Raw genomic sequence first — 53,305 nt, forward strand, 5'->3', positions numbered from 1 at the left:
AACTAAAATAATCAGAAATATATATATATATATATATATATATATATATATATATATTATATCTATAACTATCAATAAAATTCATTTGATGTATACATTTATTATTTTTAATTTATCCTTCAATTACTTTTAAAAATCACACATAATTATTGTTTAATAACTTTTTAATATGACAATTCTTACAATTAGTTCTAACTAAAAAACCAGTAGTTAAGACACCACAAGACACTCTTCAACTAGTGACCCTATATATAGCAATAACAATCAATCTGCATGTATAGTCCATTTCGCTGTACGTGTGTACCTATATGTATATGTGAGTGGTTGACACTCTCATTGATCTTTTACATATTAGAAAATATTTAAATTTCACATCATCTAATAATAAAATTAAATTAAAATATATAAATTAAATGAGAGTAATTTTCACTCTTTAAATTAATTTTTAAGATTAAATTAGACCTCTCACGTTATTCATTTTAAGATGATATCAAAGTACATAACATAATGTAAAAAGTTTAATTTATTATTTAAGTGGTCTTATAAAAGCAGCAATGCTGCATAAATAATTAATCATTTATTTTTTTTAAAGCATATAATTACCTAAACCAATAGTTTTAATTATTTGCCACGCTTACATCTATGACTTCTAAATGATGAAACATATATGTCTAAATCAATGAATATTATTTGGCACGTGGAATTAATTGAAACAGACCCAAATCAATTTGGTTTCTTTGCATCTGGCCACCACAAATCAAGTGGAGAGGGAACAACATATATATATATATATATATAACACTAGCAAGGATTCTTTGGATTATCTCAGCGACTGTGCCAAATTTATCATCTTAATTAATTTTCATAAGCACTATGCTGAGCACTATTACTAACCACTACAAAGTACAAATTTACACAATTTCTCTGGGCAGAAATCGCCAGCTATTACGTTAGTGGATAGTTGTTTAATTTGCTTTCTCCCAGGCTTTTTCACTGGAATTAAAGTATCCAAAATATATGGACAATAGCAACGTGATTCACGTCGAATCTGCGTGTATTTACTTGTGATCATACTGGAAGGGAATTATGAAATAATTAAATGGCTAGCGAATAATTATATTGCTCTATATCTATATAGTATAATGTTGTCTCATGCAGTAGTTGATCAATCTCAGAGCACACCATATCAATTGGTGGTCCAAATTAAGACAATGCTAGTTACAAGTAATTAATTAAAAATGTTGTGAATGTTCTTACGATTAAAGAACTAAATAGAAAAAAAATATGTTGAGATGATAGAAAAACATAAAAAAAATTATAAATAATATGATTTTATGTATTCTAAAAAAAATATTTTTTTTAGTATCTTAACTAAGTGCTCTTAGAACATTGGTTAATATTTTTCATTAATTAAGACCACTAAGGAAAAAGAAACATATAATGAGACATTAATTGTGTAAATTATTCCTAACTAATGAGTTTGATGATTTGTTAATGTGGATTGGTTTAGATTGTTCCAGAATCCAGAGAACTTGGATGATTTGTCAGTTAAATAGTGCTTTGAATTGAGCACCATTATGTACTGTAATATTTATGTCATTGCTTAGCTTTCACAAGATATTCAATTATACTAATAGCTGACATGATATCCAATTATTTGTCATTTCAGACGAGAGTGAAACAACTTTAGATAATTAGACATTATACATATACAGCTAGCTAGGAGTTGTAACGGTTGACTATAAAATTTTGACTCTCGGAATTATATATCACGTGCTCCGCATTGTACTTACCCATGATTTAGAATCTATATATCTCAACAGCATAATCAACCAGTTTTTCCTTATTTCTTCCTTTTTCCTGTTATTATTAGAAACAACTTGACTCAATTATTTGGGGAAATGCCATTGGTACATAAGGTCAACCATGATTAAAATAGTTCTTCATTTAATTTCTTTGCGAAATACTGCATGTAATATGAGGTGATGAAGAGTTTGCATGCATGTGTTTCTTTATTTCAAAATCCATGTAGCCTCATACAAAAGGAGACGTGCATTTTTTGTTTCATTTAAGGGTCGTTATTGATTACAGAGTCGCTGCTAATATCTAAAGCTCTAAGCCAACACATAAACTCAAATAGTTTATATTTCTCATTACCTTGCATATAGCTAATTAGCATGTGCATGCAGAATCTCACACGGCCAATAAAGTTCCAGCCAGCCAATACGATCTTAATTATACCATAAGGCTTTCTATAATTATATCAAAGTTGCAAGTAATTAACTTAATGCCAAGAATTCACTATATTTATTACTTCAATTAATTCTCACTTCATTCTGTCTGCATATTGATTTAACTTAATTAATCTAAATAAAATTAAGTAGCTGACTATGCTCACCACTAATCATTAACCAAGAACTTGAACAACATTTCATTTTCTAAGTGACACGTGCGGCTTAATTTGGTTTCATTATTGGTGGTGAGCCCTGCATGACTAATTTATGTTTAATTTAATTAATCAAGAAAGAAAAAGATGAGTTGATTAGAAAGCAGAGTCAAGGCTTATTTTTTAAAACTCAGCAGGGATATCTTCATGATGGGAAAAATCATGGAAGGCGTTTTGACATGACTAATTCATTATATATATAATGTATTAGATGCATAACAAATCAAAACCATGGATGTCATCATTATCAGTCATATTGGTTCAAAGTTTTAAATATGCCCCAATCATATACCACGCACGAAGGGTTTAAAGCATGATGTGTTGATGACTGAAACTTTTTTAACAAAAGAAAAATTGGCATTCTCTTGTAATAATATGGGTCTTAGCTTCTCGGTTGTACCAGATATATAATGATGAGGCAAACAATTATTTCCACTATGCGAATCACCATCGATGCCATGAATAGTAACCTGCTTTATATGTGCTAGTACGAAAGTTGGGTGATAATAATCCTTTTCGTTACTTAAAAAATTTAGCCAATGTGCACGCTTACTTAGGAATGATAAACCTCACCACATATGCCCAGATTGCGAATTATATAGGGCTTTGTTTCTTCTTCCACCATATAATAGTATTAGCTTAATATATATAAAGTAATATATATAGTTAGTAGTTAAAGCTACTTATAGTGGATATATTGTTGTGGAAGGGCCAATTTCATGTGATAGATTTTGCTACAAGAAGCGCCTGATCATTGTTTGCATGTGCAATTGAGTGTCAAAAGTAAAATACAACATTATAAATACTAGCTAATGATTAGCCATGTATTTCCAAATAAAATAAGTTTTCCATTATGTGTTCATAGTAAGAGCCAAGAGGGATACAAATGCAAAAGTTATCCATCGTAAGTTGGAAAGCAGCTGGTGTTTTCGTCTTTTCCTTCATCTCCATGCAGCAGAGCTTACATTTTGGAACTGTGTAATGACGCAGTAATATCAGGAATTCACAATTTTTTTTTTATCCGTGGAAAAGAATTTACAATTCAGTTATTTGGTTTTGGAGGTCATATTCACGGGAGTCATTGTAACGAGCACAGTAATTTTTTATTTTATTTTTTATGAATTGAACGCACTAAAAATAACCATATTAATGATTTGACATTGAATTAGTGTCCGTTGCATCAATAATAATACAATTGTGTTGGTATTGAAAATTGATGTATCCTATTAAAATACGAAGTGTTAATATAATGTGTCATATTATTAGTATATATATATATACCCACAATATTTGTACTAATAATTTTTTTCGTTAATTAAGGATTTATTAAAAGATATAATCCTAAGGCTTAACCCATGTTTTTAATAAATAATATTTCTCTTTAGTAAGAATAATTAATATCCATATGAATTTTTTTACATTACACATTGTTTCTTTTTTGGTTTGATCACATTGAACTACTGTTCTCTTCTCAGAGCCACTTAAACAAAAAAAGATTTATATCTTAATCTGAAGTATAAGAGCAAAATAGAAATTTACAAAATTGAATTATAAAGTGGAAATATTATTCATAAAGATATAGGTTATGCTTGGATTAAAATTAAGAAAATATTTTTGTGAATTACAATACACTAAATGGAAGAAAAAAAATACTTTAGAAGTAAAAGTACTTGTACTTTTATAGGTAATTCCAACTTCAATACAAACATCCACTAGATGCTAAAGATGAATATTTCTATCTTTCCTCATGAATCAGGTGGCCCAGTTTTTTCTTTTGTTCAGAGGATGGCCCAATTTACATGTTTGTTTCCTCAAGAATGTTATCAGAAAGAAATATATGGCACCCAAGTTGCGATTCTGAGGTCCTATTACATCTCGTAAATTTTTTCAAAGAATGACACTGCATATATATAATAAATAATATTAAAGTTGGTCTTATTTTTCTTGAATACAGCAGCTGCTTTATGTAAATAGAGTTTAGTTGAATTGGTTAAATAAGATGTGTGACATTGATTCTCACGGATCATTAATGATCGTATTGGTTTGTGAATAGAAAGAATTTGCAGGTATTCTCTATAACACCAATGTTTTCTACGTAGTTGTAAAAACATACTAAGTGTGCGTTTGTGTACACCTCACACAGGGCACAACAACGTAAAAACAGCAGCCTTGTTACTTTGGCATTTTTGCATTAGAACGTGTAGTTTTCCCGTTCAGCGTGGTTGCAACACGTATCCAAACACAGCCTAATAAACAACTCCGTTGAATGTAGTCTAGTCTCCGTTCAATGTTCGGGTAGGAATCAAGCAGCCCCTATTCAATGTTAGCGTCCACTACATGCTGTCCCTCTATTCACTCTGACGGTAGCGTCGTCTTTCAAACAGTAAAATCCATACGTTGCATGCGTTCTGGTAATACTCATTATGCAAATTGTCTTTTACCACGAACGAAAATGTTCTTGTTGAAAACTCACCATTGAATGACGGGGCTAAATTTTATTATTTTTCAAAACTAACGTGCTTATTATTGAGATATAGCAATATAATAGGAAATTTTCTAATTCATAATATTATAATAAATATTCTTAATGTTTAGTTAGATCACACAACAAAAATTTTCACATTCATTTACTATGATTTAAAATTACCATATTTATAAAACTTGATTTTATTTTTATTTTTATATTAAAATATCCTTTCTTCAAATATCAGTTTTAATTAATTTTCATTTTTTATTGATTTTTTTCCTTTTAAATCTCGATTACTTACATTTTAATTATTTCTTTTCAACTTTTTTTGAAATTTACTCTTTGTATACTTTACTAAATTTAATCAGTTATATTTTTCTACTTATTTAATTGAGTCAATTATGTATATTTATCTTATAATTTAATTTATTTTTTTTATTTTTCTTATAAAGAAAAAAAACCAAAATAATTTATTACAATTGTCTCGTTATACTCAAATTTGGGGTGCAGAAGTCTTGATCAGGTGCAAAAGCTTGAAATTACTCTTTTTCCCTCTTCCATTCATTGGCTTAATTGAAATTGTTATCAAAACATTTTTCTTCTTATAGCTAGTAATTCTCTGTATGTTCGTCATCCACAAACTGGCAAGAGGAAATAGAAAAAATAACAAAAAGGTCAACCTTATATTCTAAAAATTGATTAATATGAAAGTTGTTCCATCATGAAGAAGCATTTTTATTATGGTAAAAAATAGATTTATTTTTCTTAAAAATGTAATTATTATTGACTTTATTGAGATTTTTTTTTTACAATAATTATACTGAAATTTGAACTTATGATTTCATCAATACTATCCCAAGTCCCAACCCCCATATCTATTGAGACATCTTTAAGCATATACCGTCCTATTAAACATACAATATCACTTTATGGTATAGAAAAAACAAACATTTACATCAAAGAATACATGTGTTAGAAAAAGAAAAGGTGAGGACTAATCGAATACTTGAAATCATGTGAACAATTAATTGATCAGACGAAGGAATCAACTTTGGGTGCCTTGTCTCCAAACAATAACTTCAAGTCATTCTGCAGAGGAGTCAAGTTCAAGTCCAAGCACAAAACCCTCTTACTATTCGACCTTTTAAGAACCGGTACTTTTACAACAACCTTGTTTATTGAAGAAAGCCCTTGGTCAACGGCAATTCTGTGCTTTTTCATGTGTCCACCCAGTGCCTGGCCCAAAGTGAATTCCCTACCACAAATGGAGCACTCGTGTTTTTTGGGCTTATTCCTCAACATCAGAATTTTACACTGTTCTTTCACGTATAGTTTGGGCTTTTTGTGGCTGGCCCTGTGGCCACCGAGGGCCTGAAATGAAGAAAATTTGCGGTTGCATGTCATACACTCAAATTCTTTAGGGCCCAAAAGTTTTTGGGGTTTGATTTCTCTGGGATGAGAGAGCAACAGTAGACAATTTCCCAAATCTATGTTCTCTTCTCCATCTCTCTGTCTCTTCATGGCGACGCAAGTTGGTAGAATTAGTATGAACGTTATTAATTAAAGACAGTGAAATGCTCGAAAGAAGATGTTGAAATTGAGATGTGAATGATGGTAACGTTAGGGCATAAGATTGGTATTTATAGGCCCTTTGAGACAAAGTCAAGGAATTTGACTGATTTAAACAAATGAACCAATTGTTGGAGGCTATTTTTGTTTAATAATAATAATTAACGAATGCTTCAAATCTGTGGAAACATGGAAAGTAGGAGTGTTTACGGTTGTTGGACTGCCTCATTGACTTGGTATTTTTAATTGAACCAAAGCAAGTTACATATATGATACATATATCTTTAAGTATATCAGGTAATGAGAAGTTATTTCTTTTTTTAACATTAATTGACTTTGCTATAAGACGAACATGGTCTTACACAGTTCATAGTAATTTTATTTCTTTAGCATGTGGTTAAGGATTTAATCTCAAGTTTAAGTGTATAAAAAAATATCTATTAGAAGAAATTAATTCTTTAAATGAATCTTGGTATATCTTAAATATTAATTGTCTACTCTCATCTATGGATAAAGTTTTCTTTTTTTTGAAAGTAGAGATGATGAATTATTTAAGAAGAAGAAAGGCTCAAGGGTTTGTACATCATTATCAGACACAATATTTTGTAATTGGTGAGGATAGTCCTTAATCCAGTACTTCTCATGGACATAGAAGGCAAGGCTTACTAAACAATCAAGTGCCTTATTTTCTATTCTATGTACAAAACATAATGAATGAAAGTTCCTTCTATTTATCAAAAGAGCACAGTCTTGGATAACACCTGAGAAATAGCTGCTGTCATGAAAATGGTTACCATTCCAAGCATGAACAAGTCTCTTGCAATCTGTCTCATATTGAACTGAATCAAATATCTGATCCTTTGTCATCTCTATTGGCCATTTGAGTGCCACAACTTCTGCTACATGAGGTTTCTAGCAGTGAGGAATAAGCAAAGATGCTGCAGCAAGGACTTCACCCAAGTCCCCATATTCTTCTTCACAGAGGCATCCAAATTGGCTTTCATAAGACAAACAGTTGGCTTCTTCCATTTATGAATTTGGACATTATCATTTGATACCACTTCAATTGCAGGCACAACTAAGTCACATGGGGACTTTCCTTTGTTGAAACAGCCATTGGTTTCTACTTCTAAACCAGATGGTCCACAGAAATTCACAGATACGAGCCACAAATTCCAAATCTCCAATCTGTAAACACCTGTCAAACTAGACCGCAAAGTCCATATCTTACAAAACATCCATTCTTCCTTCTAAAGGAGATGCAAACCATGCCATGTTCGATTCTTCACATAATAATAAAGCATGTAACTCAGTTTCAGATTCTTGGCCACATCTCGGACAAAAAAAATCCACATCCACACCTCGCCTTTTGAGATTGACTCTGTTAGGAAGAATGTTTTGGCAAGCCCTCCATGCTAAATTCAAACATTTGGGAGCAGTAGGAATTTTCCATAGCTTTCTCCAAAGATCACCATTAACTGAGCTGGATGATGCATTTTGGGTAGAATCATTTCCCAGAGCCTGAAAATAACCGTGCATCACAGAAAAATTACCATCACTAGTGAACTTCCAATGAGACAATTCTTTGTGAGCTACGGATAAAGTTAAAAAAAACAACTTTGTTAAGAATGTGTGTTATTGAATTAGGAAAAAAATGATTAAAATATATTTTTACTTCCTGTAAAATAACTATTCATTTTTAGTATTGGTAAAAAAAAATTATTCATTAAAAAAATCACAATTTAATTTTACGAAAACAAAAGACGAATAATTTTTTTTACAAGACTTAGAACCAAACTTTAATTACTTTACATATATATTTTAATAAAAAAATTATCTACATGTTATTATGCCCTTGCTACTTCCGAAATATCTGGTCACACTGGCAGTGTTTTGCCCTCGTGTGGCTAAATAAACTAGTTTAAGAATTATTACCGTGTGGATTCAGCTATGTCTGTTCAATTGTTTGGGCTACGCAGTGAACGAATCATGTGCGGCCAGCTAGACAATCGAAGAAACAAGTGGTCCTTCGTTATTTATTAACTGAAATTTTTTTGTTTTATTTTGACTTTTATTCCCTATAGTTACTTAGATTCATTGGTAACATTAATTAAGTATTAATATATCAGATTAATAAAAAGGTTACATTATTGATTAAATGATGATGCAATAAATTTAAATATGTTTGATAAAAAAAATTAGGATGAAAGATATGATTGAAATTTCTTAAATATTTATTTTTTTTATCATCTACCTAATCATTTGACTCAAATATTTCATCTGTCTTTAATTCTCTCTCATTTATATTTAACAATCTCACTTTCACTCTTTTTTTTGTTTTTTTTCACTTTCACCCATTTCATTCATGTGTGTGGAGGCACAATAGTATGTAGAGATTATATTGTTGGGATCCCTCCTTAATTGGAGAGGTTCTAGAAAATTCTGGAGTTTTCTGAAAAAGTGTAAAATTTTCTAGAACGTCCTGGAGAACTCTAGAGTAGTGTAGAACTCTCTAGAAGCTTGTGGAAGAATGTGGAAACCTCTGGAATATTCTGGAGATGTGTGGAACCTTCTAGAACCTTATGAAAGAGTATGGAATGGAGTAGAAGAGTGTAGAGACTCCTAGAATGTGTGGAGCATTCTAGAGAATTAATCTCCACCCTAGGATACAAGTAATCTCCACCATTCATTGTGGAGGTGGAGTAGTATAAATAAGGGTAGGAGCCTTCATTCCTATCCATCTAAGACAAGAGTAAATCCACTTCTTAGAGTGAGGAAGAGCCTCTTTGAGAGAGAAGATAAATAGCTTGAGAAGTCTCTATCCTCAAGCTTGAGTAAGCCTCTCCGAGAGAGAAGATAAATAGTTTGGGAAGTCTCTATCTTCAAGCTTAAGTGAGCCACCATAGAGTGAGTCAATTTTGTTAACACATCCTTATAACCCTACTATCACTTTGTATAGGGGAAGAATCTCCATATTAGAGAATTATAATCGTGTGTTCTCATTACTACCTTTAATTACTAAGTGTCTATCTTAACTTCACGAAGCGGGAAAATCCGAGTTTTTCCAACATATATGTGACCGGGAAACTGTCTAAAATAAATGATTGAGATTTACTTTTTTTTGGTTTATTATAATTAAATTATTGGTTAAACTTTTTTTCTTTAATTTATTTTTAAATTTCGATTTAATTCTTTATTTTTTCTTGAATTTAATTTGATTATCTAATTTTTAAAATTAATTTGATTTAATTCTTTAATATTTTTTTTGAATTTAATCCTCTAATTTTTTAAATTATTTATTTTAATCTTGTCTTCTAGATGAATTTGAGTTCTAAACTTAATTTTACCGTCTAAATATATATTTTGCGGTAATTTTAAACGATTAATAAGTGATTTTAAAGGACCAGATAATCAAGTTGAATTCAAAAAATTTCAGAAGCAAGTCAAAACTACAAAATAAATTAGAGAAGAAATAAACTAAACCTAAATTACACACAGATACACGTTACTCGTATTCAACTGAAAAACAGCAGGAACCAATAAAAACAAAAACGCTAACAGGACAAACTAAGCAAAAAAGAATCCACCATTTGCATAGTAAAAGAATTGAAAGAATGATTATAAATTGTGTCAAAGGAAAGGGAAAAAAAAAACAAATGATCAGAAGGAAGAAAGATTAACTTTGGGTGACAATTTCCCGAACAACAACAATTTCAAGTCATTCTCGAGGGGAGTTAAGTTGAGGTCCAAGTAGAAAACCTTGTCATTACACGATCTTTTTAAAACCGAAACTTTTGCAACAACCTGGTTTATGGAAGAGAAAACATCGTTGGTCGAAGCTCTGTGTCTTCTCATGTGTCCTCCCAAGGCCTGGCCCAGAGAGAAACCTTGACCACAAATGGAGCAATTATGCATTTTGGGCTCACTGTGTTTTCCCAAACCCAGATATTTTGCCCTTGTTTTGAGTTGTTGTTCTTCACCTTCCATCTTCACCCTCTTGTTGTGACAAGCCCTATGGCCACCCAGCGCTTGAAAAGAGTTGAACTTGCGGTTGCACGTTTTGCACTCAAATACATCTTCAGGAGATATGGTGGAACTGGAAACACTTGTGTCGGGTGTGATTGAAGTTGAACAAATTTGCATGTCCCAGCTTTCCAACGTTGTTACTTCGTTCTCTCTCTGTCTCTTCATGGCTATTGGCTAGTTAGATTCTGATTCTCCAAAATGGGTGTTGGGATTGTGAATTGTGTAGTATGTTGTGTGAGAATTGAGATCCCAGAGCGTGGGAATTGGTATATATAGAGAGACAAGACTCGAGGACTTTGACTTTGACCGACTAACTTTTTCTTTTTTGGCTTGCTTTGATGATGACGATAAGATTTTGGGTACACGTGGTGGACGCTACAAGTGAAGTAAAAGTGATTGGGTAATGGGTTACCATAAAAGTGGGCACGTGGCTACTCATCTATGTTCCTTGAAACTTCGAATGGGTATGGAATATTCTTGCATAGGCATAGTTTTAAAATTGTGGAAACCATGGATACAATTCGAAGAAAAGAGCACGTAACTTCGGAACAAGCTTTGTTTGTGAGGAATTTTACTTAATTTAGTAATGGTGTTCCACGCTATGCGAGACTGAATATAACTTTGATCTCAGTTCAAGATGTATGTGCTACGTTGACATTTTGGAAATGGATGCATGACGGATTGATGATTCTCTTTTGATAGGCTCAAGAGGGTTCAATTAGAACAATACTAATACGTGTACTCACTCTCACTGTGTGCTTAAATAAAAAAATTTTGATTACGTTTTTTTTATTATTTCTTGCCTTTCTTCTTACAACTCAAATTCACCAAAAAATAGAGTGAACATTTATATCTTTCTTTTTATGTTTTAATATAAAGTTTTGATGTTGACGTTGAAAATAATTACCGACGACGGATTATAAACTATCTTCATAAATTGTAAGTTTTCACAAACAATTACGTAAGTACTTACAGTACAATATATGTTGGAATATATTCTTCGCAAGCACTCTAGATCCTAATAATAATAAATCTTACAAAGTGTTCTAGGTTTTTTTCCTAGCATGGTACAAAGTGTCAAACCCACCCTATCGGCCTACCTAATCTGCACGTCCTATATGTCTACTCATAACTTATGATAAGATTAAGAATTTTTGTAATAGTTGCTTAAAAAGTCATAATTAATATGATTTTTAATTGATGAATAGTGTAAAATTCTTTATATTAACATTATATGAAAATTAAACTTTTAAAATTAATTAATGTAAAATGTGCCAAATAATGATAATAACAATAAATTAATAATAATCTACCTAAATATTAATCATATTTATTTAGGAATCATCACATTATATTTTAAGTCAATATTCATATTATTATTTGATTTGAATCATCACATTATATTTCAAGTCAATCTTCATATTATTATTGGATTTGAATATGCTTTAGATGATTTGTAATTAAATTAATCTTGTATTTAATGTTTTAACTTTGGAATTTAATGTGGTAATATCTTAATTTTTTTTAGTTTACTTTTTTATATTTCTAATAACAACAGTCCCGTAACAGAAAAGTGTGGTTTTATTTTACATACTTTTAATGAACCGATATAATGCTGTTGAATTACATGAATTTTTTTCTTAATAGAATTGATTTAATTAAAATTGATTTTGAAGTAAAGTGGTATATGTTTGGATTTTTTATTTGAGTAAAATTCAGTATTCTCTACACTAAAAATAGCTAAAAATTATATTGCCTTAAAATCAATTTTGGAACAAATTGAATTTCTTAATACGAGACTAAATACGTAATTATTTACTTTCAATTTTGAATGATTGAAGGTGAATCAAAGAGTAGTATCTCCGGGAGAAAGAAACGTTTTTTTCTTTTTAAAAAAGTTTTAAGGAGTAAGGAAGAATGTGCAAATAATTTACAAGAGGTTGGAATGAAACGCGTTCAACAGTATCTAAACAAACACGACAAAGTAACGCTATAGTTCATCTTTTCACTTTTCTTCTCCGGCTCCCATAGAAAAAGAATGCCAACCTCCGATCAACCACATCACTGTTCCTAATTAATCAATCAATCAACTATACAACGAAATCAATTCCAAAACTAATCGATCTACACGAAGAACTGAAAGAAGTCAATGACAATTTTTTAAACAATAATAATGAATCCAAAGAATACAGGAATTAATTAATAATCCTCTACAAAGAAAGATCGACTCTAGGAGCCTTGTTTCCGAACAACAACTTCAAGTCATTTTCCAAAGGCGTTAAATTCAGGTCCATCTCCAAGCACATGACCCTCTTGCTATTCGATCGTTTCAAAACTGGAACTTTTGAAATTGCTTGCTTTATAGAAGAAGAAAACGCTTCGTTATTATTCTCACTGGTGGCACCCCTGTGTTTTCTCATGTGACCCCCCAGTGCCTGACCCAGAGAGAATTCCATGCCGCAAATGGAACACTCGTGCATTTTGGGTTTGTTCCCCAAACTCAGACCCTTCTTGGCCTCCTCTTTGAGTTCTTCACCTTCGAACTTGGGCTTCTTGTGGCTCGCCCTGTGACCACCAAGGGCTTGAAAAGATGGAAACTTGCGGTTACAGGTTTTGCACTCGAACTCCGTTGGAGAAAAGGTTTTGAGAAGAGGCTTGCTTTTTTGTTGGACTCGCGACAGTTGCATGAGACTTTCTGCCAGTCTTATGATGCTCTCCTCGGCTTCGGTTTCTCTTTGTCTCTTCAGAATGGCTACCATGTTGGATTTGGTTGTGTTGTGTTGTGAATGAGATGGGTTAGTGAGGAACACTTCAACCCAGCACAATGTATTTATAGTCCCTTGAGGAGGAAGTCAAAAAGGTACGTAACGTGGAGAGTGGACACTGGTTCTTGTTCAACTTCCTACCCAAGAAAAGTCTATTTTGTTTCACCATAAGATATTGTACCATAATAACTTTGACTTTTTGACTTTTATGTAATTACCTAAATACCCTCACTGCTTGCGTAATTGCTGACTTTATTTTGCAGCTACTTGTTGTCTTCTTTGGTATTTACCTGCCTTGGCTATTTGTTGGCTAAAATTCAATTTTGATCTTTATAAAAATTTAATATATGTACTTTTGTCTCAGATTGAAATCAGCCTCATGCGGATAAAAATTTATATAAGCTGATATAATTTTAGTTTTAAAACAAGTGTTTTCAATGAAATATATGAACTAAAAATATATAATTTTTTTTTTATAAAAGTTACTAGTAATATTTGAGGAGAAAAATATATTTCATGCTTGTATGTTTTGTGGGCGACGTCACTTTAAATTGATGTGGTTTAAGTTTTAAAACAAGTGTTTTCATTGAAATATATTAATTTTTTTACGGACATTTTAAAAGATTAGAACTAAATTTTGAGATGTTTTAAGGAGAAAAATATATTTTATGCTTGCTTGTTTTTATGGAATACAGTCAGGCTTGAGGCTCACGCAGAATACTAGTTCACAGTTCACAGTTTCAGCCGCGTGGTCACTTTCTGCACGGTTGAGCTACCGAGTGAATGGTCCGTGAGCACTAAGCTAATAGCCATATACACAACAGTTCCATGAAGCTTCCATTTTTTCAAGTCAGAATATTCCAACACAGTTTTTAGTGTAAAGTTGATGTAAAAAAGGGAAGGTTACTTCGGATCCGAAGTGAGAAAGTGTGTTTTGTGTGAAAGTGCATGCATGCTACGTTTGTGAGGAATCTTCAATCTTCATTCAACACGGACTGCGGTGAAGTGTTACATGTTTTACTTGGTTTATAAGAAAACGGATTTGATCAAAATGCGTGGCAAAAACATGTTTTTCTTTGTGTTCTAATTAACTAGTTAAGTTGAGCCGCCGGTTGGATCCTATGTCTGTGTCGAAAGTTGAAACATTCTCCCTAACTCCTTCACATGAAGTAGGCATATAAATATATATAAAAAGGTTTAGATATTTTCTTAATTCTTGTAATTTAATATTTTTTTGTTTTTACAAAATTATTCTTCTATTCTATTCAAATTATGTTTATTTTATTTTTCATTATTTGATAATTTTTTTATTATTCAAAGCGTTATTTAAAATGTAATTTAGTATTTTTTTTATTTTTCATTTTTATAAAGTTATTTTTATTGTTTTTAGTCCTTTTATGTTTGTTTTTTTTTTCTTATAATATTTTTTCACTGTTCAAAACATTATCTAAAATATTTTAAGAATTAGAAATAAAATAAATATAATTTATAAGGAATAAAAAAAATTTACAAACACTAAAAGTAAAAAAATACTAAATTACAAGAGACGCGGCATGCTAATGACAATTAAAAGGAGATAGAGACAGAGACGCGGCATCATCTCAAGTGGAAGAAGTGAAGTTTCTTCACACCAAAATCAAATAAATGGGAAAAGGAGCCGCAGATTTTGAATAGTAAAAAATGTGATGCGGCACACGATAACGCTCACGATGTTTACTGCAATATTGTGAGCACCTAAAAGTTTTTGCGTGCTTAGAAAATTCAAATAGTAGATTTCTAAAATATAAGAAAGAAGAATCATGTGCATTGAGGATTCTAGAGAAATGGGGAAACATATTTGCGTGCAGAAAGCACACCTCAACTACTAGAAAATTCATATGGTTAATTTTACACTAGGTAGAAAAACGTAAGGTACATATTACTAATAATACCTAATTCTCTGGATTTTACATCATACCCATGCCAGAGAGAGTGTTGCTCATCAAGTGATGAGCTTTGTGGAGACTCATACTCGAACTAACTTTCTAACTACAGTCGTCATTGACTGAATTCACGTCTGCGAAAGGAGTTCTATTTGGAGATGCTGCCAGAAGTGTGATTTTGCTTTCTGTTTGGATCAATTTTAATGAGTTCTCTGTGAACTTGTCTTCTATGATCGTTGCCCTCATATCCTCAATGGATGCTGGGCTGGGAACTGGTATAATTCTTTTCTGAGATCTTGCATTATGGTCAACCTTTTCATAAAGAAAAGAACAAGCTTTAAAATTTGTGTCTAGTCTAAATTCACAAGATAAATAAAACTAAGGAATCATGAAAAAACTCCACAAAGAAAATTTTACCAAGTAATCTTTAACCAGGCTTTTTTCTGCTTGAACATTGATATTTGATACATCTTCACCATTCTTATCTTGTAATGAGTTAAGCTGCTCCAACCATCTTGTAGTCATGGAATCAATTGCCTTCTTATTCTCATGGTCCAGCATCAGTGCACCTGGAGTAATATACAAGTTTGATTGACTCAGTCCAATAAAAGACAGAGAATATATGCAAGAGAATAATAAAATGGGAATAAACTAGTAATGCAAGAAATTTACCATTTACATCTGCCCGCAGGTTGCGTGTTACTACATCATAATCTGAATTCATAGATAATGATGCAGACACAAATTCTTGATTCAGAATATGATTTGTCAAGATGTTTTCCCTGTTAACACAATTAATAAAAGTTTAAAACACTGCTCATTTAAAACAAGTCTGTGCGACATTGACTAGCAAAACTTACTTCACTGAGGATTGTATCTCTGCCAGATTGTTCTTCTGGAGATTACAGAGGGACAAGTTGGCACTTTCCCACTGCTTCTTAGAATTGTCCACTGTTTTTGAGCTGCATATCATTTATAAAAATATATATAAGCAAAGAACTAAAACTACTCCCATAGTCAAATAATTTGTCTATTAAATAATTTTGTGCATAGATTTTCTTATGGGTGGGCATAGTTAAAAATAAACCTAAACAAAGAGAAAAAGAAATTCTCACCACTCCAAGAGGCAATTCTCCATGGTAGCTTTAATATCACTGGCTGAGAATATTTGTTGCACATAATGACTTTTCACATTCTCTACATACTCACCAACTTCCTTAGTACCATCTTTTGAAACTTGCTGCATGTTGAGCATCTCTAGCTGCAATCTCTTAGACTGTTGCATGCTTGTGTCCTGCATATGTCTTGATGCCTCTGAGACCTAATACATATTTTTCAGAAGTCAGTGATCCTATACTTGATACAATATGTACAACAACAGCAAGGAAATGAACAGAAAGAACAATGCACTCGACTAACCATAGCAGTTTTCTTAGATGTCAAGGCTGCCAAAATTTCTGCAATTTTCTCTAAGGCCTGCTCCTCCTCTCTCTCAACCTCTTCCTGTTTCAGGTTAAAGGAAAAAATCAATCACGAGTCCGACTTTAAAGATCAGGATGTATAAGTAGCTCCACAATATTTTCATACCTTGAACTTCTTCTCAAAGTTAGTTAACTGCTGGAACCTCTCATTTTGATTTTCTTCAAGAATTTTCATGACTCTTGAAGAACGTAGATGAATGTCATCAAAGAAGTTTACAGCTGCCTCTGAAACTACCCGTGCCGAAGTCAGACTTTGTTGTAATCCCTGCATTGATCCGTGAAGTTTATAATTTCATGATTAAACTATAGCTCTAAGTTTTATGCAAAAACAAAACAAACCGAAACAAAAAGATAGTACAAATGAAATGTACTTTTTCTTGTTGTTGAAGGGAGAATGCTAGCAGCTGCTTTTGCTCGTCAAGAGAATTCTGGATGTTGCATATTACATCCTTGGCTTCATGAACAGCAGTGGCAAGAAACTGTCCCACAACATAATGACAATTATTAGTCATGCCTACAATGAAATTAAAAAAGAAACAACTCAAATTTCTTGCTTTGTTACATTTTCAATGGCCAATGTTTGCGAGGAAACTTTAGATTGAATCTGTTCCATATCAGATGAAGCTTTCATGTGCAATGTATTAGCTAGCTCCTTCAGGGTCTCCACCCCTGAAGTGTAAATTCCTGTCATTTTGTTGATCCTTGACTCTAGAGTTTGTGCAGCCTGAAAAAAGATTATCATAAATCAGTTATGGGTGGAAACGTGGCAGAAATAACTTGAAACTGAAACAAGATTTCTTCCTTTGTCTTACATCATTTTTACTGGCAAGATAGGAGCTGACATGATCTTCCATGCTTCTAAGTTCTTTATGTTGTTGAGAAACAGATCCCATAATGGTTGTATGCAAGTCCTTTAAGCTCTCATTTAAGAGAGATCCGAATTTCAAAATTGTTTTTTGATTTTCTGCCTCCAGTCTTTCTTTGTGATCTGCAAGAATAATAATAATTCATCAGATGAAAATTATATGATACACCTATTTTAACCTATTTTTTACTGTTGAAATCTTGCAATTTAATACAGGAAAGGGAAAAATAAAAAACAGCCAAAACATTTCCAGCAATTATATTCAACACCTACCCAGTATCTCAACCTCTCTCTTTCATCTCATTTTTCTTTCTCCCAGTCTCTTCATTTTCTTTTTTCTTTCTATTTCTCTCTTCCTTCCACTTTCTACACCCAAAATTGGGGTTGTACACATCTAACATTTTTCAAACTTAATAATTTCTAACTTTCTATTGATAGTTCCTTCAGAAACATAATCAGTTTCAAAATCAAATTCATTTTCATGCCTCATGAAGCAGATTTCTTTAATACTTGAACATGAAACATACCCAACTTTGAGGACAGTAAATTAATATCATCCGATGCATTCTGCAGATCAGTACACATTTCCTTTGCACGCACAATCAAGGCATTTTCTGTTTACACACAAAGTAAAGCAAATCACATAGTGAATTGGTTAAAAATAGCATAAATCTGCCAGCTATTTACACAAAATAAAAGCAAATCACAGTGAATTGAATAACACCATAAATCTGTCAGCATAAACCATCAATTAATTTACCTGATTTCAGTAGCTTGGAAATGGTGCGTTCCTTCTCCTTCAAGGTTGAAACTAATAGCTTGTAATTCTCTTGGAGATCATGCAAGTTGTTGCTGGTTTTTTCCAAATTCACCTGAAAGAGTAATTTAATTTGAGAGACAATATTTTTGAAGGATAAATTATGAAGGAAAAGGTTCTAGTTACTTAGACAATGCACCTTGCAATCCTTAAGCTCGCTTTCTAATTCCAGTTTCTGTTCTTGCTCTGTTAAATAGAGCTCACGGAAGCTGTCCACTTGCTGCAAAAATATATGGGAAGAAATAATTTATCAACAAAGTTCCCATATACGATAAGAGAAATTACAACCAAAGAAATGACAGGGAATACCTTCTCACTAAGACTGAGGTCATTCTCTAATTGCTCTATCTTCTCATTCCTTGCCTGAATGAAGAGGTTGTGAGAAAAATTAGGCTAGGGAAATTGAAACGAGTATCATGAAAGATAGAACATACATTTAAATAGGTAGTCAAAACTGCAGTATTGCAGGAAAAGACATAAGCATATTCGGTAATATGAATAATGTTAACAGAAAATTTTGAAATAGGGGTTTTGTTTTCCCCAGATGATGTGTGATCCTTTGCAAACTTCCTAATTGTATTATTGTTACGTTATGAAGATATTGAAAACAAATATATGACCTTCTTTTCAGCTTCTTCCTTGGCAAATCTTTCATGAGAAATATATACACCATTCTTTTCCCTTGCTGCTCGAATATCTGCAATATTCATATTATACAAAAGATAAGATACAAAATCTTCTCTACATTCCAAAACTAATAGTGGTGGTGAGTGTACCTTCTTTCATCCTATCAATTTCCATGTATAAGTCCTTCAACAAAACAGCCTTCGAAACCTTTTGGTTTGCCTATTAAAAAACACACAAAGCTTTAAAACTGCTTTTAGAAGAATTGTAACTTGTAAGGAACAATAGCAGTGGTAACTGACCTCAGGCTTATTCTTTATGCTTTTTGCACGGCTAGCATAGTCTAATGTACTAAGTGTTTCTTCCATACAATAAGCAGACGGGGAAATAGTAGCAATTATACATGTTTTTGTTTTCCCTCCCAAGGAGTCTCGCAAAATCCTTGTAAGCTTACTATCTCTGAAACAACACAACCGATTGGCATGAATCTTAAGGCTCATGTCTTTCAAATTCTAAATAAACAATGATGATTCAACATGATGTTAGCATGAACCTGTAAGGCACATGAGGAGAATGTTCCACAAGCGCATTTATGACACGTCCCAGGGTGAGTAAGCTCTTGTTTATCTCCCCTGCTTCTCTAGCACGCCCCTATAATTTTATTACTCGGAATGGTTAATTGTTTATATCATGATTGTAAATGCATGCATAATATAATACCATGGTTTAAACTTAATGTCAATCCAAAAATAGATCCCAGGCAGGCTTCATATAACAACAATCCACAAAAATAGACCATAGCCTTTGCATTTATTGTTATCCACACAAAAGAAAATGTACCATGGAAAATCAGGAGAAAAAATAGTTGTTATATGAAGCCTACCTGGGATCTATTAATATCATGGTTCAAATTTAATGTCAATCGAAAAATAGATCCCAGGCAGGCTTCATATAACAACAATCCACAAAAATAGACCATAGTCTTTGCATTTATTGTTATCCACACAAAAGAAAAAGTACCATGGAAAATCAGGAGAAAAAATAGTTAAAGCTGGAAACAAAAACTAACCACTGCTTAGTCTTACAAGTAAATTAATCTAAGTCATAATTATTTAAAAGTTAAAGTAATTAATTGCACGTTCAAAGTAAGATGATATCTCTAGTCAGCTTCTTTATTACAATGCAGTTTGCTGGTGAAAAATCACAATTTAATCGCACATTTAGTTTAACAGGATATATTATAATTTTCCATTTGATTGCAGTACAAATATATTTTTCTGCCCAAATGACAAACTACCAAACACAATTAGTCACTAAAAATATAGTTACGTGGAGCTTGCATACAGACTTTACCTCACGTGCTCCTGAACGCAATATATTTTCCGATCCTGCCAGATCAACAAGATTGAGCTTGCCACATTTAATTAACTCTTCATCACCAATCACTGTTTCTTTCACATACACAGTAATGGTGAAGACTGAATGCGAACGACTGCACCAAAATAACATTCATTAAGCGAAAAATAGCTTCTACAAACATGAATTTCTTCTGCAACATCAAATAAAAGGAAAAGGGACCTGCTTCTCTTGTTAAGCAATGTTTCCGCAGTGCGCCTTTTTGATGCTCCTCGTTCCAACAGAGTGTAAATTTCATTCAAACTGTATACTGATTCTTCTTCAAGGCCTCTCACAAACACACTACCCTTTCCATCTTCCATAAGGGTTATAGGTTTCTTTTGTTTTTCCTCTGTCGGCCTAGAATTCTCGTCGGGGGACAACAAATCAGTTATCTCTTCATTATAAAGCTCAAGGAATGTCACTTTTATGCTATAATCAGCATTTTGTGCTTCCAAAATATCAAAAATTTGACGCACTGCTCTTGGAATGACACCAGCCTCAGCAGGTAAATCACCACCCTGTATATATTATTAACCATGGCATTTAATGGCACACTTTATGTGAACAAAAAAAAAACATTTGCCATATAATGAGTGACAAAATGTGTATACCTTATTTCTCATTCCACCCTCCATTGTATAAGTTTTACCAGTCCCTGTCTGGCCATAAGCGAAAACAGTGCAATTGAAACCATCGAGAACTTCATTGACAATTGGGGCAATGGCTTGTTCGTATATTGATCTTTGCTGTGATTTAGGTCCGAATACCTTAAGAAATGTAAATAAATAAAACATGTTAACTGATAGTTACAAGATATTAAGATTTAATTACTCATTTGTTCCCTGTACTAACTTGTTTTAGTTTCTACTTTCTACACATACACTTTTTAATTCATTTTAGTCTCTTCACATACACTTTTTAATCAATTTTGGATGACAGAAACAAAAACGAGTTTTTTTTTTGTTCAGGTTTAAGGACTAAAACGTAAAGATTATGCATGGATTGGAACCAAATAAATAATTAAACCAGATATTAGTTAATCTTAATATTTGGAAATGTTAATAACCATACCTTGTCAAAGGTGAACACTCTATCTACTTGTTTGTTAGCTAGAGTCTGCATAACTGAGACTTCCCTTTTGTTTTCATTACATGTCACCACCTTGGGAACGTTCGATCTGAGCTCATCATCGCTTAATGGCCTGATATTATTTAAAATGAAAATAACCATTAAGATGGATCTATGTTATAGGTCATGGTCATGAAGTGAAATTGAAAGAAGAAGAAGAAGAAGAATGACCTGCATCGAAGCAAAACTTGGACGTTGGTCTCTTTATCCTTGTCCTGACGGTTGGAGCCCCAATCGGAACCCCTTGAATCGGGACGGCGCCGTTCCGGGCGAGGCGTCAGGAAAGGTGACGGAGAAGCCGCCATGCCCGACCCAACTTTCTTGTTAGACTGGTCAGGCGTCAATGGCATCATTTTCGACTTTTACAAATTACAACCTCTGCGAACATCAAATGAACCCCACAATTAAAAAAAAAAGTGTAACAATTAAAAGTTTAAAACAGAACAGATCCTAATCCTGGTCTCGGATTCGACAGGAACATAGGAAATTAAGGTGAGAACTTACTTGATCGGAGATTCTGAGAAAAAGAAAGGGTGGAAAGGAGATCCTTTTAGCGTGGTTTTGGTTTTGCCCTGGGTGTTTGGTTTTGAAGGGAGTTTGAAAATTGAAGAGGGATGAATGAATGCTTTACCAACGGCTACTTGAGAGTATATCTAGGCCCGGATAGCCGTTACGAGGTTAACACACTCCAGCGTCTTACGACCTAAAATTCAAACTCTTTCTAAATAGTTATTTTTGTTTATAAATACATAAAGTGTTAATTAGAATTCAAAATTTAGTCTCACAAAAGTTAAAAAATAAGATAAATTTATTCGATCTTAACTTTTGTCTATTATCATTAATAAAATAATGTATCTGTCACAAAAGAATAAATTTATTGCAAAATTGATTTGTCGATTTTTCAGTTTGAATTTTTTTTATAAAAAAAAAAACAAGATTAACGCCTAGAGTACATGACAAACATGGATTTGAAGCTGCACTAGAGAAACTTTATGAATCTGGAACTAGTAGCAGGACTAAGAACAAAATGCTTTGCCAACCAATGTACACAGGTATATCCCTCTCTGTTGTGTTTGAGGGAGATGAAAAAAATAGTGAATAGACATAAAAGAGATAATTTAAAAAAAATGTTGATTGAAAAGAAATATGTAAAAAATAGGGTCAATGAAAATAATAAAGTTGTTTTATTTGAATAATATTGGAGGAGAGACTTTAAAAACGTGTGAAGTTACAATGGTGTTTTTGTTTTATTTTTGTCATCAGTATAGTTAAGGACAGAAAGTTTAATAAACATTCACAAGTATTTTCTTTTCACATGCATAAGCTACAAGTAGCAGACATTTCTCTTCTGTGTGGGACCCACCAACCACTAACTTATTTTCTCACACTCTCTACTCCATCAAACACGCACGCCCATTTCTGTCTCAGTCCATCGCTTTTTTTTCAGGGCAACCAAAGGAACGTTGTGTGTGGATTAAAAATTTGTCCTTTAAACTCTCGTTTAGTCATTAGTACATTGTGTTGCAGGACGAACGTTGTGTGTGGATTAAAAATTTGTCCTTTAAACTCTCGTTTAGTCATTAGCACATTGTGTTGCATGATGAATTTCAGTCTCTTTGATTAATTTGTGTAGGCTATTAAGCTTTTGTCTTGAAGATATTCTCAATTAACTTTGGAGCTTGAGTTTTTCAGAATTTTTATTCTAAAGAGTAATGCAGTGTGTAATGTATTTTCATTTCAATGACCAACCAAGTTGGATTGATTGGGTTTGATATTTTAATTTGTTATGGAATCTCATTTTGGTAATCACAAACAAGGTTTTTGTTTCTTACTTTTTAACCCATTATATCAATTTCATGATATTCTCCAACTTCTAAAAAACAAAGGAGTAACAACTACAAAGGACATTTCTAGGTTTCAATTATATTTAAAAATAGTTTAGTATTCCTCTATTCGCACGAGTAAGATGAAAAATAAAAAATTTAATACAGGTGTGGACTATGTAGTTATAATATTATACAATATTGTTATTTCTTAAAATTAAAAGCAAGTTAATGAGCTAAAAAGTAATATAAGCTAAAAAAGTGAATCATCGATATACAAATTAAATTTGATGATGATACAAAAGAAAAACATATATTATATACCAAAACAAAAATAACAAAGTTATAATGTTGAAGACATGGTTTGTCGCAAAAGTTTCAGAACCATATAAATGTGCAATTTACAAAAATTAACGAATGTTACTTCGACATTGCATTAAATTTATAAAGATGGTCAAACAAAAACATAGTTGACATTTGGATCAAGAAATTCGAAGACTATTTCCATGCCAGGTGTGAAGCTCTAGACTTTGGAAAAATTTCTCCATTTGGATCCAATTTTTGTCGTCTTTCACCTATTATTGTAAACAATGCGACATTCGGCACAGCCTTCTATAATCAAATGAGTGAACCTTTTTTCTTTCATAAAGTAATACATACTACTTGGAACATCCTGACAAAACCAATAACTTAATTTAAGATAATGGATAATAATAAAATTTGACAAATGAAGGTGCTTCTGAATTAATTAAGTATATAGCTAAGTAACTTACCAAGTTGTTGCACGTGACCTTGTATTCATTCAGAAGTACCTTGAAAGTCACTTAATTTGACACTTGATGGTATAATGAGTGTCATTTTGAAAAAGTTTTTGCAACACTACTGATTTTGAATATGGTTAGCAAGAGACACTGAGCATAATAGGTTAATATGACATGGTGATCTCCCTTGAGCCCATAGAAAGTCCTTGGTGTTGTCCATCCATGCATAATGGTTGGGATGACCAAATCTTTATTGTAGACAACATCATGCATGTTGTCATGTTTGTCTACCAAATGCCAGTGATGATCTAGTTGGTCTTTCCATCTAACAACAAACGACCTACTAACTTCATCATATGTCTCCATTTGAAATAATGTAACATTAGAATGAGGCTAATTGGTTGGTTAGCTGTAGCAAAATGTTTGAATATGGTAATTGGAAATGATAGTTATATCATAATAAATGGTTGATCTGATCCTTTGCAAGAATGCTCTGGAACATCTCCTCTTCAGTTCTTGTAATCTGCATCATTATTTTTGCCAATTGATAGCACTTTGTCTTCATATCATTCATCAACTCTGAACTCCATATGGAGTTAAAAACTTGGCATCATTAAATCTTGATACAAACATAATACGATTACACAATGCTATAACAAAATTGATATTAATGTTGTACCTAATACTATTATAGAATGTTATACATAAATCAGCAATTCCTTCTTAGGTTCACATAAAAATTTAGATGACCCAACTATTTTTCATGTGCAATGTGGTCACCATTATGTATATTAACCATTGAAACACAAGAAATAATCAATACACAACCGTAATCACATTAATAAAATTGCAGCAAACATAATTTGCAAAAAAGTCAATTGCAAGAGGTAACAGAACAAAGTTGATATATTAAATTGAAAAGTAGTGTTTGATAATAGACTACATGTATATAAATCATACTAAATCATAATAGGCTACTACCTTGCAACCTATTGATCCCAGGTTGTTGTCGCTGATACAACATCACAAGTCACAGTTAACAAAATATAGTTTGTGCCTAAGAAAACTTGTAGTGGTTGCCTCATGGATACTATTTTGATTTTTTGGAAAACAGGACTTTGAATTTTAAACCCAAGATTGCACTCAAAATGTCATGTTTTTGTACTCTTCTTTGGACCTTGATATACATATTTGCTTGTCTATGATTTATAAGGATACTTTATCAGATATTAGTGAGCCTCTCTCTAGGAGTGTTATACAAGCAATGTCATCATTTCAGGATAGTAATGTAGCCTCAAAAGAGTATTGCTTGGCACTTCATAGCACATACCTCTTTGAGCAACCTCAAAAGAGTACAAATATTTTCGAAGTAAGTAGACAAAGCATTGATCATAGAGAAAAGCCAAGCAACAACACAGATAGGACAAAAAAACTAAAAAGCTTGTCTAATAATACTGATATGTCATGAAAGTTGAGAATGACATTTGATCAGAAGGAAATGTGTAGGAGAAGTGTGGACTGGCATGACAAATATTGTAAAATCATTGACCATGAATTAGAAAAGACGAGAATGAATATTGACAGGCTCGATAGAATAAGCAATGGATAACAATTGTTATAGTTAACTTATATTGGTAATCAATTCTAAACTTCATATGGATTTAAAAACTTTGCATCATTAAATCTTGAAAAAAAAACAACCAATTAATTAGATTAATATGTAGCTAATATTATCATTGAATGCTATAACATAATTGACATTAATTTTGTAGCTAATACTATTATACAATGTTAATCAAAATGAGCAGTCCCTTCTTATCCCCACATAAAAATGCAAATGGTACATCTATTTTCCTTGTCAATGTGCCCACTATTATCTATATTAAGAAATGAAACAGAAGAACTAATGAATACACAATTGTAATTACATTAAAAAATTGCATCACAAATAATTTGCAGGAAAGCCAATTTCAACAAGTAACAGAACAAACTTGATATATTAAATTGATAGGTACTCTTTCATAATACAATACATGTGTATAAATGAGATTAAATGAAGTACATTAACGAACCAATGTTGTAATAGCACAAGATTGATATGGTTTTCTTTTAATATATCATTCGTTGTTGACAACAGGTAGATCTATATTTACATTGCTCATATAAATGAAATTGGTAAAATGGAAATCATTTTCTGACAGTTATAATATAAATGTTGATACAAATTATAAAATGACTTAACAGCCATGTATTTTGAAGAACAAAAATTGAGTAGAAAAAATGAGGTTTAACACTCAATACTCTATGTTCTATGACATACATAACACTATAATTTTTTTTTGCACTCGCTATACACATTGATTAATAAAAACTAAATGTTCAATTATGTGTTTTGTGTTCCACAATGGTATGATCATCGAAAAATGAATATATTCTGTTAACCAAGAAATGAGATGCAAAGAATCATAAGGGTAACATCATGTTGGCTCCATGAGAGACAGTATAAAAATCTAAGTACAGTGTATAAGTACCAACAATCTTACCAGGCGCGTTGGTTGTACACATGTTAGTTGTCCGATTAACAGATATAAGTAGTGGCATTGGTGGAGCATGGCACTGTCATCGCGCGTAAGATGAACCATCTTCATCTTCCAAGTCAGGCTCTATCTTCATTTTTGGCATATTATCCATGTTTTTTTCCACTAGTCAGTGAAAAAGACACACAAGATTTTGAAATGCAAAACAAATTCATGAATCCATGTTTGCGGTTTAAAGAATGAACCATGTTTCAACAATTCCACTTTTGCTTCTTGCACCCACCAATATACTTGCACACCCACACCATTTCAGATAATTTGAAAATTTTCCTTTCGTGAATCTATTACTAAAATTTATTTGAAAACAAGTAAACATTTTCCTTTAATAATAATAATAATATTTAATTTAACAACCTTATTTGAGTAGAGATTAGTGAGCATAGTTGGATATATATATTTTTTATTTAATAGCTTTTACCTATGATTGGAGTCTATAGGTATAAGTTAAAGATTTTTGCCAACAATCATTATAAATTATAGGTGTTACTTTTAATCACGACAAATGCAATCAAAGAAAAATATATGTTTATAGGTAAAATTTATACCAATAGACTTATAATTGTTACAATATAATCCCTTAAAATTGATAGTTTAAATGTTTATATGTGAATGTCAAATATATCTTTACTTGTTTAATTATTGACTTTTAGTGTTAGATTTGTTCACCACTACAAGTCAATTTTCTTCTAGTCTCTCACTTTTAATTTTATTAGTCAATTTAGTCTTTGACTCTTTGTTGTCATTAAAATATTAGATATTAACACTGCCAAACAATGATATGGCATGCTGTGTGTTATATTGGTAGCTACATTTACATGTTACATATCATGGATTGTGGATGCACAATAAGTAACATGTCATTTGGAACTAAAATAATAATGAAATATGTGTCATTTTAATTCTAATATATACAATTGTTTTAACTATAGTCTCTAAGTTTTACAACTTATTATTATAGAGTTTTTAAATTTTATAACTTAATGTCATTATAATCTCCACAAATCTAAAAATAATTTATGTACAAATTAATCCAAAAATAATAAAACACTTATTATTAATTTGTTTTAATAAAGACTCTACATGAATGCTAGAATGCTACCCACTCAATCATTTAGTATTAGAATTTTTTTGTGAATTAGTATTAGATTGTTTTATTGTTAGTTAAGTATTTTTACTCCTACTAAAAATATCATTTTTTAAGATTTGTGAAAAAAACGAAAATCAGATAAATATTTTCTTATCATTTCTTTCATAATTCAAAAATCATGATTGGTGAAATAAAAAATAAAAAAATTATAATTATCAATAAAAAAACCTTAAAAGAAAAATAAAATGAAATCAAAATTCCTTTATTTTACTTACTTTGTAGTAATATAAGGTTTTCTTAAACCATTAGAATAAGAATTAATTTTGTACACAAATTAATTATAATTTTAAAGTTTTCAACAGAAATTCAAATAATAATAAGAAGAAATCATCATCATTATTATAATTATTAGGGACAATTATATCTAGATCCTATTCAAAAAAGTGCACAGTTTAAACGCAAACATAATATATGCACAGTTTGAACGTAAACATAATATATTCAATGAGTTTCAACCAATGGAAAAAAATGTGTATTAAGATAAGTGTATTAGAAGATATCTTACTAGCTTATACCTAAAAATAATGCTCACACAAGAATAGATATATCTTATGCAATAATAACATTAGAAGAAAAGTCTGATTATGAAACCCTAAAAATAAGTTGTAAAATATATTTTTACAAATTTTGAAACCAGTTTCCAAAGTAAACAAACTTGTCCTACAACCATGGTGAAATCCACACTACAACTGTAGTTCCAAATTGTTGATGGTGAAACTCTTTGGTGTGATCAATTGACTATGCATGTCATGACGTGGACAACGATCATGATGAATTCATCATGATTATTGTTGAAAGGTTGACGATGTTAAAAAGAAGAGTTATCATATTATCATAGATTTACTGCTTATCACAATTGTACTAATCAAGTGACATAATTATTCAAATCTTTAAGAAATATATAATTTTTAATTCTTTTACTTCATTAAGCGACTATACTTTTGTAAGATAAAACTAGTCTACAAACATGAATTTTGTCAAAGAATACATGAAAATAAAAACAAAAATTTACTCAAAATATCACTCAAAAAATGATTTATCATTAACACTTCTCTTTTATTATTTTCTTAAAGTTTTATTGGGTGAGAACTGAACAGATAGAAAGCTATGGTGCCCACTCGTCACGGGGTCTTTAAAGTTTGATCTATGACCATGTGCGAACTAGACAAAACTTTCCTCATTTAGAAGCACATCAACCCTAGTTTTGTTTATGTATGGGACCCCACCTCAACTGCCGGGCAAGCCATTCTCATATGCCCATGTTCCTCTTTATCCAATATTTCTGGAGCTCTAAATCATTAATATAAATATTTTATTATTATTTTTTCTTATAATTTTCTTTATCTTACACTAATTCACTCTTATTACTGGAAATGCATTACATTTATACTTTTTTATTGTACACATTACAATGATCTCTTCAAACACTAAAAAATACATTACACTATATATACATCTCTGTAAGGAGGTTATTATAAACAATATAAAAATATAGGATTATTTGTAATTTCAAAATCATAAAAAATGATGGTGTAACTTATTTAAAAAATTGTACTTATATTATACATTTTTTTATTTTTTATATAAAAATAAAATAAGAAATAAGAAAAAAATAATGTAATAAATAAATATTAAAATATATTTTATATATATAACATAATTCTTCTATAAAGAAGTTTAGTCCTATTACTTATAAAAACATGTCAAATGATCCTTAAAATTTAGGTAATGCATTTTACCGTAAATCAGATTCAAATATTTAAAAAAAAAAGAGGGAAAACAGTGTCACAATTTCAAAATGGTCCTTGAATAACTAAACTCTTATTTTTCCATCCAAATTTTTATCAGTATTGTTATGAAATTATAGTGAAGTACACAAATTGAAAAAACTATTCACGTACTATGTCGTACTCATTTTAAAGTTAGTAAGATGAAGGAACAGCTAAATTAAAATACATGCATGGGAGAAATTTAGAATTACTCCTCTTATATAAAATAGTAAATATTAGAAAGCAAACTCATTTTAAATAGAAAATAAGAACAATATAAATCACTTTCCTCTTTATTGTTTATTTATTTAGGTCTTTAGATTTTTTTCATAAACATGAAAATACAAAAAATATAAAATGAATTAAATATCTTCCATAAGTTAAAATCAATTTATACACTAAAACCTCTATTATAAAGACTTTTTTCTAAAAATTAAAGTATATAAATTGATTTTAACTTTATTAGAAAAATCAAATTTATTTTACTTTTTCTCTACTATAAATACTTTGGGAGGAGGTAATCTAAAGAGGGCCTTTATCTTACAATTCTCTGTTTTTATTTCACTCTTAATTGTAAAACAAACTTATACAATAAAAGAATTCATGTTGAAGGGCTTTCTATATAAACCCAACCATTTCATCATCTTTCTTCGTGTGGTTTTTTCTTTCTGTATCAGTGTGACTCTGTCTGTTTCTTGATCGTCATCTTTTCGGCATATTAATTTCTTTTTTTCTTCGATCTCTCCTTTTACTTCCAATTAATAAGTCAAGCATATCTAGCTTGACTCTTGCTTAATATATCTGTGACTCTGTTATAACAGCTTATACTATATCATCAGACATCATCTTCTGATTTTTGTCTCTCACAATAGAATATTCATCAAGGTCATGGAAGATTCTTCCTCAGCCGCTTATATCCACCTGGTGCGTTTTAATTTGCTAGATTTTTAAAACCTTATCTCATTTGTGTGTTTAAGCAACGCATATAATTTCCGATTTCCGAGTCATGCATGTGATTTAATTACAAATTATTATTATTATTGATATGATTTCTAAAATAATTATTATAAAAATCAATAAATTTATGATATGATAGTTGTGATTAAATAATAATATAAGACTATCTTATATTATTGTTAATATATAGCCTATTTTTCATATATAATTCCTGACAAAAATATATATCCTGTATTTTTAATATGTCTCCATTAATTTTTTTTCTTCCTTTTCTTTTTGGTGATATATACGTAATACTAAATTATAATGATTTAAGTTTTATATATTTTTTCTTGCCATAATGTGCATATAAATGACTAGGTGCACCGTCTGATAGAGGAGTGTATCCTATTCCACATGAGTCAAGAGGAATGCATGGAAGCTCTTTCCAAACATGCAAATATCAAACCGGTTATTACCAGCACTGGTCAGTCATCTAATGATCTATTTTGATGCTCCTTCTTAATTTTCTACATAAAAATTAATTAGTAGCTAGCTCTCCTTTATATTATTGAAACACACACTTGTCATTGGTAGTTAGTACTATACGTCATATATAAGTCGTTTATTTATCATACAACCAATAGTAACAGTTAATATTTTTTATTTTCTAAAGTGATGATAAATACTTTAAAGTAAATTAAAAGATTAAAAAAAGGTACATCAAAGTGCCAATTACTTAATTGTTTAAATGTAAAAATAAAAAACGTATGTGGAGCAGTATGGAAGGGGCTAGAGAAGGAAAACAAGGAGTTCTTCAAGGCCTATTCGAAGAGTAAAGCAGAGAGAGCTTCGAAGACAGAAGTTAGGCAAAAGATACACAAGATGGTTTCAGAATCACATTCTTCCAGTTCCAACGAACGAGTTTAGGTTAAATTTTTATGAATGAAAGAAAGTTGCCACACGTGGTTTGTTTCTGTAATAACATCCAAATCTAAGGGTCAAATAAGTCAACATGACCGCTGGGCAAAAGTATGTGTTGGGGGAAGAAACAGAACATCATCTGGCAGAGTGGATTTTGGTTTTGGATGCCTTGCTGTTTGAAAACAACTGTGTGTTTATTTATGAAACGAAGAATGTGTATTTTGTTTGAGTATATATAAAAAATAGCCCTCTGGGTTTCTCTTCTATTACTCATGTAAATTAACTTTTGTATTATGAATTTGAATAATTTGGTGAGTGTACATGGTAGAAGTTTATTTCAAGTCTTGTATTCTTTGTTTTGAATATTATTTTGGATGAATTAATAGACAATTTTTATTGTGATTTTAACAAAAATATATATTAATATTGTTTGTGTGACGACTATTAAAATTAATTATTAGTTACGAGTTCTTTTCGATAAACCAACAGCACCTTCAATTAGAAAGATAACCCAAGTAACGGTTCTTACCTTATTTTTAATATTTTTGTCATTTTTATTATTTATTATTTTTTGCACATATATTGCTCTCTACGTTTAAAATTTTATACATTTTACTCATTACTTTTAAATTTTTTACATTTTATTCTTTTATATATATATATATATATATATATATATATATATATATATATATATATATATATATATATGTATCACCTTAATAATTCTTGTCACATGTATTGTCATATTAACATATATATCAAAATTTCATGCTACCAATCAATATATTATTATTGACTATTGTTATATCATTAGTGAACGATAATAGATAGTAAACTAATAGCCATATCAGTCAATTGAAAAAAAAATGCAAAAATTGAATACTAGTAAAATGAGTAAAAAATGTGTGTGATAAAATCTGTGGCATATTATTAGTTGACTGGTAAAATATCCAATTAATCTTTATTCAAATAAACTTTAGTTTATTTTACAAGTCTTTTTTTTATCATTGGTAATTTTTTTATATATTCATTTGTTGCTAATTTAATTATCAACCCTCCCTGATAATTAATTAATGCATTTATTATGATGTGGGTGCATCATGTGACTATGTGTATCTTTAGTATAGCTTAATTTCTTCTCAAAAAATAGTATAACTTAAATTTAGAAAGAAAGAAAAAAACTTATCTTTACGAAATTCTTTTTGTACGTGATGAAGTTGATAAAAATAGATAATTATTTTAAAAATAAGTTAAATTAAATATGTACTGTATGATTTGGAATAATGCACTAAGTGAATTGTTTATAAATTTTGTCACCTGGATGATGAAGTGCCCATTTATTTTAAAATTAAATGAACAAATTTTAATAAAATTAGCTTTAAATTGTTAAATGTAATATAATTAAAACATGTTCATGCAAAAAAAAAAATACACTACCAATCAATAAAAAGTTATTATTAATATAACTTTTAAGACAATTAATTACTATAAAGATCAACACAAACTTATCTTATAACACAATTTATGATTGAATGAAACTATAAACTTTCTCTTACACTACTATTACTCATTAAAATGTGTGTGAATTTTTGTTTTAAAACATAACAATATGAGAAATTGATTCTTGGTGTGCAGCAAGAGAATAACATGTTCAAAAGATATAGCTATATGCTGGAAGTAGTTGGTTACGATTAACCGATTTTAATGATAAAACAAACACGCCCGAAGTAACGTCGTACGTTGGACAAAGAATATTTGTTCCTTTCTTCACTTTGCTATTTAGTAATTGATTTGTCAATCAATAATGAGTTGTGTATGGACCATTGTTTACCTGGCATAGAGTATCATCATGTGCCATAGTTTATGTGATGGATGGATTGTACTCATGCACTGCCAATGGCGTGTGTCATCGTCCTGTAAACAATACAATTAATTATTGTGTGGTTTTCTTAATTTTGATTTTGATGGCACGGCCAAGGTCTTTGATTTCATAACCATTTGTCGTTAACTGGGTCAGATCTCTCGTTACTTCATCCTTCTAACGTAAGCGTTCATACGTGAGACTTACGAACAAGGTATAGGTATAGATGTTAAAGTACTGCAACATGAAAGTAATATGGTTATTGATACTAAATATTTATTGGATTTATTGATGGTTAATTTTCGTTAGAGTTCATTATCTTTAGTGAAATTCTTGGAAGCCAATTTCTATTTATATATTAGTTAAACTTCATTTAAAGTGGAACTGGATCCTATAACATGTTCTTATAAAAGAAAGATTCTTAAACTTGATTAGTTAAAATTTGTAGTATACTGTTATATGGTTACTAGACCGGTTATTTATTTTTGACTATTAGAACAAAGTTCATTTTGCAATTGTAATAAGCACATTGCATATTAGAACTCAGGTTTGGATAGGGAATTTGAATGTAAAAATAAAAAATACAAATCTTCTGAACTTATATTCACACGGATAATAACTTCAATGTTCATCCTTTATCGTGCATAAAACATATTTGCCAACTTGCAAATTTTTCTTACAGGTTTTTTACGTAAATTCTTTTTTTTTATATATACACATTTTATGATTTTGTTACAAATTTAATATAATAAATTTTGAAATTAAATATATTCAATGCATCAATTGATTATCAATCAAACACCAATGTATTAGTATTAATTTTTTTTCATATATCAATATATTTTTTATATAATGTGATTATCAATTCTTCTAAATATTAATAAAGTAATTTAAACATAAATTCTCTTTTTTTATTTATTTAGTAGCATATATACAAGAGTATGTATATTTTTTAAAAAACTAAAGAGTGCTATTAATAAAGTAGAAAAATATAAAAAAAGAAAACAATTAATATTTACATAATATCATTAAAATTTTAAAATTATCCTTAAGAGATAATACTGAAAAATACTATATATGTAATTTATATATTGTAAGCTTAATTATTATGGTCCCTTTAAAATTTTTGGTCAACCAACACTACTGACTTTATATTCAAGTTTTATCATAATTAATTTTCACTAAAGAATCTAGCCGATAATTTAGTGGGTTCTTATTTTTTAATCATATTTTTTTCATTCACAAGACTCAAATATCCTAAAACTTGTTTAAGGGAATCGAGTTTAATACTATTTAGATTAACGTCTTGATATCTTGAATAAGACTTTAAGTTGAAGTTTAATAAATAGAAAAAAAATATATATTCAAAAGAAAAGATTGTACTAAAAAACTTGGTTAGGTTTACTTGGAAAAAAATTAGTAAATATTTTGCATTAATAATATCATGAGTAAAAAAATTGTGACATGAAAATATTTTTAATTAATGATGTTTTTTAAAATATTGTTAAAGTTTGCTGCTTTTTTTTTGTTAAAGTTTAATTTAAAGATAATACTAAATAATAATAAAATAGAAAGAAGGTAAATTGAGATGGTTAAGAAAGAAATTCATAGAAATTAAAGTTTTACCCCAAGTGTTACAAATTCATTTGTTATTTTTTTAGAAGTAATGTATACTCTTAGTTGAAAGTTACCAAACTAACTCTCAAGGCATAAAGATAATCAAAGTGTATTTTGCTTTTTAAAAAAGTCTTTTTCATATGAATGGTTTGAAAATCAAATCCCTATCATACTTAAAGAACTCAATTATCTACCAATTATGTTGGTACAAGATTTGTTATTTACTTGTGACAAATGTTAATCAGTATTCTCAGGACATTAATTAAGAAATTAAAATGATAAATTTTTATTAAATCATGTAAAATTATGTTGTTGATGACTTTTTTATATGCTCCTATGATATCCACAATAAATACTTTTTCTTTTTTTTTTTCTTAACCAATGCTCTAATGGTTACTTAACCCTTTACTTGTTGAATCTCTACTTAATTTAGCTAAATTAACAAGATCCCAAAGTGGAACATCTCAAATTCAAGTTATAAAATTCGTTATTTGATAGTAAATCTTCTTAACTTGAGCGCGATCGATATGGTTGCATATGATCTATAAAATGAATAGAAAATAATTAATGTTAACATAAAAAAAAAATGAAACATATGACGATTACTTTATGTTTAAGCCACATTATCTTTCTCTACCTTTTGCCAAAATATTCAAGATAGTCGAACATTACTTGAGTTGTTTAAGCAACTCTATCTTCTCTACCTTGTGCAAAAGATAGTTTAGTTAACTGATAATTATATTATTTAAGCAATTATATTTTCGCATGCAAAAAAAAAAAAAAGTTAAGTTAGACGACTATCATTACTTAAGCTCTTTTTCCCATAACATTCTTGCCTAAGACTCAATCGATAATACTAATAACGATAATAAAAAAATCAATGACATCCGGTAATGCAATAATTTTTTTATCTTTTTCATCTTGAACTTTGTTTCTTTTTTACTCCATCATTTGACTTGCTTGGGCTTGATTTAACAAAATTTAACTCAACAAGTCTTATTCGGATTTGGTGCAAAAATGTAATAAACCATATACTTCTATTGTGCTTTTGCTTTGTTTCGTCTAAAGGTATGGAGTTGTATAAGGCGAAAGCTAAAGTTGGATCAAACAAAGACATTCAGAAGAACAAATGAACGAAGTTTCTTAAGGCAGATTGCTAATGTGAATTCCTTAAAGTTCTCATTGTTTTTGAGATTAGTTCTAGGGTGTTGCTTAAAAAAAATTTCAAAAATATATTTTACGAATTAATTTAAAATTAACGATTAAGCAGGAATTGAACATGTGATTTTCACATTATTAACACAACGTTCTAACCAACTGAACTAATAAACTAATTATGATATAAAATAATTAATGTCGCTATATATAACATTAAAAATTTTAATGTATATTTAATGCACATGTAAATTTATCTAATAAATTTTGTGATAATTAATTTTTATCTAATAAGTAATTTATTTACATATATAAATTGTAAATAAAAATCATAGGTTTAATAAAAATTTACATATGTAAAAAAAATACGTTATTAGCATAAATCTATTAATGTATTTTTTGATCTTATGACAGTTAATTTTGATCTAATAATGTATTTTTTTACATATATAAACATATAAATATATCATTCAATTAAATACCAAATGTTTTTAATTTTCAATCACTATAATAAACATCTAAACACATCATTCAATTAAATACCAAATTTGTTTAATTATCAATTTTTGTAATAAACATTTAAATGCATCATTCAATTAAATATCATATTTGTTTAATTTTCAATCGCTACAATAAACATCCAAATACATCATTCAATTAAATACCAAATTTATTTAACTATTAATTACTATAATAAACATTTAAATACAACATTCAGTTAAATATCAAATTTGTTTAATGATCAAATTTTATAAATAAACTAAATGTATAGAAAAATTCTAAATAAATTATAATTTTTTAAAAAAATTCAAAACATATGGATTAATAATCTGTATGATTCATACGGATTAACATTCATACTGATTGCGTATGAATCATACGGATTATCAATCTGTATGTTTTGAAAAAAATGCGTACCTCTTCTTCTCTGGTGATGAAAAATCACCGAACTTCACTGTATATCTGTAAACAACGCAGTACACCACCGACAATAACAAACGCTCACAAAAGGACGCTAACGGAAGCAAGTTATAATAAGAGAGTATGATTTTACAAGAAAAAAAAAAGGCACTATAAAAATGAAAAAGCTAATCTGTTATTTATAACAGAAAATACCCATAAGAGCATTTTCGGTATTTTGGAAAACTACTGGGTGTACTAACAAAAAATGCTGAATGTCCAAAGCAGTTCCTTAGTTCTACGTGAGCAACTGCGTATGTGTATGTGCTAAAACTTTCTTTTGGGCTTGGGCCGAATTGTAAAAACGGAATAAGATGAAATTAAGAGGCCCATGCTAACTTGTAGTGTAAATAAGACTCTTATGGAGTTAAGAAGTTTTTGGTGGGAGTTTTTCTTTTTAGCTTTTGAAAATTCTGCAAGAATAGTGGGTTTCAAGTTTTTCATGGTCATGTGTGGCCAGAACCTTTTTTTCTTTTTTTGTATCAATCCTTATATACACCCAGTGTAAAGGCAATCATATAGAGTGGTTATCATGAATTTAATGCTGCATAATAACCACCCTCTCACGCAAACACGTTCATATATGATGAAGCCTGTAACCAACCAAAATCCTATGTGTTTCCATCAATATCTAATCATAATATAGCACAGGATATCTCTATTAGAGCACCAGGAAGCACCGCAGAACCCGCAAAGCAGTACATAATCCTGCATTTATGCATCGCCTTCACCAAACTGAGAGCACAAGCAGGCACCAGGACAAATACTCCATTGGGTAAAAGAATACCCAGATCCTTTCGACTTAAAAACAGAATCCTTTGAATATCAACCTTTATATTCTGGAATTTGCATTGATTTCTTGAGTACCAGACACTCCAAATAACCGCAGCACAAACAACTTGCCACCGCGAGTTTTCCGCAGCAGATTTCATCACCAATGGAAGTTGTTGAAAGTGAGCACGGCACTGTAATTAATCCACTGAAACCATCTTCTCCATATAGATTGAGTTTCCTTACATGATAGGAATACATGTCCAGCAGATTCCTCCAACTCCAAACAGAAAACACCCTTCTTTTCCTCATCATTCAATTGGATATTTCTCTTAGAGAGATTATCAACAGTTGGTAGTCTGTCAATTATCAACTCCATCTATCACTCGAATGCTTTTGCAGAGTTGTTGAGTTTAACATTAACAGGTTTTGTAGTTGCACCAAATGAGGTTTTTGTCACTCAAACCAATCACGCTGCCACTGTAGGTTCCAACTCCAACAATCCCTCATCTCCCTAATACTTACCTCTTTGGTTTGAATTAGCAAATAGCCTTTGAAAGGTTTTTGCCACATTTTCTTCCCCCCGCCCACCTATTTTCCCAAAAATTTGTTTGTGCTCCCTAACCTAAAATCCAAACTCTCAATCTACCAAACCAATGATCTATACTCTCCTCACCACACACCCTCCTCAATTCTCTCCACCAAATTGATGTTTTTTGGTGCATCTCACCCTCAAAAAGCCCCCTCCAACCACCATACCTTGATCTCAACACTTTGTTCCAAACAGTATTTTGTTGGTGGAACAAACCCCACTTCCAATTTGCTAGCATAACCTCATTAAAAGATTCCTAAATCTTTCACCCCAATCCCACCTTCTTTAAATGATAGCACACTTTTTTCCAACTAACCCAATGTATTTTTTTCCTCTCCTCCCCACCCCCCACAAAAACTCACTTTGAATTTTCTTTAACTTTTTTCTCAACAATCAAAGGTAACTTAAAGAAAGATAAATAGAAAAGAGGAAAGGAGAATAACACGACTTTGTGAAACAAATTCTTCCATCAAAAGATAGCAATTTATGCTTCCAACAAGATAACTTCTTCTCTAACTTCTTGATGATAGATTGCCATGTAGACTCTTTTCTAGGATTTGCTCCCACTGGTAAACCCAAATAGACAAATGGTATCGACATAAGTCTACAATTTAGTCTTCCCGCAAAATCAAGTCAGACCTCCCTCTCAACACCAACACCACCAAAAGAACTTTTAAAGAAGTTAACCTCGAGTTCCGATATAAGTTCAAAACATCTCAACATGCTCTTGATGAGGACAACATTTTCCATCATTGCTTCTTCGTTGAATCATTGACATATTGTAGCAATTCCATCTTTACCTCCTCCCTACTTATGGAATATCCCATAAAAAGCAGCTTCTTATCCATTGCTTCTCTCATCATCCCACTTAAACCTTTCGTCACAATTGTGAAGATGAAGGGTAGTGAGTCTCTTTGTCTAAGGCCTCTTTGTGACCCAAATTCCTTCAATGGACTCCCATTACAGTATCAAGATGTGGGTAGACAAGAGACATTGTCTAATCCATCCAACCCATTTATCACTAAAACCAAACCTTGTGAGCATATATAGCAAAAAGTTCCAGAAGACATCGAATTATAGACTTTTTCATAGTCAATTTTGAATAATAAACATTTCTTTTTCTTCCTCCTAGCCTCATCCATCACCTCATTTTCCACAAGCACATCAAGGATATTCCTACCACCTAGGAAAACCTTATAATCAATCATTGAAATTTAAATTTCAATTGTTGTTATCTTGAGACTTTATTATTTAGTGCATTTTTTCAATTATTGTTTTTGATCTCAAGAATAGTGTTCATTTTACTGGTTGAAACCACATGTTTTGACTTCATTAATATATTACCACACTTTGTTGTAATGGGATTCCTCACCCAAAAACCTAATCCAAAATCCTAAAGATACCTCACTCCTAGGTGTTTGAAACCCTTCCAAGATTTCCAATCTAGCAACATCTTTGCTAGGAGACCAAGTCACACACAACCTAATGTGTCAAAAAATTCAATCAATCTTCAATAAGCAATGAGAGCACTTGAGAGAACAATTAAAAATGTATTTGGTTGGCTATGGTACTTTAAGGAACTAGACAAGAACATTATATGCAATTAACCATGTGGTGGTGGGGTGAAAGAAGATACAACATAGAAAAGTCTATTTTTGTTATGTTTTAAATTTTTGATTGATTATATCTAATACCTCTCGTCTTTGAGTTTGTGTTCGTATAAGTTTTATTGTCAGAGTTTGCCATTAGTTATAACCTAAGTGGTTTTAACTTAAGAAATGCCAAAAACATACATATTTTTCTAACACATTCTTTTAAATACATTTTCTTTATTAATTAAAATTATTAAAAATAACAAAATTTTGTACCTCTCACATTTTATTTAATGACTTTTGATTTCATAATTTTTAATAAATTTGAACCAATAATAAAAATTGTGTTAAAATATACTATTCTGGTCTTAAATATAAACAACAAAAAATTCATATATACTTAAATCTCAACTAATTTTATTATATTTAATGCTATAATCTCTAAAGTATCATTTATTTCTAACTAATGTAGGATAATTTATAAAGGAGATTTATTTTTTCTGTGTAAGATTAATAAATTAAATAATGTTAATTATTTTTTTAATTAATGCAAATTTATTACAATAGAGAGCCAAGAAAGTATGCTCTTAATACTCATCTTTTGACTTTAGTTGTAAATGATTTTTTATCATTTGTTTCAATTAAGAAAAAACTAAATTAATTTTTTGATTTTCTAATTTATTGCTTTGGTTCGATTTAGACTTTTAATTTTTTTTACTTCAATTTGATTCGCTAATTTTTTAAAGAAATTCAATTTGATCCTCATCACCCATTATGTTTAATAGTGTTAAGTTTGTGTCCACCTAGAGTTATAAAGTTGACTTGATGGTTAAAGGGAGAAGGAGAAAGAGAGGAAGAGATTGTGAGTTTGAATTCTTCTACTAACAAAAATTAACATTGACCTTTCAAAAAAAAGTTTGTGTTCACATGAAAAACAAGGTTGATGAGATTACTCTAGATACAACGACCACATATGGACTCCAAACTTTAACTATGTTAGATAAAATGAATGACAAGAACCAAATTAAACCCTTTTAAAAAATTAGATAATCAAATTGAACATAAAGAAAATATAAAATCAAATCCAACCAGAATAATAAATTAGAGAGAAAAAACTAGTAGTTTTAAAAAAGGATTAATTAAGTTTTTGGTCCTTAAATTTTTTTAAAATTTGATTTTTAGTCTTTAAATAAAAGTTTAACGGGTCAAAATCTCTCAATTTTTTCAAAATTCAATTTTTAGTCTATAAACAAAAGTTTGAGTCATTAAGATTTCTTTACTTTTTTTTCATTAAGGTTTTATTCCTTAAACTTTTGAAAAATTAAATTTTTAGTCTCTAAAATCTAATTAAATAAATAAAAATCATGGATTCAAATTTTTGATTAGGGATTAAAAATTAAAAAATTTAAAAGTTTTGGGACGTTGATCGATCAAATAAAAATTTAGAGATTAAATTTTGATAGAAAAAATTAAAAAATCTTGATTAATCAAACTTTTATTTAGAGATTAAAAATTTAATTTTGAAAAAATTTAGCAACTAAAAATTTAGTTTTAAAAAAGAACTATTTAAAAGTATAGAAAAATGGCACAAGCGACACCGTTGCATCCTAGACAGCATATTCGCTGGGGGTTTTGTTAGAACCTTTGTCGCTTGGCGCAATCCATTGGTACTCGAAGGGGGTTTTAGGTTGCTCTTCTTCTTCAACCTTAGCCATGGAGTCTCTCCCAAAAATTCGTCATTCTCACATCTCACTCAATCACTCACTACTTCAACGAGGTTCTCAGTGCCATCGTTCTTCATTTCCGACACCCTTCTCTTCCCTCTCTCCACCACTCCCTCCATTCTCTCCTATCAGAGTCTCATCTTCACCATCACCGTCACCCAAACCCCAAAACCCCTTAACCCTAAACCTTCTTCTCCCTCCTCTCGTCAAACCCACCTGCATCGCCATAGCCGCGACCGCATTCTTCTTCATGCGCCTCCACTCTCCCCCCGTTGCATTCGCATCGACGCCGGTCGCTCCACCGGAATCCGCCGAGTCGGAAACTCTACCCAACGAAAGCGCCACTGAGGAGCAACTTCGCACCACCGACACCGACGCGCTTCAATCGCTCCTTCAAACCAAGATCAGAGCCCTCGAAATCAACGAAGCGATTCGCGTTTTAGACCGTCTGTCCGAGCTCGAGCCCGAGGAGTCCGAGTACCCGCTCCTAAAGGCTCACCTGCACATGCGCTACGGCGAGCACGAGCTCGCCGCGAACGTGTTCGAGGAATTGCTTCACAGAGATCCGTTCCACGTGGAGGCCTATCGCGGCCTCTTAATGCTGACTTCAGAGACGAACAAGCCAACGGAGGAACTATTGAAGAGAATCGAAGAGGCCGCCGCGAAGGTTTGCGAGGAACAAGAGAGGGATTCCGATGTGAGGGACCTTAAGTTGTTGATTGCGCAGATAAAGGTTATCAATGGGGATTTATCCGAAGCACTGAAGGTGTATGAGGAGCTTGTTAAGGAAGAGCCTAAGGATTTTAGACCTTACTTGTGTCAGGGTATTGTGTATTCCATGCTGAGAAAGAAGGATGAAGCTGAGAAACAGTTTGAGAAGTATCGTGCTCTTGTCCCAGAGGATCATCCTTATAAGCATCATTTTGAGGAAAATACTCAGTTTTTGGAGAGGAGAGGAGTAGGTGGTGCAAAGAGCTGAGATTGAGAGTAAGGTTCTTTGTTTAGGAAAATGAAGAATATGTTTTTTTTTTTATGCTGATAGCTTAGTTTTGTTAAATAATTCGGATGGTGATCCGGGTATCCGGGTGAATGGTGTTATTTTATTTTTAGGTGATTAGGTTTGCTGAGTGGGATTGTTTCGCAAATAAAAATATATCCAATTGTTTCCCGGAAAATTTTTGAAATGAAAAAGAAGTGTTCGACAACAAAGCAAGTTGATCGGTAAATTCAATAATAAATAAGAAATGGGAGTTAGTACTCCATTTTTTAATCAAAATTAGTTATTGGTTGGATTTTTGGTACATATTGATAGTGAGGTTTAAGAACAGAGTTATTCTGATGCTGTGAAATAGAACTGGTGCTTTAGTGTATTTCAATTTCCAGGGCATATTGTAATCGTTTGGATTGTGATGTCATATTTTTTCTTCTTTGTGATGTATGATGTATCTTTTTGAGAGGTATAAGAGCCTGAATACATTACTCCAACCACAACATTGATATAGGATAGTCATAATATAATATTTGTATGCTGGAACAATTTTGGTGAGGAAGAATGTAGGTTTTGAAAATGGTTTTTCCGTTGAAAATTAAATTCATTATTCAATGTAGATTGTTGGTGATCTTGTTGGAGAATGACACACATGAAAATAAGAAACCGAAACCCACCATGGAAATTGTCTTGGATTTAGTTTTTACATTGAAAAATTAAATTCATTATTATGAAATGGCATATTTGGTGGTGTTGAAGGAATTTTATTGGACTTCCATTTAGTTTGGCACTATAATGTCGTTGCATCCAATTATGCTAATTCTTGTTTGGTATTCTAATGATGGCTATCTATCTCACCTTTGACTGATGGACATTATTACATTAACCTGTGTATCTTGTGGATTCTTATATATACCTCTAATTTTCCCTGAATCCGGATTGCATACAAGGATTGTCCTGATAGATACGTTCATGTTATATTAACACACTAAGGGATTCCTTTTGATTTTTCTCTGTTGGAATGCACATCCTATTTAGGGCTGTATATTTTCTGTATAATTAGCATTTCATTTGTATTCTTTTTTAGTTTCTTTAATCTTAATACTAGAGATTGTAATGCTGAGGAAGCATAATATATAGCAAGAAAGTATTTAGGCCAAGTCTTTGGTCCTAATGTGACGGAACATAGGCTTTTTCAACTGATATGAGCAGCAGTTCACTTGCACCTATGTTCAGATCAACTAAAGTACGATCTATCATATGATAGCATAACCTGTCTCGGGAGGTTAAATTTGACAAACTCTTGGACTATGCTATGCTTATCTTATAAATCGTCAGCTGCTATGTTTCTTTTTGGCTTTGTTGCTTCTGTAGTATAATGTTGTATTTATGCTTCTACTTGAAGTATGTCATTTTCAATTCTCTTTAGAATCTTTTCAGATTTCAGTATGTTACTTTGTCGTGGGAAAGTGGCTGGCTATAGTCTATACTTGCAAAGCAAGTTTCTTAAAATTTCCAAATGAATATGAAAGTATGAATAGAATTCGTAGTGCATGTTCTGCATTATTTGGGAGTAATGGATGTAAGACTGCTAGAACAAGGACCTAATTTGGTGTCATATAAATGAGTGTACCTGGTGAATCTTGCTTAGTAGCATGGATAGATTCGTTTTGTGCCATCTTCTATTTTAAATGCTATTACAAGCAGTACACACAGTACTTATTGTTTGCAAAATCATTGGTGGTGTGTTTAGTCTGTTTTAATCATTTATGTGCCTTAAGAGTATGTTTGGATAGAGAATTTTAACTGAGTAAAGTAAGTTATCAGATAATTTGAATTTCTGTAATTTAGAATTCATTGTTTGGATGTTTTTTTTTTTGAAAAATTTAAAATTTTGGAATTTTAAAATAAAATTTTAAACAATTAAAAATCTGGAATTTCAATTTTCTTCTAAAAGGTGAAAAATTGAAATTCTTTTCTTAAAGTCTTCTTCAAGAAACACCGTATGAGATTGTGGAACATCGATCGGGTCCGAGCGTAGAGTAACACGTATAATTAGTACATCAATTATATCTTTTTTTTTATTCATTTTTTTTCACCCTCATAATTTTAACTTTTTTTATCCAAATATAAAATTTTGAAAATAAAAGAATTTCAATTGAAGTATTTAAAATTTTTAGAATTTAAAATTTTTCAAAATTTAAAATTCTTCCATCCAAACATATTGTTATAGTGCTGTTACTTCAGTAACAAGGTATTTGAGGCAATCCATGCTAATAAATGACCCCGCAACTAAATATATATAATAATAATCTTTGTATGCTTTATATTTGTCTTGTATGGTGAACTGGTAGTTCGATAACAATGATGAACTAATGACAATTTTCATGGAATTAAGATTTTATTAGTCTAATCATATGTTCAGTGGCGGAGCTTGACAGTTTTTTTGACGGGTCAAAATAATTAAAATTATAATACCTAAATCAAATGTAATAATTTTAATAATATCATTATTTTTCGTAGGCAACTTTAAGTATTTAATGATGTAATTCAAATATTAATCAGTTTTATGACTTTTATACTCTCATCTACTACTGAATAACAAAATAGAGAACTTATCTGTAAATTATTTTTGTAAAAAAAATTGTAAGACATATTAAGTGTTTTATACAAAATAAAAATTTGTACTAGAATACATAAAAAATACTTTAAGATTTTCTATGAATTTTTCAAAAAATTTAAATAAATAATATTTTCCAGAGTCACAGAAAAATTTGTAGAGCAAGTTTTCAAGAAAATCAGTAAGTTTATAAAGAAAATTGCATGAAAAACCCAAAATTTTGCAGATTTTAGCTATGTTGTGTAAATTTTACTATACAAAATTGGAAATAAATGTTAACAAAAATTGGTTTGAAGAATGCAAAACAATAATTTTGTATTATAAAAAGGCAATTAATTATAAAATTGTCTATAAAAATAATATTAACAAATTAAAAACTGTAACATTCAATAATAACACACTGAACATTAATATATCTTAACGCATCAAGCTTGCAGAGTAGTCTTATTGGATTGCAGTTAGAGGAACACTACCACTCAGTGATTCCTCGCGGAGGAACAATAGCATTCAACAATGACACGTTGAACCGAAACATTCAATGATTGGTTGATATGTGTTTACTCAATCATTATCTACTTATTTGTTTCAAATTTTAGTGGACACAAATATTGAAATAACGTGGTTCAAAACAGAAAATACAAAATGAAAAAAAAAAAAAAACTTCCTCTAAATGGCATTAATTAAAAAATAAAATAAACAAACGTTTATTATGTATCATCTCCTCCTATTTGATTTGACCTGCTACTAGCCTACTAAATTTGCAAGAGTAGGATCAATCTTAGTCACTTCATCCTGACTAGGAGCCATTTTTTTTAGTCAGTAATCACATTTAAACGCGCCCATCTTTATTCTTTTGAAGCCTTTGGTCTTATCCATCTAAGTATAATCAAATAAAATGATTTTTACCCAATGGAAAAAATGATGGGAGCTTAGCGGAGGAAATCAAAATCAAACCTAGCTCTTACAATTTTTGTTCTTTTGCCCTTTGAGCAATCAAATATTGAGCTTTTGTCCCCTCGTAGGATGGCACAAGGTCGTCACATCCTTTTCCCCTTTTTCAATACCAAGCGTGACATTTGAACCACGTAAACAAAATTTTCAATTTCTAATTTTTATACATTTTTATCAGAGTAATTGATATTTGAATCTTGAAATATTGAGTTCACGTCATGAACATAATGAAACCCCCCCCTCCCCGAAACGATGGAACCCACCAATCTTTATATATGTCACATTTCATTTACTATCCAACACACACTCTCTTGTATTCGCTATTTACCATATGCCCAATTGTTCAAGACTTAATTAGCTGTATAAGTTTGTGACATGTTATTTTCTATGAGCCACGGAAATTGTTAGAAATAAGATGATTTTCAGTTTATAGTTAGTTCTTGTTATACATTAAGTAGACGTTAGTTATTTTTGTTGAAGTTAGTTATTATTGTAATTGAATAAAATATATTGGGTGAGTTGTATATAAAGGAGATTGTTATTATAATTCATCATCAATTCAGATAATGATTTATTTTAATCTTTGTTTCTTAATATATATGGTATTAGAATCTAGATTTAAAGTCTAATTTAATCATATAAAATTAATTTGTAAGATAAAAATTATTCAAATTTTATAACAACGACTAAGTTAATCATATATTTAGTATATATGAGATATCAACACATGAGCCCTATATATTACAAATATGGATAACTCAATAACAACACCCTTTTCACTCCTAGAAATAGACATCTAGAGTGTGTACACTGAGTAACAAATTGCCCAACACCCAAAACTCCAATTAAGAGCAAATAACTTTCATATAAAGAAAACAACTGGCAACTTGCAGATTTAAATGTTCATGCCAAATGCCAAATTAAGTAGAGTAGAAATAGTACCATTTTTGAAGAGATGGATCGACCATCATCACGTATAATTTCATCTGTTTTGGAGATATAAGAAAGCAACACTTTTGATCAATTGCTCTAAGAGAACTCAATTGGAAAATAGAGAAACTGTCATTATTGAGATTGAATTTAGAGACATCAAAATCACATATATCCACTTGAAATCAATCCAAAATCACTTCATAATAAATATTCCTGTTTAAAACAATGTGAAATAAAATGACAACACTAATATATAGTCTCCTCCTTTAGCCATTACTCTAACAAAGACACCAGACAACAACTACTACCTGCACCCCCCCTCTGGCACAACCAACAGTACAGGAGTGCAACAAAGAAAAACACACTCAAATCGACCCTCTTCTAGATAAACCACTCATTTGATTTCCTCACCACTGGGGGGGGGGGGGGGGGGCACTCATTTGATTTTCACAAATACACTCACATTCAGTTCTCCATACACACATTAACAGACACATCACAAATCGCAAGCACCTCATGCACACTCACTCTCGTTACTTTCATACATACATACACTTTTCTGCACCCAGAAAATTACTCACACACTGTCCCTGTTGTTTGTCTCCGGAACACACATACACGTAACACTGAGCTATTGCATCCCACGAACTCTAGAGCTCAAACCAGTGTCAAAACGGGTAGCATTGCACGGGACACACATCACAACACCCACCATTTAATTTGCCCCATGCAGAATAATCTAGCTTGCTTTGTGATTTTATTGCATGTATTCGGACTTGTCAGGCTGAGTTTTTCTTATAATTCTACATGGGCGGTGTTATATATATCTTATACTTTTCATAATTAATTTTGCTTATACAAAATCATATCTGAGTTTGAAATTGTAAAGCTAGTATATATAACTGTTTTTAGAAAATATCATTGTGGCACTGGCATCATAACTCATAAGCCATATTTGTTCACAATATTTTACAATTTCAATAGTCACAATTAATTAATTCAAAACTTTAATAATATCCGTTTGTGTGGATGTCATCCATAATTAATATAAACTAAATAGAAACACCCCAAACTTATTAACTCAGGTTGTAATAACTCAATTCATAACCAAAATTAATTAATTTAAGTATCGTAATCTAACAATCTTGAACTACTTCATCATTGATTAATAAAATAGCATAAAATTTAAATGATATTCCATAATATAAGATAATTTGACTCGTCTTTCTATTCTCACTAAGTCATTTATATTTTAAAAACTTATTTACTACGTCTTGAATAATCAATCCTGGCACATAAAACCTTTTGTTATTTAGAAGTACTTATCAAAGTTATGCGCGGCAGTTACGAACAGTCGGTGATGTTCAACAAAAGAATGGCAAAATTATGCATAATCAAAATAGATAAAGTTGCCTATGAAAGAGGTACCTAACCTAACACACACCATATATAGAAGGAAGAATAAGGAAGTGCAGCTTATTGGAAGATCTTTCTAATTATCGATTCGCATTTACATTTTACAATATTGTATGTGTTTGACTTATATGCTTAGCACTAAACATGATTTCAAAGTGTTTTAGGCAACCCTATTTTATGGGCCACTAAGGTAATACGTTTTCTGGAAGTGATTAAGATGGTTAACTGAACTCTAAGTGGTTTTCGTACAATTCAAGATGTGACATAGCTAGATTCAAGCCACTCATATTTAAAGTTTAATTTAGTTTTCAGTTTTCAAACTTTCACATCCCCGTATTTTTTTTCCAATACGACACTAAATCCGTCCAGGGATAAAATTGATCACAAGGTTAATTAATAAACTTTAAAGTTTCTAATATTAGTGATTTGGTGTTGCCATGGGCAATAGCCAAGTGTATTGCTTTACTTTCCGAATTATGATTGTAAAATACTCGTCAAAAAGTTTCTTACCCCATTCAAAGTCATAATTGTTTGGGCCTACATCGCATTAATTAGGCAAATCGCTTTAAGCTTTTATTTGTTTAATTTCTTTTTAAACCATTTTAATGGAAAAATATTTCATCCATCATGCATGCATCCTTGACCCCTTAGATCCAGTAGCCAATCACGCTGTAATTTTCTCCAGTCCTTGATCTGTCTGTCTAAATTTGCTTGTGAATAACACAATGTCAGTTGGATCAACCTTTTGGATTTGAGCCAACAACTATAAAAGCCAGCCAATATTGATTGGTTTACTCATTCCAAAATCTGTCAAACATTATTTTAAAATATCTAATACAGACAGAAAAACTTATAATATATATAAAAAAATCCTTAGAGAGGGAAACAGATAAAAGAAAGAAATATAAACATGAATAAGATATATAATATGATATTGCAAAATTAAGAATTTTAATAAGAATAATAATTTTTAGACACTATTTTTAAAAATATTTTCTCAACACTTTTCAATTTTCACTATTTATCTTTCTATCATATATACCGTATTATTTATTATATTTGTATTTTTTTCTTTTATTTCTCTCTTAATAGATGCTAAATTATAACATTTTGTGTGTTAAAAGTCTTTTTTGTTTGAGTTTACATCATAACAAGCGTCCATATATCATTATAGATAATATATGATTATGATTTGATGGTTGGTGGGGGCTAAAGGCCTCTTTGCTTTCACACGCTTCCATAGGAAGAGCCATTTGATTAAAGAAGAGGAACAGAAGGTGAAGAATCATTGTGATACCATAGAATGCTTTGGGCAACTTTAGTCTCAAGGTGTTGGGGACAAAATTATCTTTATTGTTATGGTGTCTTTTCCTTTGGATCCATAGAGAGGACACTGAAACCAAAGATGCCCCTACCATAAAAAAAAGGAAGCAAGACAGAGCTATCGCACACTACACATGCTAAATTATGGTCTCATAAGTCAATCGGGCAAACCCTAGTTTAGCCCCATAATTTGTTAACCACCACGTTTTAACTTGTCCTTGTAATATTTGTGCAATGATTCCTACCCGTTTAATAAGTCAAAAACTTTGGCATCGGAGTAAAGGCCGCGCTAAATAGTCCTATCACTCAATAATGCTATATATATATAGGGCATATAAGGTGTATTCCTAAGACTGAGAAAAATACTATATTTAATGTTAGCTTTTTCAATTTTGAAAATACACGTGTAATTTTAATTAATAATTAAATTTAAATATTTTATTTTGATCCAAGGATTACTATTTAATCATCTCACTTCTCATCTTGCTTATATATATATATTGCATTATTGCGGGACACTCAGATAAATGTTTTTCCTCTTGGTACGTGGACTCATGAGACTTATTCTTGCATAAAAGAGAGAAATCAAATGAAGATAAAAGAAAAAAGAAGTATATGTAGAGGCCTGCACCAGCTGCCGGGCTCTTTCTTTGCCTTTTTGACTTTGGAGTGTTCAATTTAAATAGTAATCATCACTATACATGCCTATATGCTCCCTAGCTTTTAGCTAGTTTGTTTCTCTCCCAACATTAAAAGTTAGAATATAGTTAGAATATATAATTTTTATATGAATTTTAACAAAAAAAAAAAATCGAATTGATGGAGACACTTGCATATGGTTACATAACTTGCAATATTAATATATCCAACAATATAAAACTACTGACTGACTGGAAATAGAAGCAATCGTGTTATTCTAGAATTTAATGGCTATGCCCCTTTTCTCTTTATTTTACTAAGGAATTTTCTACCAATTAATTAATACTTAGTAGTTGTATTTTGTGATGAGAAAGTATTGTTACAAAGTGAGTATGAAAAGTAGGGATAAGTAACCATAGATAATAGGGTCCTTGTAAAGGATTTTTATGTGACTGTATACGTCCTTTTCTACTTCCTTCTTAATATTTTCACGATTTTTTATTTTGTACTAGATATACAGTATTTTCCTTAAATATAATTTTCCAATATACTGTATTAAGTATACGAAACAAATAGGTGTAAGTCAAGATGATACCTAAATAAGCACCCTTGCACTCCTAAATGGGCGGTGAAAAAAAGAAACATGAAAATAACGGCCTGTAGTTTGCATTGATTTCTGTTTCTTAAAACATCTAGCTTTTTTGTTTTCAAAAATAAACACACAAAAAAGGGGCTCCTGACTCATTTTGAGGTTTAATTAAACATCACTCAAATGTTTCGGTTTTAATCTTAACGACACTCGATCCTTGTTATCCTTCCTACATATATTTTATGCATATTTGCATATATACACACTTGAAAATAGTGTCAAATTAACTATGCAGTCCTCAATTAGATTTTTGTTTGTGGCCCTACTAAAATGACTTCACTTTGTCTCTATTTCAGTTTATCATATGACTGTTTTTGCATGGAAGACCATACCATTATGGCATGCATTGTGGAGCTTTCTAACGTAAAAAGTGGGTTTTAATTTTGCAAATTGGATTCAATTATATGGTTTGTCCTAGTGTCTATATATTGGCCTTGTGGACATGCATTGTCTGCTGTGAGTTTCCTTTTGATCAATCAAGATCGTGTTTGTAATGATCTGTCCTACTATGCTTTATTTTGTATTGATACCACCCTATATAAGTTAAGTAAAATTGAGGATTTTAGTACTCCGCTTATAAATTTTCTACTTTCGAGTATGCTTACGGTTTACATCTTTTAGGAAAAATTATACAAATATCCTCAAGTTTAATATATAATTACGTATGACATCTCTCTCTCTTTCTTACATTATATTGAACTCTCATCTCATATAACAATATAAGAAATCAGGAGATATTTATATTAACCTTATGTCATTATATAAGTTGCGGAAGGTTAGTGTATAATTTTTAATTTAATAATTTTGAATTCGAATCCTAAAAATACAGTTAAGTTAAAACTCAAACATAAATAGTGTACGGATAAAAGTCATATGTAATTTATTTCAACTTTAAGAAATGATATTATAATTTATTTTGTACTCACGATAACAATATATATTTGCTTAAAAAAACCTAGTTCCCGGACCACGTAAGTAAAGAACACTGTATATTTGTATATACGTGCCTTGTTCCCGGACCAATAATTACATAAAAATAGTTACAGTTTTCATTTTTTAACGTAAATCGTTGTGACTTTCAGATTGACAAGTGTTGGGTGCAATGTAAAATGATTGGTGGTTAAGATAAATAAATAATAATAAGCTAATGAGTTGGCCAAACGCCATTGATAGAAAACTTCGGCAAGCATTAATAATTAATACGGCCAACTGATTAAAGAAATCGTCGAGGCAATATTGTTGGTAAGATCTGTGGCCATCACTGCTTTATAATTGAAAAGATTTTGCCGTAGCTGAAATTATCAAATTAATCTTTGTCGATCAAGCCTTGAGAAGAATTGATGTTGACAATTAATGGTTCTTAATTACTAGAGTAATTTAAAATGCTGGCTAGGGTAGTCACACAGGTCAGCAATTATCATGATTTAAAATAGCCGTCTACAGAAGTTATTTAAGCATAAGGTTTTGAGTTTTAAATTTGAATGTATAGTATAGTTTATTAAGGACAGATAACACAGCAAATTAGTTGCCTAAGCATTTAAAGTTTTAGTCTATATATGACTATCAATTTTGTAGTTATGCACAGGATTGACAGCTTTAAAGAACACACGAAATCTTACATTAAAAGTGGTAGTAACTACATGCATTTGAATTCAGCCATCCTCTTAAACTTTTTTGTAACTTCTATTAAAATTCAATGTAATGTCTTTTACAAATTTAATGCATATATACAATAAATTCCTTTTTGATTTTTCTGGTTTCCTGTACTTTTAAGATTTGTTTAGTGTTATTCAAAGTTTCCGTCTTATTCAATGGCATCACATTTGTTACTAATCTCTTGTTTAATTAAGTTTCTTATTGCACCGTTTAATTCGGTCTTTCAAGTTATCTTTACACTTTTCATACTTCCCATACTTCCCCTTGTACTTAAATTATTTATTTTTGTTAGATTCAATAGTTTGTTTCTTTCGTTAGTTTAGTGTTAAAATTGTCAATTAATTTTTTTCGTTAATTAAGTTTTTAGTTCCTTAAAATATTTTATATAAT

General features: G+C 30.8%; 6 protein-coding genes across 6 annotated transcripts; 2 read left to right on the forward strand and 4 right to left on the reverse strand.

Moving 5' to 3' along the window:
- Positions 1-5,733: 5,733 nt before the first annotated feature.
- On the reverse strand, positions 5,734-6,509 carry LOC114381029 (zinc finger protein ZAT11-like). Its single transcript, XM_028340202.1, has one exon. The coding sequence runs from the start codon at positions 6,432-6,434 to the stop codon at positions 5,946-5,948; it is 489 nt and encodes a 162-aa protein (XP_028196003.1). The 5' UTR covers positions 6,435-6,509; the 3' UTR covers positions 5,734-5,945.
- A 3,462-nt stretch (positions 6,510-9,971) lies between these two features.
- On the reverse strand, positions 9,972-10,763 carry LOC114381877 (zinc finger protein ZAT11-like). Its single transcript, XM_028341100.1, has one exon. The coding sequence runs from the start codon at positions 10,671-10,673 to the stop codon at positions 10,143-10,145; it is 531 nt and encodes a 176-aa protein (XP_028196901.1). The 5' UTR covers positions 10,674-10,763; the 3' UTR covers positions 9,972-10,142.
- Positions 10,764-12,416: 1,653 nt separating this feature from the next.
- LOC114381425 (zinc finger protein ZAT11-like) lies at positions 12,417-13,323 on the reverse strand. Its single transcript, XM_028340675.1, has one exon. The coding sequence runs from the start codon at positions 13,265-13,267 to the stop codon at positions 12,719-12,721; it is 549 nt and encodes a 182-aa protein (XP_028196476.1). The 5' UTR covers positions 13,268-13,323; the 3' UTR covers positions 12,417-12,718.
- A 1,732-nt stretch (positions 13,324-15,055) lies between these two features.
- On the reverse strand, positions 15,056-22,146 carry LOC114381038 (kinesin-like protein KIN-5B). The gene is made up of 24 exons (XM_028340212.1): positions 22,013-22,146; positions 21,680-21,886; positions 21,452-21,581; positions 20,992-21,147; positions 20,561-20,898; positions 20,336-20,474; positions 19,536-19,633; positions 19,285-19,441; positions 19,135-19,204; positions 18,979-19,055; positions 18,668-18,721; positions 18,498-18,578; positions 18,302-18,413; positions 18,069-18,155; positions 17,489-17,664; positions 17,239-17,400; positions 17,048-17,155; positions 16,783-16,941; positions 16,615-16,698; positions 16,311-16,516; positions 16,056-16,157; positions 15,868-15,977; positions 15,613-15,764; positions 15,056-15,507 (listed from the first exon to the last, which is right to left on the reverse strand). The coding sequence occupies exons 2-24, from the start codon at positions 21,859-21,861 to the stop codon at positions 15,298-15,300; spliced, it is 3,150 nt and encodes a 1,049-aa protein (XP_028196013.1). The 5' UTR covers positions 21,862-21,886; positions 22,013-22,146; the 3' UTR covers positions 15,056-15,297.
- Positions 22,147-30,288: 8,142 nt separating this feature from the next.
- Positions 30,289-31,787, forward strand: LOC114381053. The gene is made up of 3 exons (XM_028340229.1): positions 30,289-30,529; positions 30,923-31,028; positions 31,323-31,787. The coding sequence occupies exons 1-3, from the start codon at positions 30,494-30,496 to the stop codon at positions 31,469-31,471; spliced, it is 291 nt and encodes a 96-aa protein (XP_028196030.1). The 5' UTR covers positions 30,289-30,493; the 3' UTR covers positions 31,472-31,787.
- Positions 31,788-41,612: 9,825 nt separating this feature from the next.
- On the forward strand, positions 41,613-42,949 carry LOC114380989 (protein SLOW GREEN 1, chloroplastic-like). Its single transcript, XM_028340149.1, has one exon. It carries the CDS (start codon positions 41,730-41,732, stop codon positions 42,717-42,719), a length of 990 nt encoding a protein of 329 aa, XP_028195950.1. The 5' UTR covers positions 41,613-41,729; the 3' UTR covers positions 42,720-42,949.
- Positions 42,950-53,305: the final 10,356 nt, after the last annotated feature.

Source organism: Glycine soja, chromosome 13, assembly GCF_004193775.1.
Source record: "Glycine soja cultivar W05 chromosome 13, ASM419377v2, whole genome shotgun sequence".
Classification (NCBI taxonomy): Eukaryota; Viridiplantae; Streptophyta; class Magnoliopsida; order Fabales; family Fabaceae; genus Glycine; species Glycine soja.

Coding starts and splice junctions, on each gene's coding strand:
- LOC114381425 (XM_028340675.1), bottom strand. CDS start 13,267: ATGGTAGCCATTCTGAAGAGACAAAGAGAAACCGAAGCCGAGGAGAGC.
- LOC114381038 (XM_028340212.1), bottom strand. CDS start 21,861: ATGATGCCATTGACGCCTGACCAGTCTAACAAGAAAGTTGGGTCGGGC. Junction 19,205..19,284: donor GCATAAAGAATAAGCCTGAG/GTCAGTTACCAC, acceptor GTTTTTTAATAG/GCAAACCAAAAGGTTTCGAA. Junction 15,508..15,612: donor GCCTGGTTAAAGATTACTTG/GTAAAATTTTCT, acceptor CTTTATGAAAAG/GTTGACCATAATGCAAGATC.
- LOC114381053 (XM_028340229.1), top strand. CDS start 30,494: ATGGAAGATTCTTCCTCAGCCGCTTATATCCACCTG. Junction 30,530..30,922: donor CAGCCGCTTATATCCACCTG/GTGCGTTTTAAT, acceptor ATAAATGACTAG/GTGCACCGTCTGATAGAGGA. Junction 31,029..31,322: donor ACCGGTTATTACCAGCACTG/GTCAGTCATCTA, acceptor TATGTGGAGCAG/TATGGAAGGGGCTAGAGAAG.
- LOC114381029 (XM_028340202.1), bottom strand. CDS start 6,434: ATGAAGAGACAGAGAGATGGAGAAGAGAACATAGATTTGGGAAATTGT.
- LOC114380989 (XM_028340149.1), top strand. CDS start 41,730: ATGGAGTCTCTCCCAAAAATTCGTCATTCTCACATCTCACTCAATCAC.
- LOC114381877 (XM_028341100.1), bottom strand. CDS start 10,673: ATGAAGAGACAGAGAGAGAACGAAGTAACAACGTTGGAAAGCTGGGAC.